Source organism: Carica papaya, chromosome 1, assembly GCF_054855325.1.
Source record: "Carica papaya isolate Zhongbai chromosome 1, ASM5485532v1, whole genome shotgun sequence".
NCBI classification, from domain to species: domain Eukaryota; kingdom Viridiplantae; phylum Streptophyta; class Magnoliopsida; order Brassicales; family Caricaceae; genus Carica; species Carica papaya.
This window is the reverse complement of record NC_142309.1, coordinates 7,206,557-7,277,708: the sequence shown is the minus strand read 5'-3', so window position 1 is coordinate 7,277,708 and position 71,152 is coordinate 7,206,557. Positions and strand designations below refer to the sequence as shown.

Genomic DNA, 71,152 nt, shown 5'->3' with positions numbered 1-71,152 from the left:
TTAAAATTTCTAGTATTATACATATATATATATATATATATTAGAAAATGTGCCAAAGCGCAACTAAAATAAACGAAAAACAATTCCACACAAAACAATATAACCCATATAAACTAGCAATTTTCAATCTCAATGAAACGACTTTCCAGTCTGTTTAACACCTCTAATCCTAAATTTAGGGTTGTAATTTTGGCTAATTTTGATTCATTGTACATGGATTTATCATAACCTTCATTCATTGAATTTGTGTTTATAGTTGTAACGCTCAATAATTTTTAATTTTTTTTTATTATTATTATTAAAAAATAAAAATAACAATAATTGTAAAATTAGGTAAAAATATTATTTGGATTTAATTGAAATTGATTTTGGGAAAAATTGGTGAAAATTAGGATTCTATGGGTATTTTTGAAAAGAAAATCAGAAACCGGGGGTCAAAATACAATTTAAAAAAATTGTGCCCCGTCAGCGCCACGTCAGCAGCCACGTCAGCGGCCCAAGTCAGCAGCCCTGGCCAACCAGGACTTGCCGCGTGGCAAGACCACGTCGACCCGGGAACAGGCCACGTTGGCGATCCGCGTGCGCGCGATCGGACGGCCCAGATGCGTCCCCGCGCGCACGAACGGCCCAGATTAAGCGTGCGCACGGACAGCCTAGATGCAAACGCACGGACGGCCCAGATGCACGTGCATGGACGACCCAGATTCAATTGCGCACGGACGGTTCAGATTTAATCCAAATGAACGGCTGTGATCAAAAGGCAAAAGGGTATAAATAGAACCCCCACACCTGACCACAAAAACCCTAGCCGCCTGCCCTCGCCAGAGAAGACGAACCAGACGCCGGAGGAGCCGGCTGTCACCACCCGCCGCCGCACCGAGGAGTTTTTCGACCGCCGATCGAGGTAAATTTCATACCCCCAGCTCGTTTTTCAACGCTGAGTTCCCCTGTGGCCAAATCGGAGCTAAAATCCCGGCCAAACGGCCGAAAAATACGATCGAAACCCAGCGGCGCCGCCGCGCCCCTCCTCGATTTTTGCCTCCGATGAGGTCCTTTCCGGCCTCCGTTTGATACAATTTTTATATCACCGTGATCACCATTCTTTTCTCTACAGGTTGATCGGAGCCAAATCACCAAAACCCGAACCTCACCAGAGAGCCGCCGCACCCGAGAGCACCGCCGCCGGTAAGCTTCGGTTTTTCGTAATTTTTTGGCCCCCCGAGGGCCCTAGGGTTATTTTATCGCAGGGACCGATGCAAGTGTAGCCGAAAACGGCCAACCCGAGGCGAATCACCGCCGTGCCGGAATTGTGATATTGGCCAAAAGGGTCTCTGGGTCTAATTTGGGATTTTTTGGGACACGTGCAGGTACCAGTAGTGCGTTTCAGTTCCCCGGGAAAAATTCAGGAAAAATTAGGGACAGCCTGTAGGCGCACTATAGATCCGTATTCGGACCCCGAAACAAGTAAGGACCTCTCACCCTATTTCCTATCACGGTATTAAAGTTCAATAAATGATAAAACGGTATTTCATGAATCAACAGATGTGTGAAATTGTTTAAGGTCGCTAATGGAGTCCGAGTCTGGTGTGTTTGTCTGTTAGCTGTTGTTTGACCTATTTTACGGTTTTAAATGCAGTATGAGATCTGATATTTTCATTTCATAGTTTCGTTTGCATATATCACTATTTTATTGATTATAGGTTGAATGACTGAAAACCCGATATTGTATGTTGTCTTGTTTGACATAAATTACTGGTTTGCTTGTTTGTGTGTGAATTGATGATGCTGACTGAGGAAAAGGAGAATGAGAGATTATGTAAATTGATAATTGTATACTGTGGTCAGCCTGACTAGATATCCTAGGAGATTGTAGACAGACCGGGTCCGTAGGGAACCCTACCGGGATTCTGGTCTCTCATACCGGACAGGGTATGAAGACCTTATGTGTTTTGGCGCCCATACCGGACGGGGTATGGGGACGGCTCTGGAATCTGATTACAAGTGTTAAGAGTTCACTGGTAGCGGGACCCCTATGGATCCTCATGGATACTAGTAGGCTGGTAAATGAAGAAAAATATATTGTGTAATGATTAAATTGCAAACGTGTGATAAGTATTATGTTATACAGCTCATATAATTTCATGATAATGATAATGTTACTGTCTTCGTATATTGTTTTATGAATTTCACTGAGGTAAGTGGATAGTAAAGATTTTTATGTTAATAAACGAGTTTATTGTAAATTATGCTCCATTTGTCTTTTTGTGTTTTCTACCCACCTTTACCTCCGTGACGGTGAGATATTGTGATGTCTTTATTGGGCTGGTGTAGCTCATTCCTTATTTAATCATTTCAGATCAGGAAGACATTATTCCCGAGCCCGTTCAGCAAGAAGATGGCGAAGGGGACGCCTGAAGACTCCGTAGTTATATTTATACATTTTATTTACGAGTTTCTCTTTTAGTTAGTTTGTTCTTTTATACTTTGAGCACGTTTTTGGTTTTAGTGTAAGGGATGTTAATCAAATTTTTATTCCGCTTCCGCATTTGACATTTTTAATACACATATTTCATTTCAAAATTTCGGGGCCGTTACAATAGTCTATTGGATTTATCATCAATTTCCATACATTGTATTTTCTTAAGGCCACTCCAAGTATTCACAAATTGCAAACAAAAGAGTCTAATACGTTTAAATCAAAATTAAAATTAAACTTTTTCTTGTATATATATACATACACACACACACACACAAGTGAATGAAAAGATAAACGAAGAAAACTCCCTACAAATGCAAGTATTTGAAATCGGCAGCCAAATGAAAAGATAAAAAAAAATGAAAAAAGAAAGAGAAGGAAAATGGAGAAATATTAGGGCATTACAGGCAGCAAAAACATGAGATGAAAGTTATATGCTGCAAAGCAGATCCCTATTTTTCATTCTTGCACTTTTAAGATTAGGCAAATCGATCATGCAATTTGCTCACCGTGCCTCACTAACTGTGCATTGTCTTCTTCCTCTTCTTCTCCCTCTACATTTATTTAAACCAAAATAAGAAAAACCAGAGACTGGATTTTTACCTTGTGAGCCGACGAAGAAAAGTTTGGGGAAGTCTTGTGGTTTATATACACTTGAAATTAGGGCATTTCACCTAATAATTTTCGGTCTACAATAATTTCTTACGGTCTACTGTCGATTTCACCCTGCCGCCCATGTGACAGGCCCACTTCCTAATTTATATTACCCTTTCCACGTACAAAATAGAAAAATAAAATATCCATTTTTATTTAAATATAAATATAGAAATATTTTTTATTTTTATTTTTTATGTTATAAAATATAATAATGATTTAACAAAATAAAATCAAAATGTATTTTTGTTATTATATTTAAGTTAAGGGAATATTTTTGTAATTTATAATACAAATTACAATGATTTTTATGGTAAAATAGTGAAATATAAAATCATTATATTTTTTATTAAACGTTAGGTGGTATGAATTTTTTCTGTATTCACAAAAAAACATTAAAATATCGCCACGTAATTATATCATATTGACTATTAATAATTAATTTTTAAGATACAAAAAATTAAAAGCACGTGTTAGTCAAAAATGTCGACTCCCTCCATAAATTGATTTACTAAAAGATAATTATTTAACTTTATAAATAATAAAGTTAAATTTTCTTTTTCTTTTTTTTTTCCAAATAATGAAGTAAATTATAAAACTCTACCAAAATAGTTTTTTAAAAAAAGTTATTATAGATGGAAAATATGTATAATTATGGGGGGAAAAAAAAGGAGAAAATAAACTATTTATAACTAAAACACAAATTATATGGATTAATTTTAATTTAAATAATATTTTATCTTTAATTAAATTAAATTTATATTTATTTTTTAAAAATTATAAAATTAATTATAATTTATCTTTTAACATATTTAATTTATTTTATTTTTATTATTTTAAAAAAATTTAATTTAGATGTAAGTTTATCTAATTGTTAATTTTAAAATTATTAAATTCAATAAAAAGTTAAATTTTATTTATTTAAAAAGATCAGGACAATAATATCATTATTTATCCTACATCCACAAATCATCTTCATCCACCGCTGATCATTTAATTATTACATTCTTCATCTGCCAATTTTTAATCTATCAGTTAACTAATTATTTATCTTTATCTTGTTGGTATATTTGTTAATTTTGATGAATGACAACACTTAATTTTATTTTTATTTTTTTTAATATTTGCTGTACAAGTATTTGAACATCAAGTGTGGCAAAGGACAGAAGAATGAGGAAAGAGATTTGATGATCTATAAGGAAAATGACATAAAAGAAAGAAAAAAAGAAAACAAACAAACATAGAACCAAGTAGCAAAGATAAATTACCATAATAAATAGTACATTCAAAATATTGATTCAAATAATTGTTTGAAGTATAAATAAATTATTTATAAAATCCCTTTTAACAAATGTGTATTTTTTTTTCTCATGTGTTTTATGTGAGACTTCATTTTAAAAAATAAATCATGGAGAACATCCAAAATTGAAAGGGAATTTTTTTAAAATAAATTTTATTTTTTTACGAGGTAAGAAAACATGTGTAACGCCCTATTTTTTTTTTTTTAGTGTCAAATAGTTCAATGGCTAAATACTAAAATGTCATTCCAAATCAGTCACACATATAGAAAAGAAACTACCACAATCTATTGTTCAGTGTCAAATATAAACCTTCAACCATAAATGTGATATTACAGTGAAACACAATCTCATATATTCCCAGCAGATACACAACCTACACTACTACTAACCTTTTATACACTTAATTCTACTAGTAGAAATCCTCGCACTGTTGCTCTATACATTAGGCTCGAAAACCAGCAACTCCAATCCCGACTCCATCCCTACTTTATATGTGAATAATAAATAGTAAGCATATATAACTCAGTACAGTAAAAATTAAGTTACAAGTATCATATACAAACTAATTTAAAACCCTATTTTTATATGTTTTCCCTTTCCGTAGCCTAAGTCATACTTTCTTACAACCATTTAACTACACAGGATTAATACTTATCCCCTGGTATTTTAAGTGTTACTCATGCTAGGTGTGACCGTCCTCCAACATCACCCCCTCGACCCGAGCTAGGCCACTCAACCGTACAAATATTCGCATCCGTCACCAGTATCGACGACCATCAATGAACCTTCTATCTCTCGACCCCTAACAGGCCACACACACACACCAATAATATTTTCTCCCGTCACCAATATCGGCGACCCAACACCTTATCTGTCGGAGACCCCCCAACTATCACCACTATCGACGATCAACTTACTCTTTCTAGATAGCGACAACCAATATCGGCATCCCCCAGCGCAACCATCTCAATGACAATTTCATCTCGTTCTTACTCAAATTGCCCAGTAAACTCGCATACTTGATTTTTTCCCTTACTGGTATACCATTCTAAACCATTCATGTAACGCCCCATTTTTTTTTTCTTTTCACGTTGGACGTAATTAACAAAGCAACCAATTGCATAACCAATCGGTCATGCACAAGGAAACACTATCACAATCCCTTATTCAATGATCAAGATAAACCTACAATCATGTACAAGTCATCGCACACAATACAACCATACTCAATATATATGCTACTATCAATTTTACACATTTCATTTGGTCAAAAGAAACTAGAATTTTTATCCTGTTACTCTACATACTAGGTTCGAAAGCCAACAACTTTGATCTGAACTCCGTCCCTACATCATTTGTAAAGAGAAAAAAGTGAGTTCATTTAACCCAGCACAGTAAAACTAAAAATACAGGTGTGAAATGCAACAATATAAACCCTATGCCTCTACCAACAGTTCACTACTGAACCCTAGTTTCTCCCCCCTGTACCTACAACCCCACCTACCCAAGGTTTCCGTTCCCCGACGGCACCCCAGACGTGCCAGTGATACCATCCACCGCCAAGGTCGACGGCCATTAACCACCTATCGACCCCTATTGGGCCACGCACGCACACTATTTTTTATTCATTTTCGTCACCAACATCGGCGACCATCACTCCTCTACCGACCCTTATCGAGCCACACACACACACTCTAATCATTCTCTTCCGTCACCACCATCGACAACCATTAGCCATCTCTCGACCTATACCAGGCCACTCATACACACTCTGATCATTCTCTCCTGTCACCACCATCGGCGACCATTAGCCATCTCTCGACCTATACCAGGCCACTCATACACACTCTGATCATTTTTTCCCGTCACCGATATCGGCGACCACTAGCCATTTCTCGACCTATATCAGGCCACTCAAACACACTCTGATCATTCTCTCCCGTGACAATATCGGCGACCACTAGCCATCTCTCGACCCATATCAGGCCACACACGCACACCATTTTCATTCACTTGCGTCACCTACGTCGGCGAACATCGTCCACTTATCGACCCCTATCGGGCCACACACACACACACTATTCATTCACTCCCACTACCCCTCTTCGTCCACTACCTGCGACATGCCCTATATGCCCCTACTCACGCCGTCTTTCCCCCGGCACCTCGAACTCTACTCACGCGGCCCACATTTTCTCTCTCTTTTCTCCCCCCCCCTCCCCCCGGTCCTGCTCTCTCCCAAAGCTCCAACTACCCCACTCCACTCCCTCAAGCACCTCACTCACCCTGCGGATCCTTCCCTTCCCCAACGTTCACTCACTACCTCTCCCTATCTCTCTCTCGGACCACATCTTCCCGCCACCACATCTTTCTATCTCCTCCCGCATTACTCACTCCACCCGTTCCCTCTCCCACAGCTCATTAACCTCACACCTCTTCCTCTCTCCGCCCGCGTTGCTCACACAACCCGCTCACTCTCACACAGTTCACACACATCTTCCTCTCCTCCCCTGCGTTGCTCACACAACACGTTCCCTCTCACACTGCTCATTAACCTCACACATATTCCTCTCTCCTCCCGCGTTGCTCACACAACACGTTCCCTCTCACACCGCTCATTAACCTCACACATCTTCCTCTCTCCTCCCGCATTGCTCACACAACCCGCTCCCTCTCACACAGTTCACGCACATTTTCCTCTCTTCCGATCTCCACTCACTCCACACTCCTATCTCTCTCTCGGCCTTCGCCCGTACTGTCACGTTCTCTCTCTTTCCTCCCGCGATTCTCACGCGGCCAACTTCCTTTCCCCCGCTTTATTGCACACACTCACCCTACACGGCCTCCTCCGTACACCGCTACTTCCGTAAGCCGTCATCACGCACGCCATACATCCAAACATTTCAAACTCAAATCAACACATGTATTTGAAATTTGTTACCGTACCTCCCATTTCCATCTCCCTTCTTTCGGCCGATCGGGCTATCACCGTCCGCGGTCTCCTCTTCTCTCTGCTCCGCTTCCTTTCTCTCTCCTTCTGGAACCTTCCGTCCTCTCCTCTTTCTCTTTCCCGCTCCCCTTCTTCCTCCGTTCTTTTTTCCTTTTTTTTCTTCTTTTTCTTTCTTCTTTCATTCCTTTGCAACGGCCCCAGAAATTTAAAATGAAATATGTCTATTAAAAATGTCAATGCGGAAGCGAAGTCAAAATTCGATTAACATCCCTTACACTGAAACCAGAAAAATGTGCTCAAAATATAAAAGATCAAACTAACTAAAAGAGAAATTCGAAAGTAAGCTATGAATATGACTTTGGAGTCTTTAGGCGTCCCCTTCGTCGTCTTCTTGCGGAACGGGCTCGGGAACAATGTCTTCCTGATCTGAAATAATTAAATAAGGAATGAGCTACACTAGCCCAGTAAGGACATCACGATATCTCACTGTCACGGAGGTAAAGGTGGGTAGAAAACACAAAAAGACCAATGGAGCATAATTTACAATAAACTCATTTATCAGTAATAAAACCTTTTACCTTTACCATTCACTTACCTCGGTGAAATTCATAAAACAATATACGAAAGCAATAACATTATCATCATCATGAAATCATATAAACTGTGTAACATAATACTTATCACGCCTTTGCAAATCAATCATTTCACAATTACTTTTCCTCATTCACCAGCCTACTAGTATCCATGGGGATCCATAGGGGTCCCGCTACCCGTTACCCTTAATACTTGTAATCAGATTCCAGGGCCGTCCCCATACCCCGTCCAGTATGGGCGCAAAAACTGTAAACCTCAATACCCCGTCCGGTATGAGGGTGAAACGGGCCGTCCCCATACCCCGTCCGGTATGGGCGCCAAAACACATACGATCTCCATACCCCGTTCGGTATGAGAGACCGCATTCCCGGTAGAGTCCCCTACGGACCCAGTCCGTCCACCATCTCCCAGGATATCTAGTCAGGCTGACCACATTACACAATTATCAATCTATACAATCTTCCATTCTTCTTTTCCTCAATCAGCATCACTAATTCGCATTTAAATAAGCAAAACAGTAATTCATGCTAAACAGACAACATACAGCATCGGTATTTCAGTCATTCAACCAATAATCAATAAAACAGTAAAATATGCACACGAAACTATAAAATGAAAACATCAGACCTCATACTGCATTTAAAACTGTAAAACAGGCCAAATCACAGTTAACCGACAAACACACTAGACTCGGGCTCCATTAGCGACCTTAAGCAATTTTCACACATTCGTTGATTCATGAAATACCGTTTTATCATTTATTGAACTTTAATACCGTGATAGGAGATAGGGTGAGGGGTCCTTACTCGTTTAGGGGTCCGAACACGGCTTCACAGTGCGCCTACAAGCTGTCCCCAATTTTTCCTGAATTTTTCCCGGGAAACTGAAACGCACTACTGGTACCTGCACGTGTTCCAAAAAATCCCAAATTAGGTCCAGGGCCCCTTTCGGCCAATATCGCAACTCCGGCACGGCGGCTCCGCCGTGCTCCGGCGACGGCGCCGCCGCATGCGGCGGCGATTCGCCTCGGGTTGGCCGTTTTCGGCCGAATTCGGCCACACTCGCATTGGTTTCTGTGAATAAACAAACCTACGGCCCTCGGGGGGCCAAAAAATTACAGAAAACCGAAGCTTACCGGCGGCGGTGCTCTCGGATGCGGCGGCTCTCCGGCGAGGTTCGTCTTTTGGTGATTCGGCTCCGGTCAACCTGTAGAGAAAAGAATGGTGATCACGGTGATATAAAAATTGCATCAAACGGAGGCCGGGAAGGGCCTCATCGGAGGCAAAAATCGAGGAGGGGCGCGGCGGCGCCGCTGGCTTTCGGCCGTGTTTTTCGGCCGTTTGGCTGGGATTTTGGCTCCGATTTGGCCACAGGAGAAATCAGCGTGGAAAAACGAGTCGGGGGTATGAAATTTACCTAGATCAGCGGTCAGAAATCTCCCCGGTGCGGCGGCGGCTGGCTTCTGGTTCGTCTTCTCCGGCGAGGGCAGGCGGCTAGGGTTTTGGGGTCTGGTGTGGGGGTTCTATTTATACCCTTTTGCCTTTTGATCTCAACCGTTCATTTTGTTTTAATCTGGGCCATCCGTGCGATTGCATCTGGGCCGTCCGTGCGCGCGATTGATCTGGGCCGTCCGATCGCGCGCACGCGGATCGCCAACGTGGCCCGTCCCTGGTCAACGTGGTTTTGCCACGTGGCAGGTCCTGGTTGGCTAGGACTGCTGACTGGGTCTGCTGACGTGGCTGCTGACGTGGCGCGCGGGTTTTTTTTTTTTTTTTTTCCTCTTTCCGGGCATTACATCCTTCCCCTGCCCCCTATTTATATCACCCCAATTTTTTTCTCAAAACGGTGTCGTTTTCCCCCTTGCAGAACGACATCATTTTTTTCCTTTTCAAAACGACGTCGTTTTCTCTCCTCTGCAAAACGATGTCGTTTTCCCTTCTTTAAAACGGCGTCGTTTCCCTCCCCTCTTTTTTTTTAACTTTTCTTTTTCCCCAGTTATTACAGTTCATACACCACAATATTGTCCTGAGGCTCTTCTATACTTTTAACATGTGTACAGGACCTACACACGTCTCTCCATATGACATACACTCACACTTAGCATTCATACACCAGTACACCCCAACACCTAATGCTCACTTACCAAATTCCTAAATTTACAGCAGCTATACCAACCTATATGCACATGCAACTCACACCCGCACATAACACATCCACACCAATACACCTCTATTCTAATCCCTCACACCCACCCACTACAGGCCTCTCTTTCCCACTCCCTAATTTCCAAAATACACACACTCCACCCCTCAATGCCTACCTTCTCTGTTAGCACTCAACACACTCTCTATCCCTGCCTTCACTCCTCCCAAATAGCCTCGGCTTCCCATCCTTTCCTACTAGACGTATCAACTTTCACAGCACCCTACCTTTCCTATCCTCCTCTGCTAGCTCCCCTTTACTACTCTCGTAGACCTATTATGTCCCTAACCGCTCCTCTCTCCACACCTTTCTTATCTCCCTTCACTTACCTTATTCCGTGCGCTTTTGTCCGTCGTCAATCACACCTATTCACCTCATCTCCCTACAAACTCCCTTACACATTTTTTATCACAAAATTCCTCTCTCTCACGAAACTCTCACTCACCGAACTCCTCATTCTCTCTCCTCCCGCGGCCTCCACCATGTACCTCTACTCACCTTTCATTTTCACACTTCCCGTCTATTTCCACCCGCCTATTCCACGTATCACAGTTTTCTACTCCATTTCCTAATTGATGCCTATATTTTCCCAAACCCACGGTCACAATTCCACATTCATCCTAAGCATACACTTGAAACTTAAAATTTATCGTACCTCCCATCTCCATCTTTCTTTATGCACTCCCATAGCTCGCACCATCACTGTCTTCCTTCTCCTGCTCTCTCTCTTCTCGTTCCTCCCCGCTCTGGCTCCTCTCTCTCTCTCGAACTTTCTCCTCATCTCAGTTTTTCCCCTTTTCTCTCGAACCTTCTCTTCCCCCGACTCCTCTTTTCTATTTTTTTTTCTTTTTCTTCTCCTATTTATATCCCATCTACCCCTCATCCTGCCCGTCTATCTCACCTCATCCCAGCCGTCCACTCCCTATTCTCTATACGACACCGTTTCCTCCTCATCTTCTCCAAACGACGCTGTTTCCTCCTCCTCTTCTCCAAACAGCACTGTTTCCTCCTCTCCCCAACTACATAATTATGTTCCTACTTTATAATTATTACCATATACATATATATATACATTAAAAAAAATTTAATCCAATATTCAATTACTACAACATGTCATACAATATTATTATACCATACGAAAAACTCCATCACACTATTTTACAAATTAAAAAGTGTTTAAATATATATTTTTACACACGACAGTATTTAAAAAAATATGATGTGATGAAGTACGTGTCGAGAAGTATTCATTCAATATAATGTAATAAAATACAAATGTATATTTAAAATATGTGGTCAAATTCTATAATGCTCTTCATCACATAATAACCAAAACTGTTATTTTATAAGACATGATTATTTTGGTCACTTAATGCCTATAACCAGACCTCCCTATGTAACAGCCCCGGAAATATTAAAATGAAATGAGTATTTAAATATATCAAATGCGGAAGCGAGATCAAAATTTCAGTTAACATCCCTTACACGAAAACCAAAAACGTACTTAAAATATAAAAGGTTAAACTAACTAAAAGAGAAACTCGAAAACAAAGCTATGAGTATGACTACAGAGTCTCTAGGCATCCCTTTCGTCGTCCTCCTGCGGAACGGGCTCGGGAACCATGTCTTCCTGATCTGAAATGGTTAAATAAGGAGTGAGCTACACTAGCCCAGTAAGAACATCACGATATCTCACCGTCACGGAGGTAAAGGTGGGTAGAAAACACAAAAAGACCAATGGAGCATAATTTACAACAAACTCGTTTATTAACATAAAAACCTTTACCATCCACTTACCTCGGTGGAATTTATGAAAACAATATAAGAAAACAATAACATTGTCATAATCATGGAATAATATAAGCTGTAAAACATAACACTTATCACGCCTCTTGTAATTCAATCATTATATAACATATCATTTTCTCATTTACCAACCTACTAGTATCCGTGGGGGTTCATAGGGGTCCCGCTACCCGTTAACCTTTAACATTCATAATCAGTTTCCAGGGCCGTCCCCATACCCCGTCCGGTATGGGCGCCAAAACCATAAACCTCAATACCCCGTCCGGTATGAGGGTGAAACGGGCCGTCCCCATACCCCGTCCGGTATGGGCGCCAAAATCATAAGATCTCCATACCCCGTCCGGCATGTGAGACCACAATCCCGGTAGGGTTCCCTACGGACCCGGTCCGTCCACCATCTCCCAGGATACCTAGTCAGGCTGACCCCCATAATACAATTATCAGTTTACACAAACTTTCATTTTCCTTTTCCTCAGTCAGCATCATCAATTCACATTTAAACAAGCAAATCGTAATTCATGCCAAACAGACAACATACAGTATCAGTTTTTCAGTCATTCAACCCATAATTAATAAAAACGTAGTATATGCACACAAATCTGTAAAATGAACACATCAAACCTCATTTTGCATTTAAAGCTGTAAACAGGCCAAATAACAGTAAATCACCAATCACACTAGACTCAGGCTCCATTAGCCACCTTAAGCAATTTCACACATTCGTTAATTCAAGAAATACCGTTTTATCATTTTAAACTTTAATACCGTGATAGGAAATAGGGTGAGGGGTCCTTACTCGTTTCGGGGTCCGAACACGGCTTCACAGTGCGCCTACAGGCTGTCCCTAATTTTCCCTGAATTTTTTCTCGGGGAACTGAAACGCACTACTGGTACCTGCACGTGTTCCAAAAAAATCCCAAATTAGGCCCAGGGCCCCTTTCGGCCCAAATCGCAACTCCGGCACGGCGGCTCCGCCGTGCTCCGGCGACGGCGCCGCCGCTGGCGGCGGCGATTCGCCTCGGGTTGGCTGTTTTCGGCCGTTTCCGGCCGAATTCGGCCACACTCGCATCGGTCCCTGCGAGAAAACAACCCTAGGGCCCTCGGGGGGCCAAAAAATCACGGAAAAACGGAGCTTACCGGCGGCGGCGCTCTCGGGTGCGGCGGCTCTCCGGCGAGGTTCGTGTTTTGGTGATTCGGCTCCGGTCAACCTGTAGAGAAAAGAATGGTGATCACGGTGATATAAAAATTGCATCAAACGGAGGCCGGGAAGGGCCTCGTCGGAGGCAAAAACCGAGAAGGGGCGCGGCAGCGCCGCTGGTCTTTGGCCGCGTATTCCGGCCGTTTGGCCGGGATTTTGGCTCCGATTTGGCCACAGGAGGAATCAGCGTGGAAAAACAAGTCGGGGTATGAAATTTACCTCGATCGGCGGTCGAAAATTTCCCCGGCGCGGCGGCGGGTGGCGGCGGCCGGCTTCTGGTTTGTCTTCTCCAGCGAGCGGCAGGCGGCTAGGGTTTGTGGTCTGGTGTGGGGGTTCTATTTATAACCCCTTGCCTTTTGATCTCAGCCGTCCATTTTGTTTTAATCTGGGCCGTTCGTTTTTGATTGAATCTGGATCGTCCGTGCGATTGCATCTGGGCCGTCGGATCGCGCGATTGATCTGGGCCGTCCGATCGCGCCCACGCGGATCGCCAACGTGGCCCATTCCGGAGTGATGTGGTCTTGCCACGTGGCAGGCCCCGGTTGGCCGGGATTGCTGACCGGGCCTGCTGACGTGGCTGCCGACGTGGCTAATTTTTTTTTTTTCGGCTCCTTTTCTCCGGGCGCTACACCCTATATTTAACAACTATATTTTCACTAGACTTAAATGTAACGGCTTCGAAATTCCAAAGGAAATAAATCATAAAATTAACTGCAAAAACGAAATGATTAGTTAAGGTTTACATTTCTTACACAATAACTTAAAATACTGAATAGTGTTACGGGAATTACTCTTTTGAAAGAAATACAAGAAATAAGGAAATAAGCACAAAATAAATAAAACTAGCATCCTACTCGCAACCCTCTTGTGGATCGGGCTCTGGATCCTGGTTCTCTTGATCTGAAATGGTTAAATAAAAAATGAGCTACACTAGCCCAGTAAGAATATCACGCTACTTACCAACACATAAATAAAGGTTGGTAGAAAAATAAAAAATAATTAATAGAGCACTTATTAAGCAAATTCATTTATCAATAATAAAATTATTTACCGTCCATTTACCGTGGCGAGATTTACAAAAATAACCTGTAGAGACAATAGCATATCACTTATCATGATTTCATATTCAATCGATAACATACACATATTATAATCCATATTCAATAAATCAAAATAACCATTGTGCATTTTCATCGGCCTGCTAGTATCCATAGGGGTTCATAGGGATGTCCCCACTACGCGTGAACTTTTTCCTTAAACATTCTCAATTAACGGGGTGTTCTCATATCCCGTCCGGTATGAGCACCAAATTACTAAAACTCAATACCCCGTCTGGTATGAGGGTAAAACGGACCGTCCTCATACTCCGTCCAGTATGAGTGCCAAATTACCAAGTCTCAATACCCCGTCCGATATGAGACAACATTCACAGTACAATTTTAATGTACCTGGTTTGTCTACCAGCTCCTAAGATATCCAGTAAAGCTGTCGTTTTCATCCATTCACTTAATCACAAAAATTTTCGTTTACCCTTAGCCTCAAATTCTCTAATTCAACCGTAACCATACAAAACAAACAATACATGCATTCAAACTATAAAATCAATCAATCAAATACTATCATGCATTCAAACCGTAAAAAAATAATCAAGAGAAATAACAGTAGATAATTTCCAGTTCTACCTCTATTAGTAACTTATAATTAATTATGAATATTTTTTAAATTGCATAAAACACCATTTTAATTTTAATTTGACTTCAATTCCATAACAGAGAATAGAGTGAGGGATTCTCACTCAATTTGATGTTCGAAAAGCTAATCTGTTGACTGCCTCTACTATGGTCCCCGAGTTCCCTGAATTTTTTTTCAGAAAATTAAAATACGCTATAAGTACCTATAAATGTCCTAAAAATCCAAAATCAGTCTCATAACCCATTTTTGGCAAATTTTGAAATTTCGGCACGACGGCAGTCTGCCTCGGGTCGGTTATTTTCGGTCAGTTTTGCATCAATCTCTGCGAAAAAATACGTTAAGATGCATCGATTGACCTAAAAAAAATAAAAAATCGAAACTCACCAGCAGCGAGGCTCTCCAGTGCGGCGGCTCCGTCGGCTCACTTTGCAGTTGAGTGTTTTGCTCCAGTCAACCTGTAGAGAAGAAAACAGTGATCACAATAGTAGAAAAATTACGCATAACAGGAATCAAGAAGGGCTTCATCAGAGGTAGTTTTTCCAATTCCTTGCGGCAGCACTGTCGGATTTTGCCTACGGTTTCCAACCAATTCGCCAGTCTTTTTACTCCAATTTAGCCATGGGGGTGTTTAAAATTGAATTCCGAGTAAAAAGAAATTTTTTTACCTCTTTTGGCAGTCAGAAAGAACTCCGGCACAGCGGCAGGTGGCGGCGGCCTCCTTCTCGGCAGCTGGGTCTTTTTATCTAGCGAGAGGGGTCTGACGGCTAGGGTTAAGGTTTGGTGTGAAGGAGGTTATTTATATTCGTCCCTTTTTTATATGGACTGTTCATCATGTTTGATCTGAACTGTCCGATCGTAATTAAATAGAGAATGAATTTGGACCGTCCATCACGATCTAATCTGAACCGTCTGATTGCGTTTAAATAGAGAACCAATCTGAGCTGTCTATTGCATTTAAATCTGACTGTCCGATTGCGTTTGGGGAGGCAACGCATCCAGGCTATCCGTGCGCAAAGAAACGGATCTGGGTCGTTCGATCACGGCACGTGGATCGCCTACATGGCCTCTCGCGTGGCACCACGTCAGCGTTTGTTGCCACGCGTCGCATTCTGGTTCATCGGGGCTGCTGACCGGGCATCCCATGTGGAACAATTTTTTTAAATTTTATTTTAACCCCAGTTTCCGATTTTTTTTTTTTAAAAAAATACCCTTAGAACTCAAATTTTAACTCTTTTTTTTTTTAATTGTTTTAAATTTCATCCTTCATCAAATTTTCTTCATTTTTACACTAAATTAAGATTAAAAAATTTAAAAATTACAATTATAAATTAATTTAATTTACATTAAATAAAATTTGAGCATTACATTAGATATATTTTTCTTACTTCATCTCAAAATACTTATAAGAACTTAATTTAAAATTTTAAATGAAGAATTTCTATCTTTTCTTTTTTAAAGTTTTATTCGAATTGCTAAATAATTTTTATATTGTATAATCGCTTTTTTAGTGAGAAGAACATAAAATTTCTTTTAATAAATTCTTGAGTACTACAAAAGATGTGTGAAAAATTTTAGATCATTTATGTTTGCGGCCAAAAACATATAAGATATTGTTAACCACCTCATAAATTAGTATTTATAAAAAATTTATTAAAATATTGAAAAGTTCAAGTTATTAGTTTCATAAAAGAATATTGTAACACCCAACATTTAATTTTTTAATTTTTTATAAATATAATTATTTATCAATTGAATTGAATTGAATATATTTTATTTTATTTTAATTAAAAAAAAAAAATAAATAATAAATAATAATAAAAAGGATAAAAAAAATTAGTTAAGGATTAAATTGAAAATAATTTTGGAAAAAATGGATAAAAATTTGGGTTCTTGGGGTATTTTTGAAAAAAAAAAATCGAAAACGGAGGTCAAAACCCAATTTAAAAAAATTACACCACGTCAGATGCCCGGTCAGCAGCCCCGACCAACCAGGACACGCTGAGTGGCAGAGGCGCTGACGGGGGAGGCTACGCGGGGGGGAGCCACGTGGGCGATCCGCGTGCGCGCGATCGAACGGCTGAGGTCCGTTCTTGCGCGCACGGACAGCCCAGATTGAATCGCGCACGGACAACTCAGATTGAATCACGATGAACGGTTTAGATTCACTCTCTATTTAATCGTGATCGTACGGTCCAGATAAAAAGCAATGGACGGTTCAGATCAAAAGTGGATGGGTATAAATAACCCCATCCACATCCAAACCCTAACCTTAGCCACCAAAACCCCTCGCCGCAGAAGATAGCCCAGCTGCTAGGGAGCCGATCGCCGCCACCCGCCGCCGCACCAGAACCTTTTTCGACCGTCAAAAGAGGTGAAAATTTCCCCTCTTGCACGAAATTCAATTTTAAACCCACCCATGACCAAATCAGAGTGAAACAACCGGCCAATTGGCCAAAAAAGGCTGCCGCGAGAAATTTCACAAACCGCCTCCGATGAGGCCCTTTCCGATTCCTGTTTCACGTAATTTTTTCACTGTCGTGATCACCATTTCTTTCTCTACAGGTTGACCGGAGCAAAACACCTAACCACAACGTGAGCTGGAGGAGCCGCCGCACTCGAGAGTCCCACCACCAGTGAGTTTCGGTTTTGTACATTTTTTGGGCCAACCGAGTCCCTAAGTATGTTTTCTCATAGGAACTTATGTAAATTTTGCTGAATTCGACCGAAAACGACGAAAAACAGCCAACCCGAGGCAGATCACCACTGCAAGTGACGCCGCCGTCGCCGGAGCACGGCAAAGCCGCCATGATGGATTTTCAAAATTGGCCGAGTAGGCCCTGAGACTAATTTTTGGATTATTTGGGACATTTGTAGGTACCGTAAGTGCGTTTCAATTCCCGAATAAAAATTCATAGAACCTAGGGACTGCCCGTAGGCGCAGTAAACCATTTAGCTTTTCGGTGTCAAATCAAGTAAGGACCCCTCACCCTATTTCCTATCATGGAATTGAAATTTGAATAAATGAGAATACTGTATTTTGTACAAATTAAATAGATGTGCATAATTAACTATGGATTGCTAATGGAACCCGAACCGGACTTTGTTCTCTGTTGATTTCTATTGATTGATCTTGTAGTCTAAAAGCATGATGGTTTCTGGTTTATCTATTTTATAGTTTAAATGCATGTATTATTGCCTTACTTGACCACTGTTTGATTTTGGAATCTAAAATATGATTGCATTGCTGGATGCATGTTTATTTTTTTATGTAATTATATTTGATCTGGTAACGGAGACTAAGGAAAAATAGGAAAGGGGTGTGATCTAATAAACAGATAAGATGACAGCCTCACTAGATATCTTAGGAGATCGTGAACGTTGTCTCATACCGGACAGGGTATGGGGATGCCCAACTTCACCCTTATACCGGACGGAGTATTGAGGTTTAATGTCTTGACGTTCATACCGGACAGGGTATGGGGTCGGCTATGAAATTAAGACTGTTAAGGAAAAGACTTCACGTGTAGCGGGGACACCGCTATGGATCCCCATGGATACTAGTAGGCTGGTGAAACGAGAAACGGTTACGATTTCGTTTATTGTTAATAAATGTGAATTTATGATATGTTTTATGTTACTGGTCGTGCATGAAGTTATGATATATATGATATTATTGATTCTATAATTTGTTTTCATAAATTCTCCAATGGTAAGTAAAATGGTAAATGATTTTATTTTAAATAAATATATTGGTTTAAATATAATGCTACATTGATTGTTTTGATTTTCTACCAACCTTTACTTCTTTGTCTCTATTACTTCTGTGTGATGTTCTTATTGGAATAGTGTAGCTCACCCCTTATTTAACCATTTCAGATCAAGAAGATCTGATTCCCGAGCTCAATCCGCAAGAAGACTGCGAGTAGATGTTATATACTTTATATTTTCTTTTATTTCTCATTTTTCGTATTTCTTTCAGAGAATTTATTCCGTGATGTTTATTTAGTACTTTTAAGTTATCGTGTAAGGGATGTAAAGTTTAGTCTTTTATTTCGCTTCCGCACTTAAATTATTATATATTTCATTTCGGACTTCCGAGGTTATTACAAATATAGTCATAAGTTGGGTAACTAAATATTTATAAAATAATATTTGCAACTTTTTACTCTTTAACTTATTATTTTTAATGTTTATTTTTTTTTGCTATGAGCATTATTTTAATTTAAAATTAATTAGAATTCTAAGAATATATTTAATGCTCCTCATTGTTATTAATGTATTTGGTCATCATACGTTAGTCTTAGTTCTTCATTTACTAATTATCAATAAACTTATTTAAATAATAATCAATCTTTATGCATTGACTTATCAATTTTTATCTACTAACCATTAATTTTTAACTACCTTCTAGGAATCCTCATCTACTACTTAAACTTCTCGAAAAATTAACACTAGGTGATTATTTTTTAACCGTTTAAAGTAATTATCATAAATTAATAAAAATTAACTTTAATCATTTTTAGAGGGATAAATCATCATTGAAAAATAATTAAAAATAATATTTTATAACAAAAAAATTGGAAAATTTTTACAATGATTTTTTTGGTTTGTCTTTTTTTTTTTTGTTGGAAAAACATATTTGTTTAAAATGACTTTTTATGATTCTTATGAAAATTATTTTTTTTTTTACAATAAAATACTCAATAATTTAAAAGAAAATTGGCAGGAATTTAAATTGTAACAAACATAAAACTTGGTAAAAAATATTTTGCAACAAAAATGATTTTCATTGCAAATATTAATTTTGAAAAATCACCTTTTCAAAGTATTTTTCTAAAAATAAATATACTATTATTTTTATTTTTTAAATATTGTTATTTACAAACTTAATAAGTACACATATTTGAAGATAAACTTGATGAGTAAAACTTAAATTTTCTCTCTATTGCTTCCTCCAATAAGTTAAGGTGGATTAAAGAATATATATATATATATATATATATAATTTCCTTGTAAACCCGATTTTTTTTTTTTTTTACATAAAGACAACATAAAATAATAGTGGACAAAAACTAGCTTGTGGAATTCATCCAATACAAATGGGTTTTTGATTAATTATGTAAAATAAATAAAATATCATTTTAAGATTTAAAATGACTGATTTTCCATTAAGTAAAAGTCTCCATGTTAATACATTAACTTAAGGTGGGCGCACATTGGATCACAAAGGGGAAACAACTTGCTAGCATCTCCATCACAAGAAAAGGATATTCCTTATACCACTATTCCCAATTATATCCTTTATATACATATATATGTGTGTGTGTGTGTGTGTTAATTTACCTTAAAGATTAAGAACTTAGAATTTTCAACTTCCAAAGAAAATGAAAATAATAACCATCCAAGTGTTACTAATTTATTCATGTATATAATATTAATAATTGACTCCAATTATTTAAATAAACTGAACAATAATTCTTTAGATTATAATTTAGTACAATATTAATAGTACCACTCTTTATATATATATTTCTTTAATGCACCCATATACACGCATGCATATATTAATTACTTATCTTCTCACAAATAATGCAAAAATTAACACTGAAATTTATAAATTTTTAAAGAAAAGTAAAAATAGCTATTATTTTATTAATAATTTTTATAAAAAATAAGTTTAATTCATTGAATAAACTAAACACTATTGATACTTATAAATACATTGTTCGACCCTTCGACTTCTTGAAAGGTTATTGATTGTAAATATAACCACAAACAAGGATTACATCATTTGATTTTGTGTATTTGGTTGTTTGGAGGCTTAATTATGATTTTTTTAAAAAATTTTATATATATTTACTATCGAATAATATTATTTTAAATCTTCATAAAAAAAATATATTTATTGAAATAATAATGTATTTAAAATTTATAGTAAAATTTTAAAATTAATGCAACAACGACTATTATTAGTTGTATTAAAGTTTTATAATATGATATATATATATATATAAGGATTAAAATATTCAGTTATTTGTATAATAATTGAAAAAATATAAAAAAATTATTTTTATTTAAATTGAATTAAAAATAAGTGATTCAAAAGTTAATAAAATGTATAAGTTGTAATTGACCTAAAAATTAAATGTTATTATGATATTCAGAAAATTTATGTGTGTATACATAGATGAATTTCAAACTGATTTCAATTCAAATAGATAACTATCCTAGATATGTGTATACATTATTACATTAATTTTAGTGCGCATTATTTTATAATATTATGTGTTTGCATGTTTTTAAAATTAATTTAATAAATAAGTACACCTTATTTTTGGATATACACGTAGCCATTTTAAATTATATATATGTATATGAGAATATACATAAAACTTAAATCGAAACTGTAAACCAAAAAATAAAAAATAAAAATGTTGGAGAGTGATTGAAGAATCTAAGAGGGGACCTAAATTAGGAAACAAAAAAATCGCCGGAAAAACGAAGAGGAAACCAGCTTGTAAAATCTAAAACGTAATGTAATTATCGGCCACGTCAGCACCAACTAACAACCAAAAGCCAAACCCTACCTGATACCAGGGTTACCAAAACCCAACCTCAGTTTAACCTCGAAACCAGAAGATGACAACCATCAAACGCGTATTTATACCCAACTCCCCAAACATAGACATTTCACACTTCTAAGGAGCCGGATCGACAGAGGAGAAAGAAAGCAACAAAAATGGCTGTATCCTCTTCTCATTCTCCCAGGTTCTTCCTCTCTTCTTCCTCTTTTGAATGTCGTGCCGATCCCGACTTCTCCGGTGCACCACGTTCCGATTACAACCATCGCCGTAACCCCGCTCACCTCTGTATTCCTACAGCCTCCCTCAACGGCGGGATTTCCTCCCTAATCCTTAGATTCCCGCCCAATTTCGTGCGTCAGCTCAGCACCAAGGCGCGCCGTAACTGTAGCAACATCGGCGTCGCGCAAGTGGTGGCGGCTTCTTGGTCTAACAACTCAGCTTCCGGATTGCCCCCGGCGGCTGCCGCCGCGGCTGCATCTTCCGCCGCGGCTGCCGCTGCTGCCACCCCTGTCCCCGCGCCGCCGGTTGAGCTGAAAGCCACCGATGAGGCAGCGGTGATTGAGGGTATTAAGGATAATGTTAATGTACAGTTAGGGGATTTGTCCGATCCAAAAACCCCGTTTTGGATCTCTGATGGGAGCATCGCAGTTCATGCTGGTATATCCGTCCAGAACCCTTGTTTGTTTCTGCGTTTTTTGTTTTCCATCTTCTCGTGTTGTGACTGTTTTCATTTACCTATTCGTGATCTTGCTTTATGCATAAAGGAATTGAAATGGTTTTGTGGCTGCTAACTAATATACTTTCAGATTAATTTGGAGAATGTATGGATGTGATTTGGTTGAGTGAGCTCAATGTTAGGTTTTTCTTTAATATATAATTTTCGTATTTTTCCACATTTTTTTCGGGTGGGTGTTGATCTGAGAAAATTTCATAATTAATATTCAAAATCTAGTGTTTACTTTTTTTAATGTCTTGTACAGGTGAAAGATTGGGTCGCGGTATAGTTACTGATGCAATTACCACCCCGGTAGTCAATACGTCTGCCTACTTCTTTAAGAAGACTGCTGAGCTTATTGATTTTAAGGTACTCTTCCTATGATTCGGGCATTTATGAACTTAAGTAGTCGCTTTATGGTCTTTCTCATGAACATAAAGTGCTTCTCGGATAATTTACTTCATGATACAATGTCCATGTGATGTGACCATCAGAGTCTATTGGTTTAATACCTGGATATTATGTTTCAATATTATCTTTCTCACTTTGATTGTTTCTGATGTCTGTTAAATCGACTAATTTGTTTATGCTATTTGACAGGAGAAACGCCATGTCAGTTTTGAGTATGGGCGTTATGGGAACCCAACCACGGTGGTTGCCGAAGAGAAAATAAGGTTTCTCCTTCATTGTTCATTTTTGCTTTGGTTATCTACTAGCGTCCCTGTCTGTTTACAGATTCCATATGGTTGACATTTTCTTTTCCAGTGCTCTTGAGGGGGCTGAGTCCACGTTGATCATGGCATCTGGAATGTGTGCTAGTACTGTGCTGATGTTGGCATTGGTTCCAGCTGGTGGGCATATTGTGACAACTACAGATTGTTACAGGAAGACTAGGATATTCATTGAGACAGTTCTTCCCAAGATGGGAATCACGGTATATGCTCTGCTCTTTTCTGATTATTTTGTGTGCAGGTGATTGTCTTAAGAATGTCAGTCTGAACTACACTCCTTCAGAAAAGGGTTTCTTTTATGGTTAATTTGATTCAATCACTTTGCTTTTATTGTTTCTCCTCTATTTATTTTGTTCTGGGCATGAAGCTGAGTTCCTTTGAAAGTAAAAGTTTACTACCATCTTTTTTCTTCATTTTTGGTTTATGGCCATCTTTTTTTAGAAAATGGTATATTAGCAATAAAGGCAAACAAAAGACAGAAGCAGAAAGGTTATGGCATGGGGAAAAGGAATTATGGTTTCGCAATGCTAACCCTAGCTTCCTCATTTTGTTGTACTCATTTTTACCGAGTACTAGAGTTTCTTATGTAATTTATGGTGTATTCCTTTGCTTATCTTATTTATCTATTTTCTCAGGTAGTTTCATTTTTAATGTAGTTCTGAGTTTGTGTTGTGGTGTTTATGGTTGAAAATGCAGGCCACTGTCATTGACCCTGCAGATATGGAAGGCCTTGAATCTGCTCTTAATAAGAACAAAGTCAGTGGTTACGCTGTTCTTAACTTATCACAAACTTTATTTTTTGAAAAACATGTCAACATGAGTTAACTGGCATCTGATTTTCTGCAGGTTTCTCTTTTCTTTACCGAGTCGCCTACTAATCCATTCCTCAGATGCGTTGACATAAAGTTAGTTTCAGATCTCTGCCACCAGAAAGGAGCACTTGTCTGTATAGATGGTACCTTCGCAACACCTCTCAATCAAAAGGCCCTTGCGCATGGTGCTGATCTTGTTGTTCACTCTGCAACAAAATTCATTGGAGGGCACAATGATGTGAGTCAGCTTGCATTTGCAAATATAGTAAATTGAAACAGAGCATGATGTCTGACTGTTGGTTTTCATAAGTTACATCGTTAAACTCGCATAATTTCTGTTACAGGTCCTTGCTGGATGCATTAGTGGTTCTCTGAAGTTAGTTTCAGAAGTTCGTAATTTGCATCATATCTTGGGGGGTACTCTCAATCCAGTGAGTAATTCTGACGTCTTCTAACCCTCAATCTCAAATACATTTATAAATTAACTAAAGAAAAAATTATGTATTTTTGTGTGCAAAAATTTATGGTTTAATACCTAATGCTTTTGATGAGTGACCCGATATTTCTTGAAAATTCTCAATATTTTATTTCTGTGGCAAGTTATATGCAACTGGAGCTGGTAAATAATTGCTATGGGTTTCTTTCTGAAACAGAATGCAGCGTATCTGATAATTCGAGGCATGAAGACACTGCATCTTCGTGTACAGCAACAGAACAAAACAGCATTGAGGATGGCCGAAGTTTTAGAGGCACATCCTAAGGTATATTTTCTACTTTGTTTACATTTCACCTAAGTTATGCATGTATAAAGCATTTATTGTTCCAAATTATGTTGGAGATACTTCAAGCCAAAAAGAGCAGGAGTAAATCATCTCTTTTTTGATCTCCCTTGAATGGACTGAAGTGAATGGAAGTATATACATAAATAAAAAAATTTCAAAAAAAGTACATATACTTGTCTGTATGTATGTATGTATACAGATACCTTTTGCTATACAAATGCACAAACAAATAAACAGAATATATGCATCTTCATATAATACATACGTATATATGTCTAGTTATTGTATATAACCAGTTTCTCATGCATGAACTGAAATGCTGGTCTACATGGTCGTACTCAGATCTGGGAAGTATCATAGTGGCTTGGAAAGCATGCTTCTGGATTTCTGACTCAAAAGACTGTTTGTTGTCAAATGCATGCTTAAGAAAGGGGGTTGTGATTGTTAAGCAAACTAAAGGGCTTCTGTATCCAATGGAATCTAGGGGAAGTGGTGCTTAAGTCACAACCGGTTTCAATTATATTGCTGTATTCATGCTTCAGTTTGATTGTTTCCATCATTTGCATGGTTTCAGTAAAACTTATTGCTGGATGCATTCTTCCCATTATGTAATTGGACAAGTGTTGCCAACCTGCCTTGCTGGCACACTATTGAAGTCGATTATGTTTCTACTTGTGTGGGCATTTGCTGTTGCCAACTTGGTCTGCTGTTACAATATTGAAATTAGCTATTTGTCTACTTGTGTGGGCATCTATTGATATCTGGGCCCTGGATCCCTTTTAAAGGAAGGCATTCTTTTCCCTTAAAGCAGAAAATGATATTGTCTCTGGGAATGAGTTATTCTCTTGTTTTACTGTCTGTTGCTTCAATTTCTTTGGTTGAATGTCTTGGAATTTTATCTTTTCATTTGACTAATGCAAACTGAAATTCTGAAGTAGTAGCACCTACCCAGCATCTAACCATTTTAAATTCTTGCTTGATGATGGGAAAAATATGCAAGTGTTAAGTGGTTTCTAATTTTAAGCTCTACTCTTGTTTCCTCTACACTTATGTGAATAATATTGGCAGGTGAGACGTGTCTACTACCCTGGTTTGCCAAGTCATCGTGAACATCATATTGCCAAGAGGCAGATGACTGGTTTTGGTGGTGTTGTCAGTTTTGAGGTGAGGATCACTGAGCCATCAAACTTCTAAGCTTTTTTTCTTTTTAAGTTCACAATTTGAGTTAGTTAATGTCTTTATGAATATATCTTTGATTTGCTAAAAATCTAACCTGTCAGGTGGATGGAGATTTGGCAACAACCATAAAGTTCGTTGATTCATTGAAGATACCTTACATTGCTCCATCTTTTGGTGGCTGTGAGAGCATTGTGGATCAACCAGCTATCATGTCTTATTGGTGTGTCCTTAAGTGTTCAAGACACTGATAATGTTTTACTGCTTTTTTGAAGGAGTCAGTGGGGAAAGAAATGAGTGACTTTTGATTGATAAAATACGTAACTTGGCATTTTATTTTATTGTGAAACAGGGATCTTAAACAAGCAGAGAGGCTGAAGTATGGGATAAAGGATAACTTGGTTCGTTTCAGCTTTGGAGTAGAAGAATTTGAGGATTTGAAGGCTGATATCCTGCAGGCACTGGAGGCTATTTAATTTATAAAGGGCACGGGCACGTCACCTATCTTTTTTTTTTTTTCTTTTTTTTTTTACCTTCTCATTGGTGCTTCTGTTAGTTTTGAAAAATCTTCATGTCTGATCCAATTGAAGCATTCTCAACTACAATGAAGTAGCCGAATAAACTAGTTGAAACTTTTAATTAATCAACTTACCTTAAATTCCCGCTTATAAATTATCCATTTAATTAATCAACTCACCTTTGATTTTGAGGTTTTGGTCTATTTTAATTTATACAAAGTTCCAAAATAATTACAGAGAAGAAGATTGAGCAAGCAAGTTAAATTAGAAACAAATAAATATATGTACGATAAAACTGAAGCAACAGAGAATAAATCACTTGGCCATACATGAATTTTTATTATTATTTTAAACAATACGAATTGGAATTAATAGATTTAAGAATATTAAATATATATATATATATATATATATATATAAAAAGCAAATTATCAAAAATCAGTTATCCAAATATTTTGTGCACAATTTTTATTTGTTTTAAAAGTACAGTTTACTCCTAATTTTAGTTTTTTTTTTTAAATAAAAATAAAAAAATTAACATGGATTGATGTACATCCCCTAAAGCAATTAAACATCCTCTTTTCTTTTTTTAAATTACAACATGTTCTTAACCTCTCAAGTTAGAAAAGATAGTTTCTAATATGTGATTACTGTTTGCACATGTTACCTAAATGATTAAAGACTTAATTTTTTTTTTTTAAATATTAAAAAATTCCCACTAGTACAAATATTTATTTTATATTTGAATTATGACTTTGATCTATTTAACAATACTTATAGTAAATTAATTTCTTACATTTGATCTGATCTAATTTGTCAAACCAAACAATTCACTAATATTTTTATGTGAACATGACATTACTATTACGTGACTACAGTTTTATACAATCAAATATATTATTATAAATTTAAAACAATATATTGAAAATTATAAATAATTTACAGACTCTAAAATTAGAACTACAATGCTTAAAAAAATACAGCATTTACTGAGAATTTATAGAAATAAATAAATAAAATTATACAATTTTCATTGTAAAAATAAAAATCAAGAAAATACGACAATGCAATCATTGGAGTTGACTGGTTCACCTCCTCTTAACAATGCACGTCAGTTTCATCGGATGCCAGATTCCTCCTTACCTCCTTTCAGATTCCCTCTTCGTATACAGCCCAATCTTTATATATTTACACCCATCCCACCCTGATTATCATCATCATCTTGAAAATCAGACGGATGAAATTCGGCAAGGAGTTCAGGACCCACCTGGAGGAGACCCTACCGGAGTGGAGGGACAAGTTCCTCTGCTACAAGCTCCTCAAGAAGCTCCTCAAAAACCTCCCCACCGCCACCATCAACGTCCGTTCCCTCCCTCCCCACCCTTCTTTTCCCCCAATTCAACCCGAGGATGCCGTTCATTCTCATCGTGATCCAGGGATTGCCGGCAGCCGGCCCTCTGTTGACCTCCAAGATTGGTTTGTTAGGATTCTCAATGAAGAGCTTGAAAAGTTCAATGATTTCTACGTTGATAAAGAGGAAGAGTTCGTTATCCGCTTACAGGTTCTTCTTGATTTTAATTGCTAATTATTACCATTTTAGGTAGCTTCTAGTTGTTTATATCATCTCTTTGAAGTTTTCACTAAAAATTCTTCATGCTGGTCGGGGGGTTTCACATTTCTTGCTTTTCTTCGTAAATGCTCTTTACAGGGTTAATTAAGATGTGGGTTGGACGTTGGATTTGAATTAAAGCGTTCAATTAAAGCGTTACTGTTTCCATTATCTTCTATCAAATTATAATTCTGTTTTTTTTTAAAAAAAAAAACCAAACTAGTTGTTCAGCCATTTTTACCATTGAAAACCCACATGAAAGTGATCAACATAAGGAATTTTGGTTTCTTTTATCTTATATCAGATCGAAAAGAAAAAGAAAAGAACAGAATCGTTGTTCAGCTATGTTTCTTAATTGGAAAACCATTTGAAATTTACCAAAGATAATAGCACGGATGGTTAGTGAATAGAAAGCTTAACAACTCGAGAAGTGGGTCTGAACAAATTGAGGATGTTAATGAGTGCATTAGGGAAAGAATGGTGAAAATGAATTGAGATTTTCTTTGATCTCGTGTACAGTGATTCATAAATTTACTTGTTTTTAATTTAGTCTACAAAGTAAGTTCAAAAAGAGTGATAAGTATTGTCGGATATTCTATCGCTTGAAAATCAGAAGTGACTTGGGCTACTGAAAACATATTCATAAGGGGTTTAACCTAGAAAGAAGGTAGTCAATATTTTTTTTCCGGTTGAGAACTAGATGCATAGATTGAACTAGTTCCTTATTCTTGCTCTTCATATGCTACTCTTGTTGCACAAAGTGTGATTCAATAATTTGTACTCGTATTCCATTCATTACATTAGTTTGGATTCAGGAGGTTGATTTTGGAATTCTGGATTCATCTAGACATTGATGATTACAAGAGCATAAACGCAATGTTTCCAAAGATTTCGTAAATCTAAAGAGAATTTTATCTTAATTTTTTGAGGATCAAATGTGAAGAAAATGTTAGTTATCAAAAATATCTGCCTACTTTGTAATGCCATTGAGAAGATGCAATTGAGAAATCCTCTCCACTTGCAGAATTTGTGAACAAATGCAATTTTTCCTATCCGTCAGTTAAGCTCTTTTCTATTGTGAGTTAGAACGTGTAGCATTTTTTTCTAAGAAACTTATGATATGGTACTTTTTTGTCAGAGAAACAGATTGCATCACGTTTAGCATAGAAAACCTTTTGCAAATTGCGTGTACCAACTTGTTATTGATTTCTTTACTCTGTACTTGTTGAATGCTTATTGATTACTTCTTTGGTTATAGTCACTCAAAGATTATCTTATGTTATGATCAAATGTATTGGGTGTTTTTCTTGTACATGCCTCTTTGTGAAAATTGGTTGCTGCTCTTGTGAGTATTCTTTTAAATGCCTTTTATTATGTGTTAGAAGGAAAAAAATTAATTGTAAAATATGTGCAATTTACAACAGGAGCTGAAGGAAAAAATTGAGCGAGCCAAAGAGAAGAGTGGCAGAGCAAGTATTTCTCTGTCAGAGAGTGAATTCAGTGAAGAAATGATGGATATTCGGAAGGATTCTGTTACCATTCATGGGGAGATGGTCCTTCTAAAAAATTATAGCTCACTAAACTTTGCAGGTAATGCCGCTATTTTATTTGTATTTTCCTTCTACATCTAACTTGGGTTAGCGAGGGCCTTATCGATTTTTCACTTTTATAGGGAGATGGTGCTTCTATGCCCGTAAAATTTTCAGGTGTACTAGTTTTGTCTTTATTTTCCATCAAGTATGGGATTGTTAACTTCTAAATGAATTTGTATATCTGTGTCAACAGGGCTGGTTAAAATTTTGAAGAAGTATGATAAACGAACTGGGGATTTGTTGCGCTTGCCTTTTACACAGATTGCTCTTCATCAACCTTTCTTTACCACAGAACCTCTTACAAGGTTAGTTCGTGAGTGTGAGGCAAATCTCGAGCATCTTTTCCCACTGGAAGCAGAAGTAGTTGAATCTAGTCCTATGCAAGACAAGTCAAATCCACCACAGAATGACACAGCAAATATCTCATTAGACACGTCGTCAACTCTTGGTGACGAAACCCTGGATATATATCGTGGTACTCTTGCTGCAATGAAAGCAATACAAGGTCTTCAGAAGGCGAGCTCCACTAACAATCCATTGTCATTTTCATCCCTGATTAAGAACCAGGATGATGACAGTTTTGGCACTCTAACAGCTGAAAACTCTGCTTCAAACTCTTCAGCCATGTTGCAAGGTGGGGAGGAGGCTGATCAGGAGGATGCTCGTTCGATATTATGACCAGCTGGTGAGTTTTATCTGGCAATTTGCTTGAGTTGTAAAATCGGAACAAATTATTGTAGATAAATTCGTCATCCATTCTCTTGACTGAGAACCTATATGTTTTGTTGTCTGTTTTAAAACTATGATGCTAGAGTGTGAAAATGGCATTGGTTTTGTCATGACTAGCCTCTTTCGGATATAAATGCCACTCTCTTATTCATTTTCAATTAACTAATATTAGTGAAAGAAAGAAAAGATAATCCTAATAATAATGAAAAGGAGAATGAAGAGTCATGACTTACCAAAGGATGGTGAAGGAGGAAATTCTGACTTTTTCTTCTTTTGCTGGTCCTGGGAATTTCTTTGGATTTAAAGCTTCACCCTCTTAAGGAAGAAATGAGAATGAAACCAACTCGCTTAAGCTGAGTTGGTCTGGAGAAGTTTTGACTTACAAATAAAAATGCTATAAAGCAAGGGCTGTGTAGGCTAAGAAATTTAAAAAAAACATAATTAAAAAAGAAGAGACCAAAGTTAATGAGTCAAAATAGATGAATACTGAATCAAATATTTTGATCAATTAATTATAGAGATGATAGAAGCTTGCCATCTATATACTATTTTGGGTATACAACTCAACATTAAAAAGAAAGTCATTGTACGCCCCTTAGGATTAGAGATTATGTAATTCTTTCAATCAGTAATTGTTTTGATACAGTAGTATTTGAGTTATATAACATTTTTCTATGGAGGAAGAGAACAAAATTTTGGTATGTTTTAATCTTTCATTAAAACTTGAACATGCAAAACTAGCAGTATTAGTGATATTTCTTTCCCTATCACTCCCTAGACTCTCATAGAATTGGTATGATTTTTTCCATTCTTTAGATTCTTGAGAACTGAGAATTTCTATGAAGGGTGAACCAGCTCTGATAACAATGATACGGGAGAGATACACAGAGCAAGACAACAGAAATTATGCTATATAGAAAGAGAGACACGAGAGAGAAGCAAAATCGAGTTATGTAATTCTTGCCTTTGTTAGCTGTGAGTACAGGTGTTCTAGAAAGTATCATTTTAGTTTTCTAATTAAATCAGGTTAAGTTAAATTGGTCTCATAATTAGAGATTAAATAATCTACAAAGTATGAAATCAAAGCAAGTTTCTCTCTATCAACTCGAGAACAAAATATGATTCCCAAATCAAATTTCTTTACAAACTCGAGAACGAGGTATGGAACCCAAATCAAGTTTGTCTATAAAGTTAATCTTGAAAATTCTAAGCAATCTTACTAGGAACATTTACATGGCAACCTTCTTACAAAAATACATAAAATTACTTCAGTATAAAATATGAAGTTAAAATCGTAAGAGTAATTTGAGCATTCAGCAATACCTTTCATGGTTAATTATCACCAAGTTATGAGAGAGAGAGAGAGAGAGTTTGGTTAAAACAATTTATTTCACTTTCTTCAATGAATAATTACAAGAATACTTTTTACTGTTTGCCGTCTTACAAGTATTTTGTTCTGTGCAGTTTTGTCTGTACATATATATATATACATATATATGAGGAACACCGAAAACTACCTTGGTGTGTAAGCAGTTATTGATAAATATATGTATATATATATATATATATATATCATCTTCTCTATTCTATTTGGTGTCATGTACTTGTTTCCTACAGCCTCGTCTCCATTAGGCATAATGAAAAGGTAGTGGCACAGACTTAAATGCTCGATACTTTCCCACATTGTTTAGATGCTCATTCTCCAACCTGCACATCATTCACAAATCAAATCATAAAGGTACTTATTTTGAATTATTAGACGTGAAATTAATTTTGGATTAGGTTATTTTCTTCATTCAGTTTAATCATATTTATATTGTATTCTCGTTTCTATTTAAAAAGAAGCAGAGAGATTACCTGAAGAAATTCCAAATGCCACGACGAAAAATCTCTAAGCTGGCAACTAATGCAGTTAATGCTGTTCTATGCAGGAAAGGTGCTTCCCTAATTCCTAGCACTGTCTGCATCCAAGCCAGTCTTAGCACAACATTCACTACCTGCGATTCAACCAAAATATTACTTATCAGTAAACCACATATATTATATAGTAAGCAAATCACTATATGTATATATGGATATATATTTCTTGTTACCATGGCAATGAAGTAAACACTTCTGTTTGGTATGAGCAGTTTATCTCTCAACCAAGGGTTTTTTGAATTTCTTCGTAGGAGACCCCAATCTACAACAAGGTCCCAATATGTGTTGAAAACTGTTGCTATAGCTGAAGTGGTTGATGCCATGAACAGCCAATGTTTCCCCTTGAATTGAAAAGTTGTCCTCATGGCAAGTGCGATGATGGTTGATAGATACTTCAACCCATTAATCGAATGCATGGGATCTTTTTCTTCAATCAAACGTCGTAAGCACTGAAATATCAATCACGTTAACTTTGGTTTAAATTCTAAATTTATAGGATATGAATGTGGTATAAATTTAATAAACATTTAAATGAAGCAAAACTTTCATTTCAGAAAAGTTTACACCAGTTCACCAATGCAATTACCTGAGCAAACCGAAACCAATATGGAATGAGTCCTATGACAAGAAAAACTTTTCTGTAGACCTCGCTGCCTATACAGTTGTTTGATCTTGTTGTGAAGTCCCCCCAACCATAATAACAAACATAGAATATCAAACTTCTGAAAGCTTGCACCTGGAAGAAACCATGATCTACATGAGTAATCATAAAAACAGAGGACAAAAACATTGTAAGCAACATAATGAAGTTGTTATTTAAGAATATAGCAACATTTCATATAAGCAGTTCTCTGAATAGAGTTTATACAAAAGGGCTAACTTGGTTTTTAACATTAAAATACGATTAAACTAGAAGATAGGTCAAACCTGTGTCATCTTGGTTCTTATTCTGATTCTAAAGCAATAATCAAAGAAGTCTAAATAAATGGTTCTTGTGAGTTGAATGGTTAAAATAAATAAATCAGATTCTACAGAATAACTGATTAAAAATTTTTCAAAGTTAGTCATGTATCAATACGCTAACAAAGAATGCATTCTTACTTGGCTGCAGAGTTGATCACCAAGGAAGAAATCTGGTAGAGTGACCTACATAGGATGAAGATGTTACTCATCAACTAAATATCTCAGCATATTAAACTTTTTGAATCTGTATAAAGTCTTCTATCTTATCGTACCTTATAAAGGGGTGCACAAATACAATGAAATATACATTGGAGAAGGAAGAACCGATTGGAGCGGTATATGATGTTGAAGGGACAAAAGATTATAAGAAGCACAACCTACAATACAAAATCACCATGTGTTAACAAATTGATGTCTTCGTCTACTTTAAAGCATGGTAATTTGCAGATGGAGTATATATATTCTTAGGGAGAGTGCACATGAAAACCTACAAGGAGCAAGGCCAAGGGGACTAGTTCAGTTATGGCTTTAAAGCTTTGTGTTCTTTCATCCATCTCCATATCTAAATTTGATATGACACAAGCTAATGTGAGCACAGCAAGACCTGAACTGAGCAGAAGTACTTCTCTATAACCTAACTCGTCGCCTTGCTTGAGGCCAAAGATAAATGAATAGTTGACATGATAACGCTTCCAGAAGTAAAGATTTCCAGCATACATCATCAAATGCAATGCCATAAACCCAAGCAAACTGCAAGAGATTGCATTAATTAATCCTTATCTATAGATGGATTTGGCTCTCTCACAAAATTAATGTTACTCAAGAAACTAGAATTTACCTGTAAAGTGGGAAAATATTTTCCATGTACTTATTTCTCCCTTCATGATTTAAGATATTTCTCGCATGTATAAGCAACACAATGGCTAGAATAAGTGCAATTGTGCAGCCAGTGAAGAGCCCTACAAAAGAATACTCACATAACATCTTTCAATTAAATCACTTAAAACCAAGTAGAAGGGAATCTAAATAACATGGGTCAGTAGCTTATGGTTGAAAAAAGGAACAACAATTTTGGCAACACCAGCCTTACCCAGTAGATATGTAATCCTATGCCTTTCCTTTTTAGCTTTTGGTCTCAGAATTTTCATTCCTCTTCTATGATTTCCATTCGCAAAGTGCTTTATAAAAGTAGCTTCAACTCGTACCATAAGCTTAGCAACCTGTGATGATGATGTTAAAGAAAATTCTAGTTAGAGGAACCAATTATTTCTAGTTTCACAATTAGATTCTCATTAGTGTAATTTCACCTCATCAGAGCTGCCAAGATAAGAATTGTCCACTGTCCGCATGTAAGCCTTTGAAGCATTCCACAACGTGATCTGCAAGAATAGAAGAAAGTTAATTTGAGTTAAAAAGAAAACTGCAATTTAAGTTGATTGTGGGGTAATTAGCAAACAGACCTTGTCATATTTCTTCATGATTTTGGAGAAGGCTAATTGATTCAAGAAACTGTTATATAGATAAGCCGTATGGTTAGTCATCCTGAATTGCAAAACCTGAGATTTTCATATCACTTCTAATGCTAAAGGACAAAAATAAAGAAGTTACATTATACCAGTAACTTTTCAAGAGACGGAGCTTTTGGTAGAACTCAACCATGGCTTGTGACATCAATTCTTCTGCTTTCTTTAGCTCCTTTTTGCTGAATGAATTCTTTGCTTTTAAGCCCAACAGTAAAGTTTGTAATGTTAAGAATGGCGTTTCAGGCTCAATCTTGATCTGTACACGATCCAGAACCTGTAACGGTGGTGGTATAAATCCTGGAGTACCCTTCTTTTGGCAATTGGAATTACTTTTATCGTCGCATTCTTTTTCATCATCTGATTCTGAATTCATTTCAGCGCTTGTGTCAACTTCTTGAATCACATCCATTCCTACAAAATACAAGCAGATGGACTTTTAGAACATATGTTATAGTACTTTACGACATATGTTACAGTATTTTTAGATTTTAACCCAAAATCATGTAATTTTAGAAAGAAATTTTTTTATTGATCATGGTACTTGTTTGACTTGGGATTACATCTCTTAATAAGGCTTGATGGGCAATTCCATTTTTCCATTTATTCTTTCAAACTGAGAAAATAAATGGAAACCAGAAATTCCTACTTGGTTTTCTGGCATTATTGGTAGGCAAAGTTGAGGGTGAAGATCCAGAAACTCCATTAGAGGCTGCAAGATCTACCAAAGGATCGCTTCCTACAAAGGGATTATGAACCTTAATCCGAAGAGCAATTAAAACATTCATTTGCTTAGTCAACTCATCAGCCTCCACAATCACTTCCTCCACCTTCTTCTTATAGAACTTAAGCACTTTATTGAACTCAGCATCTAACCTCTTAAAAAATAGAAGCTCATACTCTCCTCCTTCATCAGATGACCTGAGGAAAGAAGTCTGGTAATGCCCCGGCGATGATTCATCTTCTTCTTGATTATGATGTACCAGTATCACTTCCTCTTCATTCTTCAATGGAGGCCCCATGTACCGACTGGTTAGTCCACTAAACGCTCTGTACAAAGAAACCCTTCTTTTCAATCCATCCATTGGGCTGACTACCGCCATTGACGGCGGTTCATTTTGCGGTCTGAAATGCAATATATCTTTCAGGAGTTTCTTCAAACCATTGTAGTCTGTGTAGGCGTCTTGCCATTCCTGCACCATCTGTGCAGTAAACTCTTTTCCAAACTTCATCTTTGTTCATCAAAAAGCTAAGAAATTTTGAATGCAGGTGATGGAATTGAATCGAGTCAGAGTCAAAAGCAATGCAATTTGGAGAAGCCATTTTGGTGGGTTGTTTGGAAGTTACCAAAATTTTTGGGTTAATTTTACAAATACATTGCAGCAGGCAGCTAGATTTTGTTTTATTGCAAAATTTTTGAAATAAAAATGAGGCTGGTAGGCCTACAAAACCGGAAATTATTCCCAAAAATCATACGCGCTCATCATCCACTCTAACTATCTTTAGTCAAAACCTCAAGTTATACATTGCGCTGGAATGCCCATATTCAATATATACATATACATATGTAAATATATATATATGTACGTGGGGATTCCAGCAATAGTGTGATGCACAACAATTTATTTCTGTCGGCTGCCAAATAATATATATATATATATAAAAGAAATTAATATAGATTTATATAAAAGGCCCAATACATCAAAACAAGAAAACAATGGTTAAAAATTAAAAACTATGCCAAAATAAACCATTGGATGAATAAAAGAAAAAAAGAAAGAAAGGAAGAAAACCTTTCAATAATCCATTAGAAATCTATTATAAACAAGACAAACAAGCCTTAATTGTAAGTTCACTTACACAAAGTAAGGAAGTAATGGAATGGGTTTAGTGGTTTCACTATAAATTTAACCATTTTTTTAAGATTTAGTACCTTTAAAGTATCTTGAATTTGCAATAATTGAAAATTTGATATTTCTAGCCTTAGAAGAATTTTTATTTTGGTTCCTGCCCGTTAATGGACTCTTACGCCCTTGGTAAATTTATTAGGTGACAGTAAATTAAGCACGTGACTGTTCCTATTACGCACTTGAAACCTATATATATATATATATATATATATATACTTGGTTTTCACGCGTTTTGGGTCCAAACAAATGTGTAAAGGTTCCTTAATAAGAGTTTTTTCTTTTGTTTGTTAAAGTTGCAGTATGGCTTAGACTTTGTAAAGGCAAGAGGTACTCCGCATCCCTCACAATGGATTCCGTTTGTGCAAACAACATAGAGAATTAAATTAAATTGAATACTAAAGCAAATGAATAAAAATGAAATAATCTAAAAAGAAAAGATTGTGGGAAATAAGTTAAAACCCCTTTAGACTATACTTCTTGTGATAGCAAATCCTTTCCAAAAAGTTTTGGGCGTTCTTATCATTCTCTTGTCTAATTGATTTTAGATCGGAAGCTTAGAGTGTTTCTAGTTCTTGATTTCTAAGAATGAGACTCTATTATAGTCATAGAGACAGAGCAAATGTTGAAAATGGTCTTGATATTTTAGAATAATTTTCTCCTAACAGTTCTTGTAGGAGCAATATCTCTTTCCTTTGACAAAACCAATAATCTATTACTTTCAAAGACATAAGTTGTGATAATTGTAAGAGTATCAAAGTTTTAAAGTTCCAAAATTACTAGATGTTAAGACCGTCTTAACTAACGTGGCATGCAATGTACCGCGTAAAAAGGTGGGTAATATAGAGATTTAACGTTTGTTTATCAGCGAGCGAGTACTTAAAAAGATCTAGTGTTGAATCTACTTTGCTGAAGAACAATGATCTTTCATTTATAACATTCATGGAAAACAAACTATCAACTACAAACTCTTTGTACAGTACAAGGGACTTGTTTTCAATATCCCATAGGGCTGTTATTTATATGTTTGCTACTAGAACTATAAGTTCTGTGCATAACAAATTTGTGTTTTAAATGAATGAAATAATCAACACTAATTAATAAGGAATAGATAAAGAAATATTACATGGGACTGGTAAGGACTGGGAAGGATGTTCTCTCTGCATATATGGATATTGACAAGATTTCATCTTCTATTCCCTTCTGTACCATGTGTATGTATTCTACACCCCTGTCTCCATTACTCATAGTGAAAAGGTAGCGGCACAGACTTAAATGCTCGATACTTGCCCACATTGTTTAGATGCTCATTCTCCAATCTGATCATGATTGAAAAGTCAAGTCTTTGTTAGATAAAGCAAGGGATCCTAGATCTGGTAAACACATAAGTGGAAGGCTGTTTTCCATTTGCAGGATGATTTATTCTAGTTCAGTAGATTTTGACAAAAAAATGGTGTTATTGGGTGCTTATTGTGTAATTCTTGTGTGGTTTTGATGGGTTTTTTCTGAGGCTCATATCAATTCAACGAACAACTCAACCTCTAATATGATTTCATGAGGGAAGTGGAAATCTTTGATTTAACTTCCAATTCCAGTCAAGTATCTATTCATAATTAGCAGCAAAGTAGAAGAGATCGATGACTAAAGAGGAGCATAAGATTACCTGAAGAAATTCCAAATGCCACGACGAATGATCTCTAAGCTGGCAATTAATGCAATCATTGCTGTTTCATGCATGAAAGGTGCATCCCTAATGCCAAACACTATTTGCATCCAAGCAAGTCTTAACAAACTGTTTGCTACCTGCAACTCAAAGCAAAATATTGTTAAATTAAAAAAAAAAAGAAAGTAATAGCTAATATTAGTTAGCAGCCAACTGCATAGTAATACATGCAGTAGGTTCTCCTTAAACCAGTGTACATCTCCGTACCATAGCTATGAAGTAAACACTTCGATTTGGTATGATGAGTTTATCTCTCAACCAAGGATTTTTTGAATTCCTTCTTAGTAGACCCCAATCTATAACAATGTCCCAATATGTGTTAAAAATTGTTGCTATAGCTGAAGTGGCTGTAGCCAAGATCAGCCAAGAAGGCCCCTTTAAGTCAAAAATTGTTCTCATGGCAACTGCAAGGATTGTTGAGAAATACTTTAAGCCATTAAACAAATGCCTTTTATCTTTTTCTTCAAGCAAGCGACGTAAGCACTGAAATTTACAAAAAATATGAGATTAGAAAGATAAAAGAAAAAATGAAGTGAATAAAGCATGAGATGAAACATGAATTGAAGAGAAGCAGCAGTATTACTTCAGGCTAAATGAGACAAAATCCAACAATGCAATTACCTGAGCAAACCGTAACCAATATGGGATGAGTGCTACAACAAGAAAAAATTTCCTATAGACCTTGCTGCCCATACAGTTGTTTGATCTTGTTATGAAGTCCCCCCAGACAAAATAACAAACATAGAATATCAAACTTCTGAAAGCTTGCACCTGAAAGAAAAGAGAATGTACATGAGGGATGACCAAGGGAAACTATATAAAAACATTAGCAGCATAATCAAGTGATTATTTGGTCAATTATTGATTCGATGCATATTGCAAGGTTTATGTGCTATAATTTTAGCAACATCTCATATTGACCTTCTTTCTACGTATAGTAGAAAAAATTGTGCAAGTCATGTGAAAAAGTTAAAGCTGTTTTTAACATAATAATATGATCAAATCAGAAGAACCAAATTTATCTCATGTTCGTACTTATTTTAGTTTCTTAAGTGATAGCAGAACAAGGAGTTTCAATAAAGATTATTATAAGATGAATTATTAAAATAAGTAAATTAGACTTCACAGAAATAATTGACAAAAAAATTTCAAAATTTATTCTTGCATTAACTGAAAAATCTTGTCTTACTTGGCTAGTAAGTTGATCAGCGAGGAAGAAATCTGGAAGAGTGACCTACAAAGAAAACATTTTTCTTAGTAGCAGAATGTCTAAATACATTAAACTTATTATGTCTATAACTGTATAAAGTCTTTTATTTGTGGTACCTTATAAAAAGGTGCGCAAAAACAGTGAAATACACATCGGAGAAGGAAGTAACGACTTGAGCGGTATATGATGTTCAAAGGACAAAATGTAATAAGAAGCACAACCTGCAGTAAAAATCACCAGTTTGCACACATCAGATAAATGTTATGTTTGGTTTGCAGATAATAAATCACAGGTAATGTACTCTTAAGAAGATTGCACATAAGAACTTACAGTGAGCAAGGCCAACGGAACTAGTTCAGTTATGGCTTTATAGCTTTGTGTTCTTTTGTCGATCTCCATTTCTAAATTTGATATGACCCCAGCAAATGTGAGTACAGCAAGACCTGAACCGAGCAGGAGTACCTCTCTATAACCTAATTCATTGCCTTGCTTGAAGCCGAAGATAAATGAGTAATTGATCCGATAACGCTTCCAGAAGTATATGTTTCCAGCATACATCAGCAAATGCAGCGCAATAAACCCAAACAAACTGCAAGATTATGCAGTAAGTTTGTCATATTGTTAAGTTAAGATGCTTCAAACTCCGCATATGGAATTAATTCTACTCAAGAAACTACAACTTACCTGTAAAGTGGGAATATATTTTCCATGTATGCATTTCTCTTTTCATGGTATAAGAGATCTCTTGCATGTATAAGCACACCCACGGTCACAATCAGTGCAATTGTGCAGCCAGTGAAGAGCCCTACAAGAGGATACGTGCATAACATCAAAGATAATTTTTTTTCAATTTAATCACTACAAACCAAGCATGAGAAAGATCATTTTCGCAACAAGAGTCTTACCCAGGATATACGTAATCCTATGCTTGTCCCTCTTAGCTTTTGGCCTCAGAGTTTTCATTCCTTTTCTGTGATTTCCATTTGCAAAGTGCTTGATGTAGGTACACTCTACCTTTAACATAAGCTTAGCAACCTGGGAGATGTGAAAGGCAAATTCAGTGAGAAACGATCATTTCTAAATATACAATAAGATTCTTGTTAGTGTTATTTCACCTCATCAGAGCTGCCAAGATAAGAATTATCCACTGTCCGCATGTAAGCTTTTGACGCATTCCGCGAAGTGATCTGCACCAAAATAAGTTAGTTGAATTGAGCGAAACAAATATTACAATTCAAGTTGATTGTGAGATAATTAGTAGACAGACCTTGTCATACTTCTTCATGATCTTGGAGAAGGCTAATTGATTCAAGAAACTGTTAAATAATAAGGGATATGGTCAACCATTTTGAATTTCAAGAACAGAGAATTTCATATCATTGCTAGTGCTAGTAGGCAAGAATAAGAAATGGATGTTATACCAGTAGCTCTTCAAAAGCCGAAGCTTTTGGTAAAACTCCACAAACGCCTCTGACATCAACTCCTCTGCTTTCTTAAGCTCCTTCTTGTTGAACGAATTGTTTGATTTTAAAAACAAAAGCAAAGTTTTTAATGTTGAGATTGGAGTTTCAGGCTCAATATTGATCTTTACATGATCCAGGACCTGCAATGATGGTGGTCTAAATCCCTGAGTGATATCCTTGACCTCACTATCTTTCTTTTGATCTATAGAGTTCCTTTCATTATTTGATTTCTTTCCTTCATCTGATTCTGAATTTACTTCACAGCTCATTTCAACTTCTTGAATTGAATCCATTACTTGTCCTCCTACAAAATATGAACAGATAAGCATTATAGGATTCTAACTTAATTCCACTTATATACATTTTCTTTCAAACTGAAAACCCAGATAATCTCTTACTTGGTTTTCTGCTATTGATGGTGGGAGAACTTGAGGGTGAAGCTTCAGGAACTCCAATAGAGGCTGCAAGATCTACCAAAGGATCCCCTCCCAAAATGGGATTATGAAGCTTAATCCGAAGAGCAATCAAAGCATTCATTTGCTTAGTCAACTCATCAGCTTCCACAATCACTTCCTCCACTTTCTTGCTGTAGAACCTCAACACCTTATTGAACTCATCATCTAGCCGCTTAAAGAAGAGAAGCTCATACTCTCCTCCTTCCTCAGATGACATGAGAAACATAGTCTGGTAATGTCCTGCCGACGACCCATCTTCGTCTTGCACGTCATTTACCAGGATTACTTCTTCTTCCTCCCTCACCGGAGACCCCATGTACCGGCAGGTTAATCCACTAAACGCTCTGTACAACGAAACCCTTCTCTTCAATCCGCTTTTTGGGCTCACTGCCGCCGTTGGAGACGGCGCATTTTGCTGTCTAAAACGCAAAACATCTTTGAGGAGTTTCTTCAAACTCTTGTAATCCATGTATGCCTCTCGCCATTCCTGCACCATCTGTGCAGTGAACTCCTTTCCAAACTTCATCCTCCCTTATCTTGAATTTCTCGACAATCTCACCAAAGAATGATTTAATGAGATTGTATTGTGAATAAGCTTCCCTTTTTATCTACAGAAAACCCAGTTCAAAAACGAAGCAGGAAGGAGGGATCCATTGTTTCAATTGCAATTTGCAGATGTCATTTTCTTGATTGTTTGATCTTTCTTGCTGTCATTTCAGCCCTCAAGACCGTTTCTCTTCTGGCTCGGTATGAAATTAAAGCTGAATAAATTTATACAGGTAGTAGCCACTCGTTTTTAGTCAAAGTTAAATGAATTTAAATTATTTTATACACATATATTACAGTTTGAAATACGACAAAAGAATATTGGGTTCGATAAGCAGAGAATGTGAATGATTTTTCCTGTCGAGAAAATCGTGGCTGTAATCTCTTTAGGTCGCAGCTGTCTTGAAGCGACTGTTGCTTGCGGGAGTTTTTTTTTAAAAAATTTTAATTCCTACATTATTTATCATTTTATAATTAAATATTAAAACAAATTATGACAGTTTTAAGTTTTAAATTTCATGAACTTATTTTAGTAATAATTTTTTATACAATTATACAAAGTTTTACTAAAGATAAATTAAATATTTTTTATGAAGTTATAGTAATTACAATAATTAAATATTAATCTTAATAAATTGAGTAAAAATAAATAATTTACTTATTTAAATAATTATGATAATAACAAATATTAGAGAAAGAAAATGTGTCTGATAATTATATTTTAGGATTTGTTTTTTTTTTTTAAATTTTAAAATAAAAGTATTATGTTTCTAAGCCATTTCTTTTTTTATACTCAAATAATATAAAAAATTATTGATATTTCTGTAAAACAAATCAGTAAATTATATTTTAAAATAATTTTATGAATATAATATTTTTTAAAAAAAGAAAAAGAAAAAGAAAAGTCAACGTACTTATGGCTTTCTTCTTTTGACTTATTTCCAAAATTAAAGGCTATTTAGCGCGTAAATTTTTTTATCAAAGTGGGAAAATGTAAATTTATTAATAAAAATCAGAATAAGCTACAAAAATATATTATATTTTATAAATTATTACATAATATGTCATTATTATATGTTTTATTTATTTATTATATTTATGAATAATATTTTATATTAAAAAAGTATACTGTGTATTTCTAGTAATTCGAAAATATTATTTATTTGTAAATGCTATTATATATGAAAATTATTCTAAATTGTATGTATACGAAAACGTTAGGAGAAATCAAAGCAATAATTTCAAGTACACACGTTTTCTTTTTGTTTTAAATTTTTTAAAAATGTTTATAGAAGATTTTTGTAGTCCACCAATACAAATTTTTGTTTTATAACTTTACTCTATATTAAGTTAAAGGTGCACAAAATATTTTTTGTTAATTTTAAAAAATAGTATTAAAAACTTATAGAATTAACATATAATCAACAAATCAATTTTTAACTAATTTCTTCAATCATTTTGTATAATATTACATACAATCAAATAAACGTATAACGAATTATATGTAAATTTTTACGGTATAAATATATCTTGTAAAAATTCAAATATTTGAAAAAAAAATAATAAAAAAATCTCTTGTCAAACCTACTGATTTACTTGAAATGAGTGACCTTAAGGAACACCCAATTACCTTTCTCAAATTTCAAATCCCTCATCCGTGTATCCGCATAACTCTTTTGCCTGCTCTGAGCCGTCTGAATGTTCTTTCTGATATTAAATATTTTGGTTGTAGTCTCCTCAATAAGATCTAAACCGAACAATTTTCTATCACCCACTTCTTTCCAACAGATCGGCGATCTGCATGGGCAACTATAAAATGTTTCGTACGGAGTCATGCCGATACTTGTTTGGTAGCTGTTATTGTAGACGAACTCTATTAGGGGTAAATGATAATCCCAATGGCCTCCAAAGTCAAGAACATAAGCTCGGAGCATATCCTCCAGTGTGCGGATTGTCCTTTCTGATTATCTATTAGTTTGAGGGTAGAATGCAGTACTAAGGGATAATTTCGTTCCCATGACTTGCTGAAAACTATATTAGAACCGGAAAGTGAACTTGGGGTCTCTGTCAGATACTACTGTCACTGACACTCCATATAACCTAACTATCTCCTGAATATACATTATTGCTAACTTGTCCAAGATGTCGGTTATCTTGATGCCTAAGAAGTGGGAAGACTTGGTGAGCCGGTCAACAATGACCCAAATGGTGTCATATCCCGAGCATGCCCTAGGCAATCCTGTCACGAAATCCATTGTGATGTATTTCCACTTCTACTCCAGAATTGGTAATGGCTGAAATAGCCGGCCTGGGCGTTGATGCTCTATTTTGACTTGCTGACATACCAAACACTTGGAAACAAAGTCTGTCACCTCTTTTTTCATCTTGTTTCACCAAAATTAGAGTTGCATACTTTAATACATTTTAGTGCTTCTGAGATGCATGACAAACTTTGAGCTATCAACCTATGTTATGATGTCCATTTTTAGCTCACTGTCACATGAAATACACACTCTGTCCTGAAATATAAGCAACTCATCAGTAGATACTCAAAATTCTAAATTTACTCCATGTTTTGCATCTTTCCTGAAGGTTGCTAGAGTGGAATCGGCGGATTGGACTTCCTTTATTCTCTCAATCAACTCAGGTTGAACAGTCATGTGGATCAAGCATGTAACTCTCTTTAGGTCCTGAAGTCATACTTGTTGTGCGGCCCCTATCACCCATATTCTGAAACCATTAGGTGAACTAATATTCCAACATTTTTTTCAACTGAGTATGTCGACTACTATGTTGCCCTTACTTGGGTGATATAAGATGTTGCAATCGCAGTTCTTGATATTTTTATCCATTATCTCTGACGCATGTTGAGATCCTTTTGAGTGAATATATGTTTTAAGCTCTTATGGTCGGTATAAATATAAAAAGTCTTCCCATACAAGTAATGGCACCAAGTCTTCAAGGCATGGATGATCGCGACAAGTTTTAAGTCATGAGTGGAGTAGTTTTTTTAATGACTCTTTTACTGCCTGAACCCATAGGTTATGACCTTCTCATGCTGCATCAGAACACAATCCAACCCCAAGTAGGGGGTATCACTATAAACTGTATATCCTTTTGTCCCACTCGGTCAGGGCAACACAGGTGCAGTGGTCAACCGCTTCTTTAGTACTGAAAAACTCATTGCACAGTTCACGTTCCACTCAAACTTAACGTTCTTCTTTGTGAGCCGAGTCAAAAGAGCAATTAGGCTAGAAAATTTTTTCATAAACCTGTGGTAATAGCTTATCATCCCCAGAAAGCTACGAATCTCCTTGATCGAGTTCAATTTCTTTTAACTAAGCACTGCCTCAACTTTTTCGGGATTCACTGACACTCCATTCCTTAATATGATATGCCCTAGGAAGGTAGTTTGCTTGAGGCAGAACCTATACTTACTCAACTTTGCATACAACTTCTTTTCTTTAAGAATTTGCAAAATCTGAGTCAGATGGTAAATGTGTTCATCTTTGCTTTTTAAATAGATCAGGATATCATCGATAAATACAATGATAAACTGATCCAAGAATTGTCTAAAAGTCATATTCATCAAATCCATAAAAATGGCTAGTGCGTTGGTTAGTCTAAATGGCATGATCAGGAACTCATAATGTCCGTACCCGGTTCGAAAAACTATTTTGGGAATGTTCTCTGCCTTAATCTTTACTTGATGATAACTTAAACGCATGTCTATTTTGGAGAAGACTTGGGCACCCTGTAACTGATTAAAAGGTCATAGATCCTAGGGATGAGATACTTGTTCTTGTAGTCAATACATAATCTTAACATCTCATCTTCCTTCCTTACAAATGTGACTCCAACACCCCAAGAGGACATACTATGTCGGATGAACTCATTATCCTGCAATTCATTGATCTGTTTCCTCAGCTCTTCCATCTCAACACGACTCATGCAGTAAGGGGCAACTGAGATAGACTGCGTGTCAGGCTGAAGGTCTATAGTGAACTCAACTTTTATGTCCATTGGTGGTCTAGAAAGTTCATCTGAAAACACATCCAGAAAGTCTCGAACTATCGGAATCTCTTAAATACAAATTTCTTTTTTAAGTTTGTATATTTTAAAGAAAACAACCTAGTAAAAACGCTATATAATAAGGAATTTGCTAAGAGAGAATAATATTCAAAGCTTTTTATTAGCTTGTAAATGATTCATCGTTAGGAGGCTTAATTACAAGTTTCTTGTGGGAATAATCCACGATGGCGTGATACGCTACTAACCAATTCATTTATAGGGTCACATCAAAGTCCCTTATATCAACCTCTATCAGGTTCATCATGGGTGGAATCGAGTCCCGTAGAAGAGGGGCCAGATGTTGTTGGGGAGGGACCGGGTAGCCCTGTAACAGTGCTGGATGATACGGTGGGGGCTCCGAATTATATTGTGATGGTATCAGATGATACAATGGAGTAGCAGGATTGCATCGAGGTGGCGTTAAATCCTCTTGTTGTAGGGGTGGCTCATAGTGTGGAAGTGGTGGAGAGTCAGACAGTTCCCTCATCTCTTCCCTGGCCTACATCGCAGATATGAGTCTCATTAAAATATCGAAGAGCCAATCGACATCCTCTTGAAACGACCCGTCTCGGACTGCCCTGTTCAGTAAGGGATCTCATCTCCTCATGTCTTTGTACTTATTTTTCATAAGAAAGGGTTGGACAAAAGTTTATTTATTTATTTATTTTTTTGGGTGTTTCCTAAGGTTTTTGTATAAGGAATAGTTCTGAGAAACGCAGCTCTGATACCAACTATGCCAGCTCGAAACTTAAAAAGAAATAAAATCATAAATTGAATGCGGAAGCGGAATAATAGAGTTAGAGTTTACATTTCTTACACAATAGTTTTAAATACTCAATAGGGTTACATGAATATCCCTTAAAAATAACAAACAAAAATCAAAGAAATAAACGAAAAATAGATAACTGAGCATCCTAGGACAACCTGTAGAAACACAATAGGGGGCCTCGATTGGCAAAAAAAAATCAAAAAATAAAAACTTACTGGCGGCGAGATTTTTCGGTGCAGCGGCTCCGCCGACTCACATTCGTGGCTAAGTGTTTTTGTTTAGTCAACCTGTAGAAAATAGAATGGTGAACACAATGGTGAAAAAATAGCACGAAATGGGAAACAGGAAGGGGCTCATCGGAGGTAATTTCGGGTTTTACCCGCGGTGGTGCCGCTAGGCTTTACTCGCAGTTTTTGGCTCATCCATCGTTCTTTTTGCTCTGATTTAGCCATGGAGGTGTTTGGAATCAAATTCCGAGCAGACAATAGAATTTTTACCTTTTTTGGCTGTCGGAGGTGGCTTTGGTATGGCAGTGGTTGGTGGTCGGCTCCCTTTTTCGGCGAGGGGCTGGCTGCTAGGGTTTGGTTTCGGTGTGATGCGAGATATTTATACTCGTCGCGTTTGATCTCGATCGTCCGATTGCGTTTAAAGAGAAAATGAATATGGACTATTCATCGTGATTTGATCTCGACTATACGATCGCATTTAAAGAGAGAACAAATCTGGATCGTTCATCGCATTTAATCACGACCGTCCGATCGCACCTGAGGAGGGAACAGATCCGGACTGTCCACGCCCACGAGAACACATCCGGGCCGTCCGATCACAGGCACGTGGATTACCAGTGTGGCACTGAGTCAGCGTGTTCTCCTACGTGGTACTGAGTCTGCGTGGCCTCCAGCGTTGCACTGAGTCAGCGTGCCTTGCCACGCGGCATGCTCCGGTTCCTCGAGACTGCTGACTTGGGCGATCCTATGTAACACAATTTTTTTTTTAATTGTGTTTTAACTTCCAGTTTCTTATTTTTCTTATTCAAAAATATCTTCCGAACCCAAATTTTCACCTATTTTTTTTAAAATTATTTTTAATTTTATTATCTACTTATTTTTTTTTTCTAATTTTACATTAAATAAAATTTTATATTTATATATACATATTTTAAATTTTAAAATTAATTTCAAATAAAATTTTAGAATTGAGTATTACATAAATTCATGGGCATTGATGAATGTAGAATTTTCAAGTAACATATTGTATTTTTTAACTTTCTGATGGCAAGAAAAACAAAGAATACACCAAATAAGAGGTTGAAGTGGGCAGCACATCAAAATCAATGAGGGATCTCACGAGTTGTGGACAAGCACACACAAACCAATAATTAATTAAAAAGCAGCAACATGGTGATTAATTTAATTCAATTTAAATTTTATACTCTAATTAATATATTACTGGTTGATGACCGGGTTCAGTTGCTATATTTTAATGTGTAATTATGTCACGTTTGTTAATCTTAATCTATCTTAATTAGTGACGTAAATATAATTAATTATAGGTATTCGTGCATGCGCGGAGTTAATTGTGTTAGTCCACTAGGTGATTTTTCGTCTAAGCATGAATTAATATCTAATCAAGTTGACTAATCATTGTATTTGACTTTATCCACTGACATTTTGAGTTGGAGGACAATTAAGCAAAATTTTCACTATTTACAATTATTAATTTTAATTATTTCTATTTCATTATTATTTATATAGTATTTGTTACCGTATCATTCAACTATACTACATATAAAACAATCAACAAAATTGGCTTCTTATTAATTATTCAACTTGCACATATATATATATATATATGTAAGTCGTGGTAACTGTTCTTGTTGAGCACCATTGTCGTTGTGTTGAATTTTGCTAAGTCAACCTCTTATGTTAATGGCTACTAGGAAAAAAGAAAAAGCAATTGATCAAAAAACCAAAAAGAAAAACCACTACCTTGCTGCTGGGCTTCGAAATTCTTTGGTTTTGTTTTTTTTTGGGTTAAATGTCATGTGACAATGGACATATATTCTTAAATTAATAATTCTAATTGTTATTTATTTATATAAAATTGAATTTTTCAAATACCCTTATGGTAATATAAACTGATTTTAATATATGCATGAAGTGGGGAAAAAAAAAAATTAATAAAAGTAAAGTTGAATGTGAAAATAGTTTTGACAAGTAGTAAATTGTTTAAGAATAAAGCACTCACGGACCACTAAAAAGGAGACTACTCAAAATGGATTGCAGTTGTTCAGGACCATCTACAACTATTGGGGCAAATTACTAAAAAAACTTTTCTCCCATTTATGAAGAGATTACTTAACACACTTCATACAAGATAAGAAAATGAATCCATAAACCTTGTAAAGAAGAAGAAGAAAGAAAGAAAGAAATTAATGAAAACTCAGAGCAACATTCATGGTGGTTGGCTATTCTGCTTTTTCACGCTCTTGTCTATGATGGGTAAGCACCAAGTAGAAGGATGCCACCATCGCAACTGTGTAACCAACCATGGCTCCATACGTCACGCATATAGGCCATTGCTACAAAGAAAAAGTACTTGCAAGAAGATTCAGGCTTCTACATATGAACTTTACAAAATATTCAATAAAACATCTTTGAACATTCCTTCAGCTTTTTATAGCTAATGGTAAAATAATTATGCAAAGAAACTGATTTTGAGGTGTGAATTATATGCATGCAAGAGTTGAATAAATTTGACATTCTTTCCCAACAGAGAACAAACATGCAGAACTCTGGCGTGTCATTTGATATTTGGAAGCTACTACAGCAAACATTAGGACAGAATTTTAGCTGTTTAAATTCCTTCATTGAGGGAATGTGAATCTATGAGTTTAAGGTTGTAAGATGGCCTGCCCATGATGCCTTGTCTTGCAAGTCAACCATCTAGTTTATCAAACTGTTCACATGCTTTCAGAAAATAAGCACAATGGCAACACATATCACACAGACAAAAACAACTTAGGATGTAATCAAGGGTTAACAGACAATAAATAACTGTAAACATCAAAGAGAAAAGAGTTTAGATTTGCTTCTTCAAACTTAAATTTCTGCGATTTGATACTTTTGCTACTGAATTACTAGGGTGATTTTCACAAAGCTTCCCTATATTTTCACATATATATCAAATCAATCATAAGGTTTTGCCGAAGCAATTGCCGTTTGATACTTATAGCAGTTGCGACAATCCATAAAAAATTACAAAAGGGCAAGAATGCTCTTAAGAATCTTCTTTTTTCCTTCAGTAATCCTTTCAATGGTCATCCTGCAGTAATTACTTAATATCTATTAATGGCACATTAATTAAGGAAAATTAACTCATTGTAATTCCAAGCTAAACAGATATTTTTACAATTTCACCTTATTTGCAGATAAATAATTTTTTTCACCACTCATAATGATCATCTATCAGGACCTAGAACAATGCCCTAGAATGCTAGGATGTCATTTTTGGTATTCTGTTTTCAGTTAGAAAATTAGCAGTTAGAGGAATTAGCCAAGGATTCCAGTGAGGAAGGATACTGAAAAACCAGACAATCAGGTACCTTACGTCATCAAGATACTATTTCGTAAGCCTCAATTACCTTATTCTTGATCAAAAGAAAAGCAAGTGAGAATTATCCAAACCAGGTGTGTTTGGCTGAGAAACACGTGTAAGTGGTTGGAAGCTAATGGCTATTTATAGTGTAATACTGACACTATGATCAAAGATAAACTCTAAATGATATATGCAAGAATGGGATATGCAACCAAGGATCATAATGAAAACAACAATAATGAACTTACTAAAATTCACAAGGCACAGGCAAGAAAAAAGAAAGAAAACAGTCAAATTAACTACATTTCAGTAAGATTCCTCAAAACACTACACTTCAGTAAGAAATTAAAAAGAATTACCTGCCACGGTCTTTCCCAGTCCAGTGGCATTGGCCAAGCCCCAAACCATGCTCCAATAATAGCACCATATGCTGGTAGACAGATCATATAATCTATAGATCCATTTGGCCTAAGACAGATGGAATTCTATATTAACATATGATATTCCAGAGGAAATTATTCATGCTTGTGAACCTAGAATTCAGTTGATCTTTTCTTTTTCAACTTAAAGTGCCAAAAATTTAAAGAATAACCTCTTCTTTCGACAACATTTAGAAAACGAGGAAAAGTGGGAAGAGTTCTGCGATATTCACCACTGGAGTGCGGGAAATTTGTGAAATTGCAATATAGTGCAGGGTCGGAAAATGGTAGGTATATCTGTTTATTATTTTTTCTATTTTTATCTTAAAAATTTATTAGAAATTTTACATTTTTGCGTTATTATACATAAATATGTTATTTAAAATTTTGAAATTTGAATGTTAGTAGAGAATATTTGAGAAAAAAACAAATAAACCATATTTACTTGAATTGGAACTTACTCAATTTGCTTTAACAAATATATGAGATGAGCATTAATGCTTGTCAAAACTAGCTGGTTCAATTAATCATCTTCACTTTTTCTTTTGTTATTATTTAGGCACTTTTAGAGAGAGAAAAAGGTGAGCAGAACATAAAGTTTAGGGAATAAATAATTAAACACTCCGTAAACAATTTTAGCAACCGACAAAAAGGAGAATGACAGAAACATTTTAATCTTCTCTTAAAATTCAGAGGAGAATGGATGGAAAGGTACTAAGATGTTTAAGTCACTTTCCCATATTATTTATCTTCTTTAATTTAAACGCATATCCATCTACCTATGGATATTATTCGTTTAGACTTTACTTTCTACTCCTACTCTCTTTCGCTTCCTATCCAAACAAAATAAAATATCTGACTCTTATTTCCATTACTACTCTATTCAAACCATAAATATTTTGCTTTTGTAATAATTACTTGTAAGATTTAGGAGATTTGATTCATAGCCTATCATATTTGGAAATATTTTGTATATGGGTTTGCACCCCTTCGGTGCATATTAATATTTTGTCAGATTTGAGTAATATCATTACTAATTCTTTATTATATATATATATATATATAGTGAATCAGCCATTCAAACAGGTAAACCAATATTACTTGACTGGATTGACCACAGGTCTGGTTTGAAAAACCATAACTTTAATTGTGAATTGTAGACTACATATATCTACATCTATACATTTTTATACGTGATATAAATTAAAATAGTATGATCGGGATTAACAGGAAATGTTGACCTCAACCCATCATTGCCCCTATAAGTTCAATGCAAGTGAAAATTGCTATTCCTGACATCATATTAAGGTTCATGGAGAACCATAGCTATCAGTGCACCTATAACTCTTGAAAAGTAATTCAGCTATATTCTGATTCATGATATATTTATGCACCGGATCATTAAATTTCTCATAAAAACATAGAGCAGCAGAAACATATGCTTCATGACTAAAAACAGAAGGCTTACTTTGTCTCTATAAGTGTATGATGCCAATCTGCCCGAGAAGAACCATAGACAGAAGATGCAGGCACAAACTGCAAAAACACAAGGGTAGAAACATCAAGCTCTCTTTGGTAAATGAACAATTGTTAGTTTCATCTCATAAACTCGTGTTTATGCATATGTTCACTCATGAAAGTATGTACAAGATGTGTGTATGTATGGAATAATCAATCACAAATCTAGAAAATACTAAAACTAATTAGAAAATGTATCCACAAATACAATAAACCCCAAAATTCTACATCAACTACATAAAAAGAACACAAAATGCTAAATTTGGAGGACATGGCAGTTCCTGCAAACGCCATTTATCAACACATGTTCATATGTATTAACATCAATATGTGATGCAGAATCATACAGCCACCTCCATGTCTTTTAGATTATTTTAGTCTTGTATGTAAGACAAATAGCCTTCTATAAGCAGCAACAGAAAACTAAAGACTACTAAGGATTTCATGATGCACTCAGTTCATTTGGTTACCAGAATCTGATACACTATTAAATAAATACTGCAGTCAACTAGTAAATAAGGCTACATCAATTCTTGAGCACTGACTGCCAAAATTAGGTATATAAAACAGAGCATAACATGATCTTAAGGAATGAGATAATCTATCTAAATTCCTCAGAGATTGTAAAAGGGAAAAAGAAAAGAAAATTTGGATACATACAGTGAACAATGACATTAGAAGAGACCAATTAATGGTCTTTGGTAGATACCTGTGTGCAACAAAAAAGCCACAAAATCAGCATATTCCTGTTGAATAGTTGAACTTTAAATAGCTTTCACAATTCTTTAAAGAACTAATCAGAGTTGACATAGGCAGTCAAGTTTCTTTGAGAAGAAAGTCCCAGCTGGAATCCTCCCCCAATTGACAGAAAATTGAAAATTACGAAGAAGCAATTTTGAAAGAGAAAGGGGTGTTAGGCATCTAATAATGATAACAGGTTCCCCTTACGGGACTGAAGTAATTGAACTTTAAATATCAAATGGTGACTTCTGCGTTCAGAACTATGCAAAGAAGCAATCATATTCAAACCTATTTCACGTACTGCAAGCCAACAGGTGCACCCAAAGCTACTGCTCCCAAAGCATTTAGCAAGGCTCCTGCAAATCAAAAGATGCATGGGTTATTAAAGGATAATTTTTTAATAAATAAAATAGTTCCATTAAAATCTAATAGCCTTGTAATAGCAGCAAACAGTTTTTAATATAAGCCAGAAACACTATCAGGGTCTCTCAGTTCAAAGTTTGAACACAATTACGAGTCATGGAAATATCTTTTCTCTAAAAGCCTCTTTACAAAAAAAGTTACATAGCTTCCTATGTGTATGATTATTGCCGCACTGCTATTAGGATGATTGGGAAAAGTGTCAACAACCAGGAAATATGATAAGAAGTTACATATAATTGATTCACTCTATTTCCCACTATAGTCCTATTTCCTTAGGGAAGTAACTGGTTTTGCTTTCACTAGACCAAAAACATCAAAGAAAAAATTAAATTACTTTGTGTGTGAAAAAATTAACCGAGGCACAATTAGCAAATTTCCAGTGAGCAAACCCACAAGGAAAAGGAGGCTCCCAAAGATTTTGTCATGCAAGAATAAATTAAAGATGTAGGCACTTGTTAACTTGCCCAATACGACACATTCTCAAGTAAACTATGCAACTTTGTTAATAACATTATCACGAAAAAGAAAAGCTTTGCCATATAAACTCAAATTCATACTAACCAATAGGAAGACCCAGTATGCCTCGTCCTACAGATTTCCAGTACTGAAAACATCACAAAGAAAAAAAGCCATGTAAATATAAGTTAAAAAGAAAAAAAAAAAGAAAGACTTGTTCGGCCCACGAGAATATATAAGAACAGAATATTGAATTGAAAATCATAAACTTAAAAATTAAAAAAAAAAACAAAAAAAAAACAAAAACAAAACAAAAGAAGAATGAAAAGCGAAGCGTAAGTCCTGCTCGTTTCATTAGAAATCCCGTGGAATCGACAAGAAGACAAAGGGTACAACTTTTCCGCATTTTTTCATTTCCCTTCATGTTTTCGGCAACCAAACATGATTTAAAAAAATTAACAAAAAAAAAAAACGAATCAGAATAACATGAATTACCGAGCATTGTTCCGGATTCCGTCGAAATAAACTGTAAAAAAGAACCACGACTGGAAACGCAACAATCTGGAAACAAAGAAGAGAAAACAAAATCAAAATCAGACTAACAATAACAGAAAGGTGAGAATAGAATCATAATAAATACCCAGATCAGGCGAAGAGTAAGAGTGGTATGAGAGACGAGATTGATAGAATAGATGTTGTGGGCAACCCAGAAACCAGCGGCTAAGATTAATCCACAGCTCAGGTGGACAAAAAATGCCTGTGCCGCAGAGATTGATTCGTGAGTGGAGTCTTTCGCAGAAGTCTTCATATTTCTCGTTGTTTCGACTTTCTTTTCTCCTGCTGCAGGGAGAAAGCAAAGAGGTGGTATTGGAAGATGACCGCGCCAATTTGGAGTGTAAGACCCCTGGGCCCAACAGGCATGACACGGATTTTCGACCCGGCCCAGGAATGGTACGGGGTTTGGGGCTAAACAAAGATGGGCTACAAGTGTCGCATCTTGATTGGTTAGTGGATTTTTATAAACAATAGAATATGTTTTGATAAATGGGAAATATATTTGTAATGTTGTGGAATGTAAGCTATTTTGTACCCCAACATAATGTAATGGTAATCATAGTTTTAGGTATGATTATTATTAAATTACAGATTTAATTACATAATTATACGGTGGAAACAAATAAAACAATCAATTTTTATTGTAAAATTTTGTATATTGCATGGGGGGTATTGAAGGGAACCAAACACATTGTGTACATATAACGTGATTTCATAAAATTATAATTACTCGACGCCAATAATTTCATAAGGTTGACATGTATAAATTGGTTATAAGAAGAATATGCAAATTGAATAAAAAAAAAAGTTTAATGAAAGAAGAAAATAAGTGAAATATGTATACATGTAGTTGTGACTCTTTATGGTTTACAACAAGGCAGCGAGCGTAACTTACCCTTACTGTTTTGTAATAAAGCTTGCTTTCAGGTTGTGTTTGATTCACTTTCCAATATCTCAGAATATCAAAATCTTCTGTTATGTAATTAATTTGCAAAGAAATGAATAAATAAAACCATTTTAACTGGAAATTTTTTATTTTTGCCAAACAAGAATTAGGCAATTCCCATTTTTTGCCCTTTTAACTTTTTAACATTATGATTAAAAATAACATTACCATAATTAAACGGATCCTGGAGTAGGTATCTACCCTTAATTTTATATATAGATAGATAGAGATTAAGTAATTAAAACACACCCAATTTTACAACAGTTCAACTTCTTCACCTGTTTGCATGCAACTAGCTCCCGCGTAGCAGTGCCATCTTTAACACAAAAGGAAAACTAACACAGATCACCATAAATAAGACATGTTCCATACAACCAACTCAACACCTAGGTTGAAACATCAGACCAGATATCATTCCTCTCTCCACTACCAACTCCATAGAAAAACAAAATCCTGCTGAAGTTCCCACAAACCACATGCCTAGCTAATAATCTATGCTCTGAAAACTTTATTCCCAGCGAACGAGATTTCATTATTTGACTATTGATCGAGTATCTGAAAACCACTTTTAACATGGTGCATGAATGAGATTTCACTCTCCGGCATCTGCAAACACTTTTGACACACTTCTCTATGCAGAATATGGTAGTTTCACGGCCATTTTCTGGCAAAGCCAAGGTCTTGATTGATCTGGGTCAATGAAACAATGCATCAGAAACTGGTCTGCTTCTTCATCTACCAGTTCCCTACACCATTGCACCCGTTCTGATGAGCAACTACCTGGCCCAAAACACCTGTGATTTTGATCAAAGCACTAGAGTTCATTATACAATGAAACTGGACATCAGTATAGGTTTGACATGAGCATCCAAATGCCCATTCAAACTTTTAAGGAAAAAACTGTTTTCTTACTATAAACTAGGTAGGTCAGACACATCCAAAAAAGTACTTCAGCATAATTGTTTTAACCATTATTTTTAACAAAGCATTTCCGTCTCCAATCTTTAAGAAGGCAGAGATAAGAAGAGAAAGGATTAAACATGAGATACCTGTACTCGTAAAAGCAAGCACTTCTCTCATTCTCAGGTTTGCTCCAGTTGTGCCAGCCTACAGATTTGATACATGCATCCATATATGTATACGCGTAAACCACCCTTCCAAAAGGTCCCCATGGGCGTCCCAGATATGCATATGAATTCCCTCCATTACCAGTAATCACACATCTGCATAAAAGCCGTAATATTATACTCTAATATAAATCAATTGTACTACTGAGAACAGTAAGATAAGCAAACAAAATTACATGTTCAGTACCTAAATCCAACTTTTGTCAGATGTATTAAGATCAGAAATTACATTTTAGGCAGATCCAAACTTTTCAGCCACATTTTTTTTCTTTTGAAGAGAAAGAGGGAAATAATCAAGGGTCCTTTGGATCAGCATTGTTGAGAAAGCACAAGCTCACTTATTATCACAATACATGCAATGAACCTTGAAGGAATCGGAATAAACCAAGTTGGTTAAGTTTGAAAGGAGGTAATGCTGATAGCTTTGCATATCTTAAAAGCAAGCAAAGAAGCTCCATTACAAATTCTATTCACCATATGCAGGCCAACAGATCTCCAACATGATCCAGTTTTTGTATCAAACTTAGAAATTCAAAATATCCAAATCATTCTCTACTTCACATAACCATAAAAACCTCTAAAGATTGAAGTCACACATGACCCACAAATGGAGGTTACACCCAATCAGCACTTGGCATGAGCGTTGCAAAAGCGCGAAGTCGAATGTTCATCTTCAGACCACAATGGCTCCCCTAGGTCACCTCTTTTGTCGCAAACCGCAGCCACTCATAAAAGCCTCCATCACATCTATTTCCATAGCCTTGAGGAAGATCATCCTTCTTTTTCCTCTGGCATTTAGCTCACTTGGTTCTTGATATCTTTCCCCTTCTGTTGTGGTCTCGAGAGACAGAAAAGGAGCAGTTATCTCCTCCCATTCTTCTTTTCCAAGTGTTTTGCCACCTTACCCAAAAAAGGGCTTTAAAAAGCCATCCATTCCCTCACCAAAATTACATCCTGAAGCAATCATGGAGGTCGTTCTCAGACTAGTTAGTCCTAGCAAAAAGGGGTCATACTGCCTCGTGTAGCGAAAATGCCTAGATTTTTCTCTCTCTAGACCAAATTTACTCTTGCAAACTACCGGAATGTATGATGGGAAATTAAAAAGAAAAGAAGAAAGTTTCAAGTCAAATTACACACCTCAGGAACACATAACCAGTTGATTCCTGAGAAGATTTCCGGCTTTGTGCAGTAACAAAACCTGCAGACTTGCAGTGGATATGACAATGCTCCAAGAGAGCAGTGCTATTACCAAAAATGAAGTCCACACTTCCTTCAATATAACAGTCTTTCAAATACTGTTTCCCATGGTGCAAATACAAAGTATCCTGCATTCAAAGTTGTCTATGGCATTAGATTTAACAACCTCATGTGCCAGACAGCTATTCTAAATTTTCCAAACTAATAAGAGACGTATCAGTAACATAAAAGTAAATAATTGATCAACCTTCCTCACCCCATTTAAGATCTTACTTTCATTTACTGTCAGTGAAACTCACCTAAAGCTTCCACTGTAGTTATAACTGAATTATGAAATGTACTCACTAAAAGGCAACTTCCCTTCTTTTCATTTGTTATTCATGAGATATTTATCCCCAAAAACAACATAACTTCAGATGAAAAGCCGAATAGAACTGCTGAACTTAAAAAAAATATTGCTTTCTCTTCGAATTCACAATATTTCTTCATAGAGAATCAATTTTCCATGATACATATATATTAACTATATTCCACATAAGTTATAACATTTTTAACTACTGTCTAATAATTCAAACAAGGTTCTATACTTAACCCAAAACCAAGTCAAAGAGTTAAACTACCTGCCAACCGAGAAACCTGCAATTATAGAATGCGCACCGATCAGCTGTTGCTCGTAGTGCCACAGCTTGACCTGACCCCTGTGATAGAAGAAAGGAAAAGAGAATGCGTTTAATTTATATAACATGGTAAAACATTTTTAAGGAAAAGAAGTTATCCACTTTTAGTTTATGGAGAACCTGGAACCAGACAAGTTGTGAAACACGCAAATCTACAAGGTAAATCCTTATATACATTTATTTCAATTGCCCAGTAAAAGGCAAGTTTTTCTAATACAAATCCTGACTCCAACATCCATAAGGCTTACGTGATAAAGGGGTAAGATTCACAAAAAAACTCAGAAGGGGATAAGCAGAAGGCATATCTAGAACTACAAACACAGAATTCATTGCACGCCATTGCCTAGAAGCTGAATTACTCATCAAAGAAACAAAAAAAAAAAAGAGTTAGCTTTTATTAATAGCAAGATCCTAAAAGCTCATTTTCATCCACATAGAACAAAATAATGCAAATTACAGAAATCTCACTCAACAATTTTTAAGAAACAGACAGAAAAGATAAATGCCATCAAATGCAAATGTTAACAGTCTAACCAAATTCGAACTTCACATAGTTTAGCCGCTTGCGTGAACATATCTATGACCTTAAACCAAGATTTAACACTGTAATCAAAGCAAAAAGAACCCAGTTTTGTACCGAGTTGACTTGGATATGGACAAAGAATAAGAAGAAGACGGAATTCACAAACTTCACCTCAGGGGAAGAGTTCTCAAATGTGATATTCTCTGCAATAAACTCCTCTCCTTCCACAATAACACTCCCACAGCCAAAAGTTCCGGTACCGATCACCCTTGAGGACTGCAAAAACAGTAGAGATTGACAGCCAGCAACATACAGTGCAAAAACAAAATGCATAATGACCCATACATAGATGGAGTTTTATCATAGAGAGGTAGGGCCTGTCAAAATACCTGGTGGTGATCGATCTTGGTGGCGGTATTATTCCAGGTAAGGACGGTGATATGGGGATTGACACCAACAAGAGTGATGAAGTTCTTGGTCTTGGGCACATATACCGGCTGTTGATATATTCCCGGCGACACTCGTATCACCGTCCGACACGTGTTGCCTAGCGGCACCGCGTCTATCGCCTCCTGAACCGTGAGGTAGTCACCATTCCCGTCCTGCGATACAATTATCATTCGAGGAGTCGCCATGGAAGAAATCAACCAATCTCTGTCCCTTTCAAAAGATATCGAGATGAAAACAGAGAGGAAGAGAAAAATTGTTGTATTTCTGATTTTGCGATTTTGCGCGTTCTTATAAAGAAATTGAGAATTTTTCAAAAAAAGAAAAAAGAAATCTTCATTTTGTTCTGCACTCGACACTGACGAGTGAGAAGGAGAAAGTGAGAGGGAGAGGAAGATGATATGTTACAGTGCTATTACTCTCCATTTTTATTTAATTATATTTTCCACTCGAGCTTAGTAGATCACGCGGAAACTACTTTCTTTTTTCTTTAAAAAAAATAAAAAATTAGACAAAAATAAATTATTTTATAAATTATTATTTGTTATTTTATCTGTTAATTGTATAATATTTACTATTAATATTTTTAATACATTTATTTACTACTTAAACAACAATAACAAGATTGTTAATCATTTAAAAATGAAAAATTATCAATTTTGTTTCTAAATTATGAATTATGTTGCAATTTTCCTATAATTTTTTTTTTTAATAAGTTAGTCTTAAAATTTATAAAATTATTGTAAAACAAAATTTTTAATTAACTTTTCTATAGATATAGAAAAGTTCTTTCTCTTGCTTGGATAACATGTAAGGGATAAAAATATACCAATATCATTTATAACCATATATAGAAAAAGCAATTAAAAAAATAGATATAGCAAAATGCATATCCATAAAACAAAAAGAATTTATGCTAATTTTTAATAATTTTAAATATTAAATTGTGTTAAATAATTTTTTTTAAAAAATTTATTTTATATATATATTCAATAAATTTATCAATTTTATCGTACCATAAATGTTTATTTTACCCATAATTTTTATCATTATTTTTATTATTAACATTTTCTGTTAAAAATAGAATTAGAAAATGTTAAAAAAAATGTTGAAGAAAATAAACAATAAAAAATTAAAAAAGAGAGAATGAAAAGGAAGAAGGAAACAAAAAATAAAGAAGAGAAAATGAAAAGAAGAAAAGGGGAAGATATGAAACAAAAGAGAAGGGGAATAAGATAAATAGAATTTAAAGCAAGCTTCGAAACTTACAATAGTTATTATTCTTTTGTCATCTTACTCATTTATATGCTCAAGAATTTTTTTAAAAAAATTAAAATGTTAGATTAAAATTATAACATATTTTCATTAAAGAAATTTACTCATTATAAAATATTTTATTCATTTAGAAATATAATAAATTTATTAAAATTTTATTTAACTTGATTATTACAGTTTTATTATGTAAAGGTCTGGAATCTTAAAGGAAATAAATTTACAATTTAAATGCGAAAGCGAATAATAGAGTTAAAGTTTACATTCCTTACACAATAATTTAGAATGTCCAATAAAGTTACGAGAATGTCCATTCTAAAAGGTAAATGGTAATTAAAGAAAAAAAAACGAATAAATATGTATCATAGAACAATCTTCACTAGCACTTGAAGAGAGTTCGGGTAGTGAACTACTCACAACTTTCTTATTGATCGAGATATGGATCTTGGTCTTTCTGATCTTAAATAGTTAATGAAATGGTGTGTTACACTATCCAGTAAGAATATCACACTAATCACAGATACGAAAAACTGAAAATTAGTAAAAATTTGAAAAATAACTAATGAAACCCTTACTTTAATTAAATATATTTAATTTAAAAACGTTTGTTTGATACTTACTATTACGAGTTTTCTTAAAAAATAACATATGAAGATATAAATTCATACTACTTTTTATTTTTCCACATAAGAGAACAAGAGACGATAATTTCGTTTCTTACTTGCTTACTGGTACTCCTGGGAGTCCATAGGGATGTCTCCCTACTCGTGAATCTAATATCCAATTTTAACAATTAACCAACTATTCTTATACCTCGTCCGAAAATGGGCGCCAAACATTCCATCGCCTCGATACCCCGTCTGATATGATGGTGAAATAGATCTCCCAAACTTTTTTAGTATGGGACTTTTCAGCTCCGTCCGACTGAGGTAATGTTCACGGTAGGATTTTCTATGTACTGGATATGTCTGCCTTTTCCCTGGGTACCTAGTAAGTCTTTCACATAAAAATTCTCATCAACAAAATAACCAACAAACATATACCAATATCTTATATTATATTTATAAATCAATTAAACGACATTTATGCAGATGATATAATTTATCATAACAAGAGATTGAGTAACCAGATAATCAAATAACCAGATAAATCGTGAAACTATAAATTAAGAACATGCATAATACGATAACAAGCAAGTAGGACCGTACAGAAAAATAAATAAAAAATTAGGATAATTGTGAACTAACCAGTTCCAGCTCCACTAGTGACTTGTAATTATTTTTAATATTTTTTAATTTTTCATAAAAATACAAATTTGTACATCGTTAAGCTTTAATTTACCGTAACGGAGAATAGGGTGAGAGATCCTTATCCGAATCGGTGTTTCGAGACGTCACATTGCCTACTACGCCTCTTAACGGGTACCGAGTTTTCTGGATTTTTCCTGCAGAATCCAAAACACTCGTTATATACCTAAAAATTCAAAATCGGTGTCCAAAACTTTTTTCGGCCAATTTTAGGGTACCAGCACAGTGGCGGCGCTGGCTCCACCGCCCATAGTGGTGGTTCGCATCAGTCTGGTCGGTTTTGGACGGTTTTACACATATCCCTACAAAATAATACGTTAGGAGTTTTTGGTTGGCCAAAAAATCATAAACAACCGAACTTACCAGCGAGGGGTCTCTAGGTGCGGCAGCTCCGCCGGTCCTCCTTCACGGCTGGGGTTCCTTCTTCGGCTAACCTGCACAAAAAAGGACGATGAACACAATGATCGAAAAATTATGTAAAACGGAAAGCAGGAAAGGGCTCATCGGATGGATTTTTGGGTTTTTGCCATGACGGCTCCATCGGACTTTGCCCGCAATATTCGGCTCATCCGTCGTCCCTCTTACTCTGATTTGGCCACAGAGAAGGTCGGAATAAAATTTCGAGTGGGTATGGGGAAATTTACCTTTTTTGGCAATTGACGATGGCTCCAGTGCGGCGGCGATTGGCGGTTGGCCTCCTTCTTCGACACTTGATTCTTCTTTTTCGACAGGGGGCTGGTGACTAGGGTTTGGGTTCTCCTGTGACACAAGATATTTATACCTATGCTGTGTCGATCTGGATCGTTCATCCTGATTGATCTCGTCCGTCCGATCGCGTCTAAGGAGAAAACCAATATGGACCGTTCATCACGATTGATCTCGTTCGTCTGATCGTGCCTAAGGAGGGAATGAATTGGATCCATTTACGCGTGCGGGATCGAACCTGGGCCGTCGAATCACTAGGCACACGGATCACCTGCGTGGTCTCCTAGTGGCACCGATGTCACCGTGTTTTGACATGCGGTATGCTCTGATTTGTCAGGGCTGCTAACTTGATCGTCTCACGTGGTCGAATTTTTTCTTTTTGTACTTTGACCCCTTATTTCTAATTATTCTTTAAAAAACACTCTCTGAACTCAAATTTTTACCTATTTTTCCCAAAATTATTTTCAATCTCATCCTCAATTAGTTTTTTCTCAAAAATTTAATTAAATAAATTGATTAATTATTTAATTAAATAATTTCATAAAAAAAATTTATCTTAGACAACTTTTTGGGCCTAGGTATTACAATTCTCATCCCCTTAAGAAAATTTGGTCCCTCAAATTGGTCACTCTCTCACTCAGTCTAACAGTTGGGGGGTACTGGACCCTAAAGCTTGATTCCAATTCCCAGGTGACCTCTTCTTGCGTATGGTTCTGCCATAGGACCTTGACGAAGGGAATTTCTCGGTTGCGAAGTATTATACTCTTCTAGTCTACAATGCATACTGGCACCTCCTCATAACATAGATCATCCTATAGTGAAAGGGGCTCGTGGGACAGGATGTGTGAGGGTTTCGGGTTGTACTTGGGTAGCATGGATACATGGAACACATTATGGACTCTGAATAGCTCTAAAGGTAATGTCAGTCTATATGTAATCGTACCAATCAGGTCTAAGATCTCAAATAGGCCGATGAACTGGAGATTTAATTTTTTCGTCTTATCAAACCTACTGATCCCCTTAAAGGGGTGACCTTAAGAAACATTCGATCACTTTTTTTAAATTATAAATCTTTCATCCGGGTATCAGCATAACTTTTCAGCTTGCTTTGAGCTGTCTGAATGTTCTTCTTGATCTTAACTATCTTAGTTGTAGTCTCCTCCACAAGATCTGGGTCGAATAATTTTCTATCACCCACTTCTTTCTAATAAATTAGCGACCTGCAGGGGTGGTCATATAATGTCTCGTATAGAGCCATACCGATACTTGCCTAGTAGCTGTTCTTGTAGATAAACTCTATAAAGGTAGATGATCATTCCAATGATCATCGAAGTCTAGAACACAAGCTCAGAATATATTCTTCAGTGTGCGAATCATCCTCTTTAATTTTCCATCGGTTTAATGGTGGACTATAATACTAAGGGATAATGTGCGAAGTCTAGAACACAAGCTTGGAGTATATCCTCCAGTGTGTGAATTGTTCTCTTTAATTATCCATCAGTTTAATGGTGGAATGCGATACTGAGAGACAGTTTCGTTCCCATGGCTTGCTGAAAATTAGACCAAAATCGAGAAGTGAACCTAGGGTCTCTATCGGATACCACTGTCATTGGAACTCCATGTAACCTAACTATCTCCTAGATATATATTCTTGCTAGTTTGTCAAATAGGTCAGTTATCTTGATAGCTAAGAAGTGAGAACACTTGGTGAGCCGGATAAAAATTATCCAAATGGTATCATATCCCGAGCGTGCCTTAGACAACCTTGTCATGAAATCCATTGTGATATGTTTTCACATCCACTTCGGGATCGGTAATGGCTGAAGTAGCTTGCCTGGACATTTATGCTCTATCTTAACCTATTGACACACTAGATACTTAAAAATAAAGTCGGCTACCTCTTTTTTTTTATCTCGTTCTACCAAAATCGGAGTCGCATACTTTAATACATTTTAGTACTTTCGGGATGCATGGTGACCTTTAAGCTATGAGCCTCTATCATAATGTCCATTTTCAGTTCACTGTCACTTGAAACACACACTCTATCCTGAAATATGAGCAATCCATTGGTAGAGACTCGAAATTCTGAATTTACTTCATGTTATGCATCATTCCTCAGAGCTGTTAAGGTGGACTTAGTGGATTGGACTTCCTTTATTCTCTGCATCAATTTGGGTTAAACAGTTAGGTGGACCAAATATGTAACTCTCTTCAAGTCTTAAAGTCATATCTGTTGTGCGATTCCTATTACCGTGGATTCAGAAACCATTAGGTGAGCTAACATATATACACATTTTCTGCTGAGTGCATTGGCTACCACATTTCCCTTGCTTGGGTGATACAAAATTGCAATCATAGTCCTTGAGGAGCTCTATCCAACGCCTCTGACGCATGTTGAGATCATTCTGAGTGAATATGTGTTTCAAGCTCTTATGGTCGGTATAAATCTCAAAAGTGTCTCCATACAGGTAATGGCACTAGATCTTTAAGGCGTGAATAATGGCAACAAGTTTTAAGTCGTGGGTGAGGTAATTTTTCTCATGACTCTTCAACTGCCTGAATTCATAGGTTATGACCTTTCCATGCTGCATCAAAACACAACTCAACCACAAGTAGGAGGCATCACTATAAACTATATATCCACATGTCTCACTCGGTAAAGCTAACATGGGTGCAGTAGTTAACTATTTTTTGAGTTCTGTAAAGCTCCTTTCGCAGTTCTCGTTCCATTCAAACTTAACGTTCTTCTTTTTGAGCCGATTCAAATGAGCGGTTAAGTTAGAAAATCCTTCCATAAATCTGCAGTAATAACCTAGCATTCCTAGAAAGCTACATCTCTTTGACCGAAGTTAATTTTTCCCAATCAAACACTGCTTTAACTTTTTCAGAGTTCACTGATACATCATCCCTTGATATGATGTGCCCTAGAGGGGTAGTCTACTCGAGCCAAAACTCATACTTACTCAATTTTGTATACAACTTTTTCTCCCTGAGAACCTGCAAAACTTGAATTAGGTGGTGAACGTGTTCCTCTCTGCTTTTTGAATAGACCAAGATATCATTGATAAATATAATGACGAATTGATCTAGAAATTATGTGAAAATCTTGTTCATTAAGTCCATAAAACTAGCTGGTGCATTGGTTAGTATAAATGGCATGACCAGGAACTCATAGTGTCCGTACCTAGTTTTGAAGACCTGACACCCTACAACTGGTTAAAAAAGTCATTGATCCTGGGGAGGGGGTACTTATTCTTGATTGTGACTTTATTTAATCCCCTGTAGTCAATACATAATTTTAATATCTCATCCTCTCTCCTTGCAAATGTGACTCCAGCACCTTAAGGGGACACAATATGTCAGATGACCCACTATCCTGCAATTCATTGATCTATTTTCTCAGTTCTTCCATCTCAACACAACTCATGCGATAAAGGACAACCGAGATAGGCTGGGTGCCAGGATGAAGATTTATGGTGAACTCAACTTTTCTGTCCAATAGTAATCTGGATAGTTCGTCAGGAAACACATCTTGAAAGTCTCGGACTACTAGAATCTCTTGAATGCAAATTTCTTTCCTAAATTTGTCAAATGTAGAGAAAATAATAAGAAAATTGCCAAGAAGGAATAATATTTAAAATTTTTATTAACTTGTAAATGACTCTTCATTAGGAGGATTGAATACAAATTTCTTGTGGAAACAATCTACGGTGGTGTGATACACCACTAACCAATTCCTTCATAGGATTACATCAAAGTCCCCCGTATCAATCTCTATTAGGTTTACACTCAATTTTCTATCTGTTATGTCTATGATACAAGTTTTATATATAACCTCCCCTAGTAGTATCTTACTCTCAAGAGTAGACACAAATAACATAAAATCAAGTTTTTTAGGTAATATATACAAGTTTGGTGTACAAGCATGTAAGACAAATAAATGTGAAGTACCAGTATCAATCAAAATATATACAAGGTGATTATAGATAGTGTACGTACCTTGTATCACGTCTGAGTTGGCTTCAACATCCCGCTGAGTGAGGTTGTAAGCTTTGCTAGGGATAGGAGGTTTGGCTTGGTTCTGATTTTACAGGCACTCTCTCGCATAATATTGGGCACTCCCACATATGCGACAAATATTTTTGAGGCAATATTAGTGTCGGTCCCCATGATTCTTGCCACAGTACTGACAAGTTCTACTGTGTCCTGTTACCAGAGCCTGAGAAGGAGCCTGAGTTACTGGCCTAGGTCACTTGTTCTACTGAACCAGTACAATGGGTGCTGGTCTATGGTGTGAAATCGGGGGTCTGAGATTCTCTATTACTGGAAGAAAGATGCGGAGGTTCATCTCTAATAGCTGTGTCTTGGACAGAACGGTTGAGCTAAGGACGGAGGCCCCACTCGAACTTCCTTATCTTCCTGTCTTCATCCATCATGCTCTCAGGAAAATACGGGCCCAACTCTAGAAACCTTCGAGCATACTCCGAAACAGTCATATCACCCTGGAATAGGTGTGTAAACTTTATTTTTTTCAAATGCCAGAGGTGCTCTAGGAGGTACTCTGCATTGAAGGCCATCAGGAACTGTTCTCAAATGACTGGAACAGGCATGGTGGCCTACTTGAGTTATCACCAGCGACCTGTCTCTCTCACAAGCATGAAGGCAGCAAGTACAATTTTCTGTTCGAGAACCCCCCCAAGAGTCGCGAAAGTCTTCTCTGTCTCAGCTAACTAACACTCGACCTCTTTAAAAGAGGATGCCCATACAAAGGTAGATGAGTTTAGTCTTTTGTACCTTTCAATGTAATCTAGATCCATTATGGGTGCAACTAGGTCCTGTGGAAGATGGATTTGATTATGTTTGAGAGGGACCGGATGGCCTTATGGTGGTGCCGAATGATATAGTAGAGGCACCAGATTATACTGTGGTGGTATTGAATGATGTAGTGGAAGCACCGGATTGTATTGTGATGGTGCAGAATGGTACGATAGAGGAATAGGGTTATATCGGAGTGGCTCCGGATCTTTATGTTACAAGGGTAGCTAAAATTGTGGCAGCGGGGGAGGGTCAGGTAACTCCCTCTTTTCCTTTCGGGCCTGCTAGGCAGAGATGACTCTCTCTAACATCTTAAAGAGTCGATCAACATCCTCTCGAAGTGAACCATCCCGAGTTGCTAAATTTAGTAGGGGTCATCTTCTCCTCATATCTTTATACTTATATTTCATAAGGAATGGTTGAGTGATAGTTCCTATTTGGTATTTTTAAGTCTTTGTGTAATGAATGGTTCCGAGAAATACGATTCTTATACCAACTGTAAAGGCTTGAAAACTTAAAAAATGAATTTATAATTTAAATACAGACGCGAATAATAGAGTTAGGGTTTACATTCCTTACATAATAATTTAGAATACCCAATAGGGCTACGAGAATGTCCATTCTAAAAGACAAACGGTAATTAAAGGAAAAAAAAGAATAAATAAATATTGTAGGACAATCTTCACTAACACTTGAATAGAGTTCGGGTGGTGAACTACTCATAACCCTTTTGCTGATTAGGATCTGGATCTTGGTCTTCCTGATCTGAAATGGTTAATAAAAGGGTAGCTACACTAGCCCAATAAGAATATCACACTAATCACTGATACGAAAAATTGAATATTAGTAAAAATATAAAAAACAACTAATGGAGCCCTTGCTTTAATTAAATACATTTAACTTAAAGACGTTTGTTTGATACTTACTGTTACGAGTTTTCCTAAAAAACAACTTATGAAGATCCATATCCATACCACTTTTTATTTTCATGTATAAGAGAACAAGAGACAATAATTTTTCTTTCTTAGTTGCTTACTGGTACCCATGGGGGTCCATACGGATGTTCCTCTACTCATGAATCCAATATCTAATTTTAACAATTATCCGGCCATACCCATATCCTGTCCGATAATGGGCGTCAAACATTCTATGCGTCAAATATTCTATCGCCTTGATACCCCATTCGGTATGAGGGTGAACCATATCTTCTAAATCTTTTTGATATGGGACTTCCCAACCCCGTCCAACTGAGGTAATGTTCACGGTAGGGTTCTCTATGTACCAGGCTTGTCCGCCCTTTCCTTGGGTATCTGGTAAGTCTTTCACATAAATATTTTCACTAACAAAATAACCAGCAAACGCATACCAATATCTCATATTATATTTATAGATCAATTAGATGATATTTATGGAGACGATATAGTTTATTATGACAAGGGATCGAGTAACAAAATAACTTAATAAACCAAATAAATCAATAAGACTATTGAGACTATAAATTAAGAACATGCACAATATGATAACAAGTAAGTAGGACCGTATAGGAAAATAAACAGAAAATTAGAACAATTGTGAACTAATCGATTCCGGCTCCAAAAGTGACTTGTAATTATTTTTAAGATTTTTTAATTTTTCACGGAAACATAAAATTATACATCATTAATGTAACACCTACCTAAAGCTTTTATTTCTATTTTTTTATTATTAATAAATATAATTTTTTGATTATTTAATTTAATTTATTATATTATATTTTTTATTTTAATTTAATGAAAAAAATTGAGTAAATTGATAAACGATTAAATTGAAAATAGTTTTGAAAAAAATGGGTGAAAATTTGGGTTCTGGGGGTATTTTGAAAGAAAAATCAGAAACTGGGGGGTCAAAATATAATTTAAAAAAATTGTGCCACGTCAAACGCCTGGTCAGCAGCCCCGACCAACCAGGATGCGCCAAGTGGCAGAGGCACTGACGCGGGAGGCCACGTGGGGGGGCGACGCGGGCGATCCGCATGCGTGCGATCGAACGGCTGAGGTCCGTTTCCACGCGCACGGATGGTTCAGAGTGAATCGCATACGGTCGGTCCAGATTGGACCACGATGAGCGGTCCAGATTCACTTTCTATTTAATCGTGACCGGATAGTCCAGATCAAAAGCGATGGGCGGCCCAGATCAAGAGCGGATGGGTATGAATAACCCCATCCGCACCCAAACCCTAATCCTAGCCGCTGGAGAAGACAACCCAGCCGCCGGGGAGCCGACCGTCGCCACCCGCCGCCACACTGGAATCCTTTCCAACCACAAAAAAAGGTAAAAGTTTTTTTTTTGCACGAAATTCAATTTTAACCCCATTCATTGCCAAATCAAAGTGAAAGAACTGGACAATTAGTCGAAAAACACCGTCGATTCCCAGCGGTACCGTCGCGGAGAATTTCACAAACCCCCTCCAATGAGGCCCTTCCCGATTCCCTTTCGTATAATTTTTCTATAGTTGTGATCACCATTTTCCTCTCTACAAATTGACCGAAGCGAAACACCCAACCGCAACGTGAGCCGGAGGAACCGCCGCACCAGAGAGCCCCCCTGCCAGTGAGTTTCAGTTTTTGGTATTTTTTCGGCCCACCAAGACCCTTTAGCATGTGTTCTCCCAGGAATCAATGTAAAATTGACCGAATTCGGCAAAAAATAGCCGAAAATGACTGACCCTATACTGACCTCATCTGGAGCACGACGGAGCCGCTGTGCCGGATTTCTAAAATTGACCGAGTAGGCCATGGGACTGATTTTTGGATTTATTTGGGATATTTATAGGTACCATAAACGCGTTTCAGTTCCTGGAGAAAAGTTCAGGGAACCTAGGGATCGCCCGTAGGTGCAGTAAACCATTTAGCTTTTCGGTGTCAAATCAAGTAAGGACCTCTCACTCTATTCTCTATCTTAGAATTGAAGTTTAAATAAATAATAATACGGTATTTTGTACAAATTAAATAGATATGCATAATTAATTACGGATTGCAAATGGAGCCCGAACCGGACATGGTTCTCTATTGATTTCTGTTGATTTATTTTACAGTCTAAAAGCATGATGGTATCTGGTTTATCTATTTTATGGTTTAAATGCATGTATTATTGCCTTACTTAACCACTATTTGATTTTAGAATTTAAGACATGATTGCATTACCGGATGCATGTTTATTTGTTTATGTGATTGTATTTGATTTGATAATGAAAACAAAGCAAAAACAGGAAAGGGGTATGAACAAATAAACCGATAGAATGATAGCCTTATCTAATATCCTGGAAGATGGTGGACGGACCGGGTATATAAGGAACCCTATCGTGAACGTTATCTTATATCAGACGGGGTATGGAGATTTGGTAATTTGGCGCTCATACCGGACGGGGTGTGGGGACGGTCCTGTAATTAAAATTGTTAAGGGAAAGAGTTCACATGTAGCGGAAACACCCCCTATGAACCCCTATAGATACTAGTAGGCTAGTGAAACAAGAAACAGTTATAATTTTTTTTTTATTATTAATGAATATGAATTTATGATATGTTCTATGTTGCTGATTGTGTATGAAGTTATAATCTGTATGGTATTATTGTCTCTATAGAATGATAATCTTACCTAATATCCTATGAGATGGTGGATGGACCGGGTACATAGGAACCCCTACCGTAAACGTTGTCTCATACCGAACGGGGTATGGAGACTTGGTAATTTGACACTTATACCGAACGACCTTATAATTGA

General features: G+C 36.2%; 5 protein-coding genes across 15 annotated transcripts; 2 read left to right on the top strand and 3 right to left on the bottom strand.

Moving 5' to 3' along the window:
- Positions 1-21,555: 21,555 nt before the first annotated feature.
- MTO1 (Pyridoxal phosphate (PLP)-dependent transferases superfamily protein) lies at positions 21,556-26,316 on the top strand. Its single transcript, XM_022056173.2, has 11 exons — positions 21,556-22,114; positions 22,438-22,541; positions 22,773-22,846; positions 22,938-23,106; positions 23,600-23,659; positions 23,750-23,953; positions 24,060-24,146; positions 24,369-24,476; positions 25,566-25,661; positions 25,778-25,896; positions 26,026-26,316. Exons 1-11 carry the CDS (start codon positions 21,613-21,615, stop codon positions 26,147-26,149), a joined length of 1,647 nt encoding a protein of 548 aa, XP_021911865.1. The 5' UTR covers positions 21,556-21,612; the 3' UTR covers positions 26,150-26,316.
- Positions 26,317-27,287: 971 nt separating this feature from the next.
- Positions 27,288-32,252, top strand: SPX4 (SPX domain-containing protein 4). Of its 4 annotated transcripts, XR_002541858.2 has the most exons (6): positions 27,288-27,752; positions 29,225-29,390; positions 29,586-30,077; positions 31,586-31,642; positions 31,739-31,859; positions 32,053-32,252. XR_002541858.2 is itself a non-coding variant. In XM_022056172.2 (4 exons), exons 1-3 carry the CDS (start codon positions 27,429-27,431, stop codon positions 30,068-30,070), a joined length of 975 nt encoding a protein of 324 aa, XP_021911864.2. In that variant the 5' UTR covers positions 27,288-27,428; the 3' UTR covers positions 30,071-30,077; positions 32,053-32,252. The 4 variants fall into 4 exon arrangements, 1 of the variants encoding a protein (XP_021911864.2); XR_002541857.2 differs by lacking the exon at positions 31,586-31,642; XR_015818285.1 differs by having other exon boundaries at positions 31,586-31,859.
- Positions 31,492-42,081, bottom strand: LOC110820217 (EXS (ERD1/XPR1/SYG1) family protein). Of its 6 annotated transcripts, XM_088217365.1 has the most exons (20): positions 39,695-39,788; positions 39,481-39,585; positions 39,344-39,388; positions 38,776-38,925; positions 38,362-38,637; positions 38,095-38,234; positions 37,558-37,750; positions 35,174-35,649; positions 34,620-34,938; positions 34,465-34,513; positions 34,312-34,383; positions 34,095-34,224; positions 33,843-33,963; positions 33,496-33,754; positions 33,277-33,381; positions 33,143-33,187; positions 32,628-32,777; positions 32,215-32,490; positions 31,979-32,118; positions 31,492-31,828 (listed from the first exon to the last, which is right to left on the bottom strand). In XM_088217365.1, exons 7-20 carry the CDS (start codon positions 37,725-37,727, stop codon positions 31,750-31,752), a joined length of 2,391 nt encoding a protein of 796 aa, XP_088073491.1. In that variant the 5' UTR covers positions 37,728-37,750; positions 38,095-38,234; positions 38,362-38,637; positions 38,776-38,925; positions 39,344-39,388; positions 39,481-39,585; positions 39,695-39,788; the 3' UTR covers positions 31,492-31,749. The 6 variants fall into 6 exon arrangements, 5 of the variants coding, with proteins under 5 accessions (XP_088073491.1, XP_088073508.1, XP_088073501.1 ...); XM_088217382.1 differs by lacking the exons at positions 38,095-38,234; positions 38,362-38,637; positions 38,776-38,925; ... (1 more) ...; positions 39,481-39,585; positions 39,695-39,788 and having other exon boundaries at positions 35,174-35,726; positions 37,558-37,691; XR_015818281.1 differs by lacking the exons at positions 31,492-31,828; positions 31,979-32,118; positions 32,215-32,490; ... (7 more) ...; positions 34,465-34,513; positions 35,174-35,649 and adding exons at positions 40,049-40,169; positions 40,270-40,399; positions 40,480-40,551; ... (1 more) ...; positions 40,786-41,131; positions 41,226-42,067 and having other exon boundaries at positions 34,797-34,938; positions 39,695-39,953.
- Positions 42,082-48,986: 6,905 nt separating this feature from the next.
- On the bottom strand, positions 48,987-54,690 carry LOC110820194 (phosphatidylinositol-glycan biosynthesis class F-like protein). Of its 3 annotated transcripts, none has more exons than XM_022049621.2 (8): positions 54,463-54,689; positions 54,318-54,383; positions 53,928-53,970; positions 53,245-53,299; positions 52,863-52,911; positions 52,153-52,220; positions 50,625-50,733; positions 48,987-49,249 (listed from the first exon to the last, which is right to left on the bottom strand). In XM_022049621.2, the coding sequence occupies exons 1-8, from the start codon at positions 54,628-54,630 to the stop codon at positions 49,136-49,138; spliced, it is 672 nt and encodes a 223-aa protein (XP_021905313.2). In that variant the 5' UTR covers positions 54,631-54,689; the 3' UTR covers positions 48,987-49,135. The 3 variants fall into 3 exon arrangements, with proteins under 3 accessions (XP_021905313.2, XP_088073488.1, XP_088073483.1); XM_088217362.1 differs by lacking the exon at positions 48,987-49,249 and adding an exon at positions 49,267-49,992 and having other exon boundaries at positions 54,463-54,690; XM_088217357.1 differs by lacking the exon at positions 48,987-49,249 and adding an exon at positions 49,267-49,626 and having other exon boundaries at positions 54,463-54,690.
- An 831-nt stretch (positions 54,691-55,521) lies between these two features.
- PME31 (pectin methylesterase 31) lies at positions 55,522-59,715 on the bottom strand. Its single transcript, XM_022049603.2, has 6 exons — positions 59,237-59,715; positions 59,019-59,123; positions 58,268-58,345; positions 57,588-57,775; positions 56,373-56,546; positions 55,522-56,117 (listed from the first exon to the last, which is right to left on the bottom strand). Exons 1-6 carry the CDS (start codon positions 59,480-59,482, stop codon positions 55,955-55,957), a joined length of 954 nt encoding a protein of 317 aa, XP_021905295.1. The 5' UTR covers positions 59,483-59,715; the 3' UTR covers positions 55,522-55,954.
- Between the last annotated feature and the right edge of the window lie 11,437 nt (positions 59,716-71,152).

What these genes read in the sequence shown, in the direction of transcription:
- SPX4 (XM_022056172.2), top strand. Translation starts at nt 27,429, where the DNA reads ATGAAATTCGGCAAGGAGTTCAGGACCCACCTGGAGGAGACCCTACCG. An exon ending in AGTTCGTTATCCGCTTACAG is followed by an intron (nt 27,753 to 29,224) that starts GTTCTTCTTGAT and finishes AATTTACAACAG; the next exon opens with GAGCTGAAGGAAAAAATTGA. An exon ending in TAGCTCACTAAACTTTGCAG is followed by an intron (nt 29,391 to 29,585) that starts GTAATGCCGCTA and finishes CTGTGTCAACAG; the next exon opens with GGCTGGTTAAAATTTTGAAG.
- MTO1 (XM_022056173.2), top strand. Translation starts at nt 21,613, where the DNA reads ATGGCTGTATCCTCTTCTCATTCTCCCAGGTTCTTCCTCTCTTCTTCC. An exon ending in GAGCATCGCAGTTCATGCTG is followed by an intron (nt 22,115 to 22,437) that starts GTATATCCGTCC and finishes TGTCTTGTACAG; the next exon opens with GTGAAAGATTGGGTCGCGGT. An exon ending in GTGGTGTTGTCAGTTTTGAG is followed by an intron (nt 25,662 to 25,777) that starts GTGAGGATCACT and finishes CTAACCTGTCAG; the next exon opens with GTGGATGGAGATTTGGCAAC.
- PME31 (XM_022049603.2), bottom strand. Translation starts at nt 59,482, where the DNA reads ATGGCGACTCCTCGAATGATAATTGTATCGCAGGACGGGAATGGTGAC. An exon ending in TTGAGAACTCTTCCCCTGAG is followed by an intron (nt 58,346 to 59,018) that starts GTGAAGTTTGTG and finishes CTTCTATCACAG; the next exon opens with GGGTCAGGTCAAGCTGTGGC. An exon ending in GCAGGTTTCTCGGTTGGCAG is followed by an intron (nt 57,776 to 58,267) that starts GTAGTTTAACTC and finishes CTTTGAATGCAG; the next exon opens with GATACTTTGTATTTGCACCA.
- LOC110820217 (XM_088217365.1), bottom strand. Translation starts at nt 37,727, where the DNA reads ATGTGGGCAAGTATCGAGCATTTAAGTCTGTGCCGCTACCTTTTCACT. An exon ending in CCAGTCCTTACCAGTCCCAT is followed by an intron (nt 35,650 to 37,557) that starts GTAATATTTCTT and finishes ATTGCATTTCAG; the next exon opens with ACCGCAAAATGAACCGCCGT. An exon ending in GTGTTTACTTCATTGCCATG is followed by an intron (nt 32,119 to 32,214) that starts GTAACAAGAAAT and finishes GTTGAATCGCAG; the next exon opens with GTAGTGAATGTTGTGCTAAG.
- LOC110820194 (XM_022049621.2), bottom strand. Translation starts at nt 54,630, where the DNA reads ATGAAGACTTCTGCGAAAGACTCCACTCACGAATCAATCTCTGCGGCA. An exon ending in GGTGCACCTGTTGGCTTGCA is followed by an intron (nt 52,912 to 53,244) that starts GTACGTGAAATA and finishes TGTTGCACACAG; the next exon opens with GTATCTACCAAAGACCATTA. An exon ending in TTCTAATGTCATTGTTCACT is followed by an intron (nt 52,221 to 52,862) that starts GTATGTATCCAA and finishes GTGTTTTTGCAG; the next exon opens with TTTGTGCCTGCATCTTCTGT.